Genomic DNA, 72,089 nt, shown 5'->3' on the forward strand with positions numbered 1-72,089 from the left:
AGGGTCTGGCCGGCTTACCTTGAAACCCTCTGAGGACTTCACAAAACATGCCTGGTAACTGTTTGTGTCCTTTTGCCCCAAAAACCACCCACCAGGATTTGAAAGTGAGGATTTAAAGGTACCATTCTGAACCCAAGCCGTTGATCTTCAGTGACATTTAAAAGCATTTGCCAATTGTGAAATTTAGCTGGTGTGGAAATGCTGGGCGCGTTCATTTCTTTTATTTTTGCTAACCCTAAGCATTATGTTTTTTGGACTGTTTCATACAACAATATCATATGCAAGGGAATAAGGCATGCTCTTAATAAAGCTTCTCTACCCTGTTTCTGTCAGTCTTTTGTTCCCCACTTCAACCATCTTCTTCCAGTACTCGTAGCCCTCAACAGCAAGTCGGGAAACAAAGGAGTCTGAGTAAATCAGTTTTGTGTCGGTTAGCAATATTTTCTTAATTCCGGAAGGTGGTAATTTAAAATATGATGACTCATCATTTCCAGTATCATGCCCAGTAAACTATGCAAACTTTTCTACATATATTTTGGAACTCCCAAAAGGTGGAGTTGGAGAATTTTCCCATTGTGTGCAATTGAAAACTGATCTGGGTTTACTAGCTCGGTGCAGAAAATAATGTCCCCAGTAGTTGTAAGAGAACATTTCCCCATCATCTGTTGTGTTCATATACACATCTTCACTTTCAAATACAGTATAGAAATCTAGCTCAGCAAGCACAGAATTAACTGTTTTAATGTCCCAGTCTTAAGAAACAACGTTAGGTGTAATAATATCAATCACTTATACTTTAAACACGTATTGAATCTGAATGACCTCAGTAAGGACGTATATGTCAAAGGGCACTTTATCCCAAACAATTCCATCAGGAATCGGAACTGCTGAAATGTTCACAAGTCTCTTTGAACCTTATGAGAAGATGAGTAAGGTGTTAAAATCTCATCCACCTGCTCAACAGCAGAGTGTTCAGGAAGGTAATGGCCATTTATCAATAAAACAATCCATAGCAGAAAGGCAAGCATACCATGTATATACGAAACAGGTATTTTTAACCCATTTGTACAGCTTATATGTCCTTGATACAGTTTTTGTTGTAGAATCAGAAGAATCAGAAGAAAAGTCATCAATATCAACAAAGTAACCAGAAGCTGTCCATGCAAGCACAGGAGCCGGTGCAGAGCTGGTGAATGGATCCACTTGTTGTGGACGTTCATAGTAAACAATGTCATCTGTCTGTGTAGTATGGTTCCACATCTTGGACTTGTCTTGTCAATGAAGTAGTGACTGGAATCAGCAGAAGCTCATTCTCCACCCTCTCCAAGCTTGAGGAGGCAATAGTCTCATGTTGTACAAATTGGTACCTGCAAAAAATGTTGTTTACTGCTTATAGAGTTATGTCCTTGTGGGAAGTGAGAGGGGTTCTGGTACTACTCAAGGTACCTCTTCGTCTACTGTGCAGGATCAGCCACATGGTGTATTTTGACATTGTCAATAGAGATGAATCTGTTTCCTTTGGAACCAGGCACAGTGGTAAAATGGCAGTTCGGGTACCATGTATTCACAGGACTGGAACTGCAGCATGGGCTGAACGTCTTCTTCACAGCGAACCTTCCACAAACCAGATCCCCAATTTTAGGAATCCAGCCGGTAGATGTCATCCGCAAATCTCTCATTCCCAAATTGGCGATACAGGCAGATAAATTGTCATTACGGAATTGCTGTAGTTCTGTAAAACAGCAACATGTTCATTCATGTCAAGCCGTGTGACTGCCGCCATCACTCCAGGTCCATCAAGATCTGAGGCATAAATAGGTATCCCTCACAACACCTCATAAGGGGTGCTACCTTTGAAGGAACATGTGGGCAGATTATTTAATGCTCTTTGGACCCATATAGGGGATTCTTAGGACTCGCACTCACACACGCACGCTTCTTGCTGCATCCTCACAAAATAAATCAGCATGTATGAAGAACAATGAAACATGTCATGAATGTGTTTACAGCACAGCACTTCCCCGTAACTTGTGAGGAACACTACATTGCATGTTTGTTTATATTGATAAAAGCAAGAGTTGTTCCATTTGTGAACTGTGTGCCAAGTGGTTAATGGAGACATCAAATTCCTTCATATGAATCATCAGAAGTGTTTGATAACTCATCACCAGCATGTGTCTGATGACTCATCACCAGGATTCCTTCAGATGAATCATCAGAAGTGATTGGTGACTCATCACCAGCATGTGTCTGATGACTCATCACCAGTCTATAAATAGCACTGCCATGGTGTTTCCTGTGCTTTGCTTCGAGTCTTCTTTCGCTCGCAGTTGTTCCTGGTTCAGCTGGAGTTCCATGATTCTTTCAGGAGTCGTCTTTTCAGTGCAAGGCGGTTCATGAGTAATTCCCGTCTCGTCTCCCTGTTTTCAGCCTTCTTGAGGTTAGTGACCTTTTGGTGCATTATGAAAGAGATTCGTTGATGCTGAGAAATCCATGATAGAAGACTGTTTTCCAAAGACAACTTGAGAAGAATTTTTAAAAGCAGCATTGAAGTTAAGTGTTGTGAACTCCTGAAAGCATTGCTCGATATCTATGCAAACGTAAACGTTTATTCTGGTTGTTTTGGAGCAAGTCTATTGTGTGAAAACGAATAGCAAAAGACAAATTCAAAGTTTGATTCTATAACAATTTTGTTGTGAGTTACAAAAGTGTGCTTAATAATTGAGCAATCGATTAATAATAATTATTATGACTTTGCTGAAAGACTAGGTGATTGCCCAATCGAATGATAATAATTATTGTTATTTTTCTGAAAGACTCTGATATTTGTAGGTCTTTTGTTTTTGATTTGTTGTTGGTCTTACAATTCCTGCACCAAGCCGTGAGCCAACTTTCTTAGAACAACAGTGACGTTCCTTCGTGAACCAGTGTTTTGTTTATCTTCCCTTCCCAAATACCTGTTCCCTATCCCTTTCCCGCGGAGGCTATTCACTCGTTCCCTGTTCATTTCAGATACAAGAGAACAATGTTTAGGGGTGAGGGTTTTATTCTCTTCGCTCTTGCAATTAATATTGTTAATTAGTGCTGGGCTGTATGCGTTTTGTAATACATATGTGTATGTGTGTAACTGTTTAAGTATCTGAAATCTAAGACTATTCTATATGAATGGCCTGGTTTTGCAATGGAGAATAGCAGGTTATTCATTGCAGAGACACAGGGTTCAATTACTCCCTGGTACTCAAGTTGTCCGAGAATTTCTCTCACTAGAGCTTTAGTCTCATGTTTAAGGGGAAACTGTGGTTGAGGCTGGGGTGTGGATCTAAAAGGTATTACATGGTTGGGAGATTCCTTGTCCCATCCCAGGTGGTTGCAGTCCAGTGCGAGAGCCTGCACTAATGCCCAGTCAGCTGCAAAGGTTCCTTTATCATGTCTAGAACTAGGACTGAGAACGAAGGCAAAATGACATCTTCCCCATGTGGCACTTGCGGACAAATTCAGGTTGCCAGACTTTTTCTTCCAATACACTATCACAATTAAGTGCTTCCCAGAAGATAAATTCAATAGTGTGCTCTATGTTCCCCTCAATCTGGAAGTTAATTCAATAACCCTGTCGGGTGGGGACACCCGCCTGTCCACCATCTCTATGATGAGAAAGTCATTAGTTGCTGTCACATACAGATGATCTCTAAGACTCTGGTGGCAAATTGTGACTTCTGCTGCGCTGTCCAGCAGAGTCGCTGCCCAGGTCCTGTTCTTCAACAATGTTCTCAATATTGCTGGCATGTTTAATGGGAATTGCTGCCACCTTTTTCTTTTCAAATTGGGGCTTTTGTTGGGAAGATTTATCCTCCTTTTTAGTGTAAGTTTCTGAGGAACGCTGTGAGTCCTTCAGCTTCGTGTAGTCAGTGTGATGTTCAGACTGGCCCAGTCTTTCACCCATGTCATGAAAGGAACGAGAGAGGCGTGTATCAGTATATTGATATCTATCAGGTGTTTTTAAAGTTTCTCTAATTTGGCAGATTATCTCTTCAGTCAGAGGTCTCTGGATGCAGAGAATCTGCTCTCTGACTTCTTTTGTCTTTGTTTTGTTTTTGTTTATCCCAGCATTTTTTTGCACCCTCTGGCACTTGTTTAGTACCTTCCTTAGGGACGGTACTCTGAATTTCTGGTTTAGTTGGTCTGGTCCCCAGACTATCCCAACCTATACTGGTATAAGTTTTGGAGACAATCTTTGGCAGCTCGTGCTCCTGGTTCTGTTGAGGAATCTCCTGGAGGCATTGGCGAAAAGCCAGTGCTGCTGCTTCCCATTTAATATTGCTTAACATTATTGAGGATACTGAGTCAAAATTACGTATCATTTTCATCCCAAGTCCCAGAACCAGGGCTGCCCCTGTTCATTTTGAATTTGTTTTAACACTTCCAGCAAATTGGCAAGTGCCAGAGTACCATGTGTGGTTGTGTAAAGTGCGGCAAAGACTGTACCCCAAGTGGTGCAGTCCTCTACTGAGGGAATGATTCCGAATGGCAAGCACACAGTGAGAATTCTATGTTTGTCTTGGGATCCTGCATGGGGAAACACTGCTTCCAGCTGATTTGTTTTTTGTGCTATCCAGAACAGAATCTTTTCCTGTTCTGTCCATACTTTTCCCACTATTAAGTGCATTGTCTGAGTAGTAAATCCTTTGACTGCCAATTAATGGATAGCTAGAGCAGCTCTCACTGGGGCAGTGTTCAAAGTCCGCATTACAAACTGCATTAGTCATCTATATATTGCTAAAAGCTCATTTTAAAGTGTGCGTACGTTGGCTACCTGCATAGCCTGCACTCCAGGATGTGGTGTGTACATGGTAAATGTGGGCCACATTGGTCCGTCATTAATTAAAGGACCTAATCTCATGGGTTGTATTACATGTGGAAGGGCTCTATTGAACCAGTTTTGGTGTTCTTGACAAGAAAGTGGTATTTCTAAGTATTGATGAGCTCGGTACGGCTGTACTGCGTTCGCTATTCTGTAAGTGTGAAATGTATGGGAATTGTCATTCAGTTTAGCAAAGGTGACCCAAGAGTAAAATGTTTCTCTCTGGTATGCTTAATGAGCTTCCACCACAAATGTGACTTCCCTGCCCTCATCTGTTAAGCCATTAGCTAGAATAAACTAAGTGCTTGTCTGCAGTTCTCCAGAATGTGTATGGCGTTGGCTATGTTGAGGAGAGAGTTGGGAATACCAGCGGGGGATTAATCCTTTTTAAGGTTCAGGCTTGAACAACCTACAGTCTAGATGAGTACTCCCTATTCAGCTGCGGAGTATTGTCCCTAAGAGAAGGGACATCTCTGTGTAATGGTACTTAGGGTACCTTAGTGTGTGTGAGACAGAGATACTCACGAGACTTGTAAATTAGTGCTTATACCATCGTTTGTGGCGCCATGTCCTAAAGTCCCTTGTATCTCTCTGAGACTGCTGGATTAGGGGCGGCAGCACCCAGTGATGGCTACCACTAAACAGGGCGGCGGGGCGGACGGGGGGGGGGGTAAAATAAAATTATAAAAAATAAAAACCGAATTACCTTCTTGGGGACACACGTTTGTTTCCCCTCTGTCCTCTTCCCAGCAGCACACAGGCTCACAGCCAATCACAACACTGCTGTCACCAGCATGACAGCAGCGTTGTGATTGGTCTGAGCGGTCTGCTTCAGTGCTCAAATTGGGAGTGGGAACCTGTGCATGTTCTCCACTCAGCTGTGCAATATAGCATGTAAAGGGTGCATGTCTGTTTGGCCGACCCAACACAGTCGGCCAAACTGACATGCGCACTTTATAGTACACATACCCCTCCTCCAGCCCTCCTCTGGCCCCTTCAGCCCATCCCCACCCTCCCCCCTTACCTCCAGGAAAAATAAAATGATAATAAGATAGCATTATTATCATTTTATTTTTCCTGCTCCTTCGCCTTAGCGGAGGATCCGTCCCTGGCAACACCTCTGACTGTAGGCAACTGAGTGACTCCCACAACAGCTGGCAGCTATCAGCCCAACCCTTCTGGCTTTCTAGCAGCACCTAATCAAAACACACACAGTAAAAGTGATTTCTGGCAGGTTACGGCATGGACTCTGGAATCGTCTCAGGGAATCGCGGCTAACAAGTCTAACCATTTTCTCTCGTTAGTAATGAGTCGCTCATCCACACGCAGGCAAGAAAGAAGATGCAGGACAGTTTTGAATATATGTATTGAAAATACTGTTATTTATGGTAAAATACAGGAGCTGCAATGATTGGGGTAATGACAAGGGACAAAATCAGGATTGTGAAAATAAGCAATGTGAATATGAACAATACCAACATTTCGCGAAAAACATGAATACACAAATTCTTTCTTAAAGCAAGTTGTCTGCCCTAAAGAGAGCAACGTATGATAAACCTAATCTGTCGAAGTCATGTCCATGGGAAGAGTCCCAACCCTGTGACCTTAGAACAAGTTTGGCCTCCAGTCCCCAAATCAGGTGGTGTAGAGACTCAAAGGTTGAGGTCCGCTGCAAAATGATGTGCAGTATGGATGGAATATCCTGGGTGGAATCTCTCTAATGACCTTGGTCTCACAGAGTGTTTACATGTTATTGTTTGTGCAGGTATTTTGACGTGGGTATGCATCTAAGTGTTAGATTGTGTGCACAAACTTGGATCATCAATACTATAACAAAATGCCTGCCATTTTCATATTCTGTGAAGCAAAGGGACATGATGACAATCCAATACGTACATTACTGATAATGACACTTTCATGGAATGGCAACTGATTATAACATAAAAACATTTCTTATAAAATGCAAGAACTGCAAGTACTGCTAAAATGATAAAAAAATGAATAATAAAACAGCATGGATACATATAGGTAAAAGAGCACAGGCCTGCAAACAGAGGCTAAGATAAACTCCTGTACCCAAGCAAACTGAAAATGGATCTGCGACAGAGGACGCTTCTTCTCCTACCTTGCAGCGAAATCCTGGAATGTCTTCCCCGTTCACCTGCGGACTTCATCCTCTTTTCTGGAATTCAGGAAAGTACTCAAGACCTGGCTGTTCAACTGAACCCCTTAACAGCTATGTTCTCAGCACCTGGATAACCTCTCGGGTGACTAGCCATGCTTTCTAAAACCTGTGTGATTGATTGATTGAGAGCAAAGCTCCTTTCCCTGTCCAAACAAATTCCTGAATTATCAGACATCAGGACAACTGACCTCAAATCGGTGGGATTTTTGACAAATGATGGAAGAGAATTAATCAAAGTTGATTATATATCTCTTTTGACAACTACTACAGTTTGCAAGGCAGAAGGGAGTTTGAACTCTTTGGAGTTATCTGTGACACTAGGGAGCATATCTACACAGAAGTGGTGCAGCACAGCACTGTGCCAAAATTGGCAGTGCCACGTCAATTCAAAACGCATGGATGCACCGTATTTACAAAAATACGGCACACCCCTGTGTTTCCCGTAAAGCTGGTGCTAAATTTAGCTGCTAGCACCAACACAGGCATTCTTGCACCTCAGTGCAAGGCTGTCTGCATTAAAGGGGATGATTGTTTATGTGCAGGAAGCTGTTGTTTCCTGCATATAAACAATGTACAATAGTGATGTGTTCCTTGCAGCACACATAGAAGTAGCAAATTGTCATTAATGAATGATTGCACACAAACAATCTTTCATGGCATTTTGCTCTTTCTATGTGTGCTGCAAAAGCAAAAACGAGGAGAAATAAAACTATGGCCCTCATTACAACCCTGGCGGTAAATCCCGCTTTCCGCAGTGCAGAAGACCGCCAACATACCGTTGCGAACGCGGAATTTCGCTACAGGTATTACGACCCACATCTCGTAATCTGCCACAATACAGACACCCACACAAGTCTGCCACACCAAAGGTCAGTGACAATCTGGCGATACCAAAACCTACACCGTCACGCCAACAAGAATATGCCCACACTATCACGACCCATGAATCAACGCAGCGGTCATTCAACCGTGGTAAACCATTGGTGGTACACACTGCCGCGCTCAAAATACACACACATTTACAAAACACAACCACATTGGACAATCCAAAATACACACACCTGATACACATACAAACACCACACCCACACACCCAATCCAATATAAAGCACACACCCACAAACCCTTACAACCAAAAATTTGAAAGAAGGCCAGAGAGAGAGACTACCTAAAACAATACCAGCATCCACAGACACACAACACCATCACTTACACAACATCCAAGCACCTCAACCAACACACACCAACACATCCCCTCACACATCACAATGGACACCACCTCACACATCACCCACAACACATCATGGCACCTCAAAGACACCCCAGGTTCTCTGAGGAGGAGCTCAGGGTCATGGTGGAGGAAATCGTCCGGGTAGAGCCACAGCTATTCGGATCACAGGTGCAGCAGACATCCATTGCAAGGAAGATGGAGCTATGGCAGAGAATCGTCAACAGGGTTAACCTAGTGGGACAGTTTCCAAGAAGGATGACATCAGGAAGAGGTGGAACGATCTATGGGGGAAGGCACGTTCCGTGGTATCCAGACACCAGATTGCTGTACAGAGGACTCTAGTAAGTCAAATCTTTACTACTTTATCCCCCCCACCCCACCTGCATGCCATCACATACCGCCACCCTTACCCTCACACCCATCACCCCAACAACTCACAGATACCCCACTAACACAAACCAAACCAAGTCCTGCATGTAACACCAATGCATGGACACCCATCACCAAAGCATGTCCAAGAGAGAGACTCACTCATGCCCCAAAACCACCAATCACACACGGGCCACAGCAATAATGCAAGCACAAGAGTAGAGGGTCACTCACCCATTGCACAAGATGGCACACACAGATACAATAACTATGCATTTACACCCCAACAGGACCCCTACCCAACATCACTGGACAGGAGGTGCCAGTCATTTCCAGCCTGTCAACATCAAGACAGTGTGCGCTCTACGGGCGACATAAATGCAAAAACCCAGTCTTTATGCAAGAGCATAATTCATGCATTGTGTTTATATGCAGTATGTTAACCATTTGTATTGGAGATTTTAACCTTGAAAAACACTATTAATGATGTTTGCAATAACTGTTCATTTGCAAGGTATTGCTGCAGGTTTACTGAGTGTATTAGGGTGTGGTCCCTTTCTAGGACCTTCTAGAAGCTTTCCCTGCAGCATGACTGTGTGTGGTTTGTGGGCTGGGCCAGACTCTATATAAGGGAGCCAGTCCAGCTCCACGTGCTCACTATTCAGAGGTCACGGTGCAGAGCAGCAGCAACTTCCTGAGTTCCTGTTCCAGAGGCCTACCTTGATGTTCCAGGCCTGCCCTCATAATATTGGTGACCCTTGAGCAGGGCGGTAAGGTGGAGGTTGGGCTGGGCCTCTGACCCCGTTCTCAAAGACTTTCGAGTTTTGGGCCTAGTTGTGAAACTTCCAGTGTGCGCGATCGTTTCATGACATTGGCACATTCTTGTTCGAATCAGCAGTGTGCGTGATTTATTCCTGGCATGTAAACCATGACATTCAGATCGGCAACAGTGTGCGTAATCATTTCACGGCATTTGCATATTCTTGCTCGAATCAGCAGTGTGCGCGATTCATTCCTAGCATGTAAACCTTGGCATTCAGATCGGCAACAGTGTGCGCGATCATTTCACGGCATTTGCATATTCTTGTTTGAATCGGCAGAGTGCGCGATTCATTCCTATCATGTAACCCTTGGCTTTCAGATCGGCAACAGTGTGCGCGATCATTTCATGGCATTTGCATATTCTTGTCGAATCGGCAGTGTGCGCGATTCATTCCTAGCATGTAAACTTTGACATTCAGATCGGCAACAGTGTGCGCGATCATTTCATGGCATTTGCATATTCTTGTTCGAATCAGCAGTGTGCGCGAATTATTCCCAGCATGTAAACCTTGAAGTTCAGATCTGCAAGAGGGTGCAAGATCATTTAATGGCATTTGCATGTTCTTGTTCGAATCTGCAGAGTGAACGATTCATTTCTCTCATGTAAACCTTGGCATTCAGATCGGCAACAGTGTGTGCAATCATTTCATGGCATTTACATATTCTTGTTTGAATGGGCAACAGTGTGTGCGATTCAACACTGGCATAAAGCGCTTGGCTCTTAGTTCAACAGTGTGCGCGATCATTTCATGGCATTGAAAACTTTGGTGTGTTGTGTTTGTTAAGGTGCACACATTTATCCCGAGCCTTTGGATTTTCTGTGAAGATGTTTAATTCAAAGTGCGACATTATTTGTGCATATTAAGTCCCTAGAACAGTTCCTGTTGTTTTCAGGGAATGTTCAGATAGCCTTTGTCCTCATGTAAAAATGCAATGTTTATTCTGAAACATTATTCAAGAAGGTTCTTGTTTTCTAGACAGTATGTGGTATTTCATGAAAAGCTCATATGAAACATTGTATCAACCCATTCTTGATTTTTCCAGGAACCTAGATTTTTTTAGGTCTAGTTATAGTAATTTCTTAGGTTATTCATGATTACAGTTATAAGAAGTCTTAGAACCATAGTCTATTGAAAGTCACTGTGATTATATCTTGATATTGTGTTGTTTAACCTCTTGATTCCTACAGGTCTCCTTCCCAGCTGTTCCCTACCTAATCCCTTTTTCCCCCACTTGGACTCTCTCAGGGTCTGTGGTATTTCTATCGGAGCTTTGGAGCTGTCTAGTGGTAGACATGTTGGGAACGTGCGCAGACCCCGAAGATCTGGTCTCCCTGACACAGCCCCCCCCCACAGAAGAGGCCCACAGTGACAACAGCAGCTCTGCACTCCTGGATCAAGATGACCAGCCCGGCCCATCAGGGACCTCGTGCAGTCGGTTCCCCTGCCACAGTCACAAACCACCACTGAACCTCCCCCCTAAGGAAAAACCACCACAGCACCCACCCAGCGGGCCCATCCCTCTGTCCCCAGGACACGTCAATCAGCAGTGTGTCCACCACTACAGGGAACCCAGGCAACCCCACTAACACAGTACAATCAGGGACCTGGGGGCAGTGGCAGTGGGCACACAGTTCAGGGGACAGAGGCACAGGATAACAGGGAAGCTGGGAGGACTGCTATGCGACAGGGGGAGGACAGGCCCAGGGAACCGACACTCCATGAGGCACTCTCCAACATCATGGGAGCTTACCACCATTCCCAGGAGACCATGAGCACGGTACTGGCCAAGTTTCAGGAGACCTAGCGGCTGCAGGAGGAACACTACCTGGGGATCAGGGATCATCAACACCACCCTGGTCACCATTGCAGGGGTGCTGGCAGACCTTGTCAACACCATGAGGGACAAAGTGGCACACCAACGGGCCCCTGACACTAGCCTGGACGATGAACAGCCCTCCACCTCCAACGGCGCTAGTGGACAGGAGGCACCGCCACAGGAACAACAGGCCACCAGCACCCCACCCCCTGCAGATGGAGAACCACCCGCAAACGGTCCCTGAGATCCAGGAACAAGACAGAGAACATTGCCAAGACCCCCACCAGGAAATAAGACCCCCCTGAATGTCACCCTTCTGTCCCACTTTGTCACCCTTTCCACTTTTGACTGCCATTGCTCCACTTCCTATGCCCCTTTGGACAATGCATCTGTGAAACAAATAGACTGGACTCTGCCATTGACATTCCTCCACCATCACCCCAGCCCATTTTACAATCCCCTCCACTTATTTGCACAGAAATAAACACACTTCAATCACAAAACAATCTGGAGTCGGGGCGGAGCTAGCCAGCCAGCAAGATGGCTGGCACTTTGTGAGGCTCTGCTTCAGCTGGGGCCCGCTACGCACATTTCTCCAGTCAGGACGGAGCTGGCTGGGTAGCGAGGCAGCGGGGGGGTGCCTAGAGTCGGCGTCGTTCCCTCGCTGCAGCAGAGGTGGCTGATTTGCAGCAACATCTAGGCTAAAGGCAGCGGGCCGGCTGCCTCGTGGCGCGGTGCGCTCCTGGCCGCCGCGCTTGCTGCAGTGCTGTCTAGCGCCGACCCGGAGGAGATTTTGAGACTCCCGGGGTCGCGCTTACCGGAGTGCACCAGGGGGCCCGATCGGCGGTGGATTCGGACCGCTACCCCTCCTGCGCTTAGTTGTTGCTTCCCGCCACGCCTGGGGATCACGTATGCACTTTGAGAGCCTGTACCCGCGTGGCCTGGATACTGGGCGGCCGCGCGGACGGTTTCGGGCGTTGCCGGCCTGAGGGCCCCTTCTTCTGGGGTAGTGGCCGGAAATGTTAGTGGCCGCTTTCGCGGAGGATACTTCTTGGTGCCTAGGAGTGCTGGGGGACCGTTCAGCGGTCGGGTCGGGTCGGACCGCGCCCCCCGGCTGGAGCCACTTGGCTTGGCGGCTGGCTGCTGGTGACTTACCTGGACTGGCCTGAATTGGTGTGGTGCGGTACGTGGAGCGGCAGATTGGCGGGATTTGGCCTTTGGAGCCCTGGGCCTGGCCACTGGAGGACATTGGGGCTGCTGTGTCTCCTCGCTGCAACTACTGTGGGGCTGCTGGTGATATGGCGCCAGCTGTGCGGCCTGGACGACGCGGTTAATGACTGGTGAGCAAAGGAGAGGACGGGATTGTGGCGGGGGCCTGGGAGCACGGTGGTGGTAGAGGAGAGGACCTGATCGGAAGATGGCGCAGTAGTGCTCTGACCATTTACCTTTGGTGCGGTGGCCTGCCTGGTGTTGGACATTTTGGAGGTTGACAGAGCCGATGGTGCCGGATAGAGCTGATAAGCGGAGAGTTTGGTGAAATCTGTGACAGTGGACGGAATAGTTGGTTCCCTTTCTTGGATACTTACGGAGATTGGTTGTGTGTGTCCGGCGACGGCCTGCTGACTGAGTGATGGGGAAGGAGAAGCAGAGTCAAGCGAAGCTCTCGTTCGAGGGGGGCCGGCGGAAAGGGGGAGCACCTACTGCTCAGTCTGAGGAGCTACCGATGGGCGAGGGGCCTTCGGATGGGTCGTTCAAGGCTATGTTTCTGCACTTGAAGACCAGTCTGGCTGGCATAGATGGGAAGCTGGATAATGTGACGGAGCAGCTTGATCGAATTAAGACTCGGGTGGACGAGCACGACTCTCGCCTTGATCAGTTGGAGGCGCATACCTCCGGGCTGGAGGACACGCAGCGAGGTGAGCGTGAACAGTTGCTGCGCATGGAGAGGGTGCTGCAGGTCATCCGGGCTAAAAATTAAGATTTGGAAGCCCGGTCGCGCCGGGAAAATCTTAAGCTGATCGGGCTTCCCGAGTCCACGGATATGGGCAGAATGGAGGATTTTGTGGAGGGAATGTTATTTGATCTCTTCACCTGCCAGTTGTCCCGTCTGCTGGTGGTGGAGAGAGCGCATAGATCACTGTGACCGCGGCACCCCACCCCCGGGACTCCCCCGCGCCCCGTCATCATTCGACTCTTGAATTATCGGGATTGAGATACGATTCTGCGACTGGCCAGGGAGCGCCGCCCAGTGATCTATAAAAATACTGAACTGAGTTTTTTTCCGGACTACATCCCCGGCGTGCAGGCTGCGCGCAGGCCATTTTTGCCGGTGAAGCACTCTCTGGCCCAAACGGCTGCTAGGTTTTCTCTCATATACCCGGTGAAGCTAAAGGTGCAACATGGCAGGTCTCTTCAATTTTTTACGGATCTGAAGCTGGCAGCGAGATATGCCAAGTCTCTTCCTCGGAAGTCTGAGGCGGCGCCTGCGGATGATCGTGCTGCAGAGTGGGAGTCACTGAGTGATAATGACTTACTGGCATAGACATCATCTTGCAGAGGATGAGCTGCTGCATTTGGCTGTGGGCCCTTTTTGTGCCTCTCGTCCTGAAGACACTCCTTTTTGCTGGGCCCCTTGCCTCCCCTTCCCTGTCCTGTCACTGGACGGGTTGGGTGGTTAGCTATCCGCCCTCTGGATGAGTCCCTTCTCTTTGCATATTTGGGTAACTGTGGTTTTTGGTGGGAGGGCTTTGGATTTGACCCGATTGGGGGTCTGTGTGGGTGGGGGCTGGGGGGATTTTGGAGTTGTTGTATTATGTTCCTTTATGTTTTTTTCTTTGTGTTCTGTGGTTGCGAGGGATTGGCCGGGATGGAGGAGTGACAGTACTGTGCAGTAGGTCTGCTGGGGGGCGGGGATGACACCGGTGGGAGCGTCTCTGATTTGCTGCTTAACATGGAATGTTCGAGGCTTGAATGACAGACGGAAAGTGCGTCTTATGTCGGCGTATGTCAAGAGGCAGAATATAGATATATGCATGTTACAGGAGACACATCTAGTGGAGAATACTCTGCACTACTTAAAGGCGGGATGGATTGGGGAATGTCATGGCTCTGTATATTTGCGCTATGCTAGAGGCGTAGCGATTTTGATACGCAAGGGATTACAGTGGCAGGGTAATTGTTTACTCTTTGGGGCGGTATGTTCTGCTTAGGGGAGTATTGATGGACAGGCCGTGTCGCCTCGTGTCGATGTACGGACCTAATTCGGATGATCCTGAGTTTTTTAGTGAGGTCTGGCGATTGACTGAGTCTCTGGGGGGGGGGAACTGTGCTTTGGGGAGGGGACTTCAATGTGACTCTTGACCCTGGATAGAGAAAGTGAGGCCCGGGTGCAGCGTTCTGCTGCCGCTCGCGTTCTGTCTGCGATTATGGAGGATGCATCACTGGTGGACTTGTGGCGGATGAGGCACCCTGCGGTTCGGGAGGGTACCTGTGTTAATAATGTGCATAATAGTTGGTCTCACCTTGACCGCTGGATAGGCTTGCGCGATGTGGCTTTATGGACCCGATCGGCTGATCATTTGGCTCGCACGCTGTCCGATCACTCCCCGGTGCGAGTAGAGCTAGAGGTACCTGGTGGGCCTGCTCAGACTTATATGTGGAGGCTGCCGCTCGGGGCACTCAAGAGATGAGCTGTTCCGTGAGGAGTTGCGCCGCGATATTGGTCTTTATTTTGAACAGAATGCGGGCATGGTGGAGTCTGCTGGAACGCTGTGGGAGACCTTTAAGGTGGTTGTACGAGGGATATGTATTTCAAAGCAACACGGGGTGTTGCGTGCGCTGCGCCGTGAGTTGGCTGAGCTGGAGGCTCGGATAGCAGACCTGGAGTCTCGGCTAGTGCTGGACTGGTCCGGTGATACATTGGCGGCCTTGAGGGCTGCAGTCTCCGCGTATGAAGAGGCGTCTCTGAGAGAATTACATTTTTTAGGGAAATTTGCACGGGCCAGGCGTTACGGAGATGGTGACAGAGCTGGACGCACTTTAGCGAATTTACTCCGCAGGCCGTGGGCTAGTAGTTACGTGACTGAAATGGACGATCCGAGTGGGGAGCGAGTAACGGGTACGACTGAGGTTTTGAGGGTCTTCACTACATTTTTTCAGGATCTTTACTCTGCTCCTTCTGCGGTGCCTGTGGAGGTGATTCAGGGATATTTCTCTGAAATTAGTCTCCTCTGGTTTGACAGAGCGCATAGGGAATATTTTGATGCTCCTTTTACCGAAGAAGAGGTGAAAGCTGCGATTCGAAGCCTTCCGGGAGATAAGCCCCCTGGTTTGGATGGGCTGACCCCGTCGTTTTATAAAGAATATGCCGACATTTTGGCGCCCTATTTACTAGAGGTGTATGATGAGGCTCTACAGAAAGGAGTCCTTCTGGCTTCTCTGCGTGAGGCGCTCATTGTTACGGTCCTTAAGCCTGGAAAGGCTGCAGTTAGCTGCGATTCGTACCGGCCTCTCTCGATGATTAACATTGACAACAAGATATTGGCTAAAATGATTGCGGCACGGCTGCAGCCGCTCATGACGAATTTGGTGCTGCCGGATCAGTCGGGGTTTATTCCAGGATGGTCTACAGCACATAATTTGCGCACGTTTTTTGCCGTTGCTGGCTCAGTCTCTGTCGACGATGTGGCTGTGGCAGTGTTCCTAGATGCTACTAAGGCGTTCGATTCATTGCTGTGGCAATATCTGTTTGCGCTTCTTGAGAGAGTGGGATTGAGCAGGCGCTTTGTGAACTGGATACGTTTGTTATATTCGCAGCCAGTGGCTCGCTTACGCGTGAACGGGTGTGTGTCGGAGCCCTTTGCGGTGGCGCGCGGAACTAGGCTGGGATGTCCACTGTCGCCGTTGCTTTTTGCGATTGCGACGGAGCCGCTGGCAGCCTACTTGCCACAGCACCATGGTGTGCGGGGGTTCCCGTTTTGTCAGAGATCGATTCTGATATCCATGTATGCTGATGACGTTGCGCTGTATGTATGTGATCCTGGACGTGTTATTGGATGAGATCGTCAGGTTTGGGGGTATCTCTGGAGTGGCGATAAATTGGGCTAAGTCTGTTGTGTTGCCTCTGTTGTCTGGAACAGCAGTATGCCGGTCCCGTTATCCTATTATATGGGCGGATGGGCCTGTTAAATATTTAGGACTTTGGCTGAGCTGCGATGTTGAGACACTCTGGCTTGCCAATTATGGTAAAGCCATGACTTGGTTAGAGGATAGAATTGCAGCATGGCGTTCTTTGCCCTTTTCTCTGACATGGCGGATTGCGGTGGCTAAGATGCTTGTATTGCCTAAATTTCTGTACTTGTTCATTAATCTCCCACTGGTGCTTACGGCTGTTTTTTTGCAGCGTCTCTGTTCCTCACTGATTCGACTGGTATGGGCGGGGGGGGTCAGCCTCGCATAGCTTGGAGAACACTAGTGTTACCATTTGAGTTAGGAGGACTTGCGGCCCCTGATTTGGAGCTTTATTATCACTGTGCGCAGGCCTTGTTTGTGTACTATTGGATCCGACCGATTCGTTATGTGCCACATCTGGTGATGCGGTGTGGCCAGACGGCCTTAAGCGAGTGTTGGGCAATCTGGCCAGGGCTCGGCCTCGTGGTATAGATACGGTGGCTTCTAAGGTCCGGGCCTGGTCGATCTTGCTGAAGCGCTCTGGGACGAATGTGCCATTTGCGCCATCTATGCATGTGGCGGCTGCTGGAGATGAGGCGATGTTTCAGGACTTGCAGCTGCGGAATTTCCTACGGGCCTTCGATTTGATATCCCTCGATGATTGGTTTGTCGATGGTAGATTGATGTCCCCGGGGGAGCTCCTGGGGGATAGACCTGCCACTGCACTTCACTGTTTTTATGTGTTACAGATATGTGCTATGCTGCGTGCTCATTACCCCAGCTTGCCTGCGACTCCGAGGCTTGCCGCGCACTGGAGGTGCTGTGGAGTGCGCAGTTGCCGAGGAGGCTTATCACAAAGCTGTATGGTTGTGTGCAGGAGCAGGGGGGGGGGACAGGGCTGCCTGTAAGGATGAAGTGGGCGGAAGATGTGGGGAAGACATTGCATACGATGTTTGGAGGGCGTGCGGTGCGCATATGAAGGAGTTGTCACCCAACTACAGGTTGCGCCTTGTACACTTTAAGTTTCTGCACCGTTTATATTATAGTCCTCAAAGTTTGTGCGTTATGTGGCTGCGAGCGGATGATACCTGTGCAAGATGCCGGGCCCCTGCTGCTGACTTTTTACACTTGGCATGGAATTGTCTAGAAGTGTATGCCTTTTGGAGGAAGGTTTTCTGTGTGCTTTCTGAGATGATTGGGCTGGAGATTTCTCCGTCTCCCTTGTTGGCGCTGCTGGGTGGGGTGAGCGGAGTACAGACTACAGTGCGACGCTTGGTTGGCATGATGTTGTTGTTGGCTAAGCGCAGGGTGGCAATTTGTTGGGGCCGGGCCCGGTCTCCTCAAGTCTCAGATTGGCTGCGGGATGCCGCGTTCTGCCAGGAGCAATTAACAAACTACTGGGAGCTGACACCGGTTGGCTCCAGGCCACGTGATATCTGGGCGCCCCATTTCGATCCTATCTTGAATCTGCGTCTGTCTGAAGAGTCTGTTCTGTGGGTGTGTATCCTGACATATTGAGTGCTGTCCCCGCTTCTATAGACTGCAGTGGCATGGGATGACTGCTGAGAGTGTTGATTGCTCCTCCTGGCCTTTTCTTTCCTTCTTCTTTTGGGTTTTCTGTTTCTTCCTCTCTGCCACATGTGTTTAGAGGCCTGCCCTTGGACTAGAAGGCCTGCTGAGACTGCTCGGTGGTGGGCTGCCTGTACATGGACATTTGGTATTGTTATCGGACTCCCTCTGTTAGAAGCTTGAGAACCTTTAGAGACATGGGATATGGCTAGTGCTCTGGCGATCCAATGATCCAATGTAGCAGTAACTGCCTTGATATACTGTTGTGAGGGCAGAAGAGGTGCTTTCGTATGTATGTTGTATGTTGTTCATATAAATTCATAAATAAATAAATAAATAAAAAAAATTAAAAAAACAATCTGGAGTCAGTCTATGCTTTCACAAATGTGTAATTGCAATATCTATGGAATATAGCAATGTCAATGTACTTCACATACCAATGTAACACAGCTGTAGGCCAGCAGTAAGCATAGCAGAGGGCACAAAGTGGGACCCAGATCTGTGAAATGGAAAATCAAAGTGACAAGTCAGTGTCCATACACTGAGTGACAATGACAGACTTATGCTAGCTCCATCAATAGTATGAGATGTGGAAAGTAGTTACATCTTCTTACCTGTGTCTCACTGGAAATATTGCATGATGATGTTGTTTCGGTTGTCAACATCCTCTTCTTCTGCCTCCTCTTCTTCACTGTCCACAGGCTACACAGATGCCACAAGACCACAATCTGGCCCATCCTCCTTCAGAAAAGGCACCTGCCATCGCAAAGCCAGTTTGTGCAGCATACAGCAGGCCACGATTATCTGGCACACCTTCTTCGGTGAGTAGTATAGGGATCCACCTGTCAGATGGAGACACCGGAATCAGGCCTTCAGGAGGCCGAAGGTGCGTTCTATAATCCTCCTAGTTCGCCCATGTGCCTCATTGTACCGTTCCTCTGCCCTTGTCCTGGGATTCCTCACTGGGGTCAGTAGCCATGACAGGTTGGGGTAACCAGAGTCACCTGCAAATGTCGAGGGACAACTGTTAGACACACACTAATCCTTAGGGACAACCCCATAACCAGACACCTATGTCAACTGTATTGGGACCTTGGCTTCACCTATTAGCTACACACGGTGCCTCTGGAGGTGCCCCATCACATCAGGGATGCTGCTATTCCTCAAAATTTAAGCGTCATGCACAGAACCAGGATACTTGGCATTGACATGGGAGATGTACTGGTCTTCCAAACACACCATCTGAACATTCATCGAATGGTAGCTTTTGCGGTTTCTGTACACCTGTTCATTTATGCGGGGGGGTACAAATGCCACATGTGTACCATCAATGGCACCAATGATGTTGGGGATCTGTCCCAGGGCATAGAAGTCACCTTTCACTGTGGGCAAATCCTCCACCTGAGAGAAAACGATGTAGCTGTGCATGTGTTTCCACAGGGCAGATAACACTCTGGGCAACACGTTAGAGAACATTAGCTGAGACATCCCTGATGCCATGGCCACTGTTGTTTCAAAAGACCCACTGGCCAGGAAATGGAGTACAGACAGGACCTGCACTAGAGGGGAGATTCCTGTGGGATGGCAGATAGCTGAAATCAGGTCTGGCTCCAACTGGGCACACAGTTCCTGGATTGTTGCACGATCAAGTCTATATGTGATTATGATGTGTCTCTCCCATTGTCGACAGGTCCACCAGAGGTCTGTACACAGGAAGATGCCGCCATCTCATCACCTGCCCCAGTAGATGTGCCCTCTGGAGGAGAACAGCGAGCAGAGAGTCATCCAACACTGAGGTATCACAATGTGTTATTTGCAGAAACGTTTGTAATTCACAATGTGCCGGTATCTGTCTGTATTCCCGGCCTAGATAGGTGTGACGCAGTTTTTATCCATCCCATGTGGCCCCCTGAAAAGGCTGCTGCCTGACCTGTAGGGTGGGACAAGGGGAAATGAGGTAACTGCGCTGGCGTTGTACACCGTCACGGTGGGCGGTCAAAGACTGCGCCGCAATTCTGCATTGGTTTACATTGGGCCTTATGGGTCCCAGGAGCCAATAACGATGTACGCCGGTGGTGACGGTACGCACCGCCACGGACGTGACCGCCATTTTCTGTTCACTCACTTGATACCTGACCTTTAACAGGAGAGGACCTACACTGCAAATGCTGCTGTAGCCTGTGTCTGGAAGCGACGATGGCTACAGTGTCTGGGGAAAGGGCCCCTGCCTTCACTTCGGAGGAGTTGGAGAAACTAGTAGATGGGGTCCTCCCCCAGTACACGCAACTGTACGGTCCTCCAGACAAACAGGTGAGTACACTGTGAGCATGCTGCGTGGGCAATGCCTGTTTTGAGGGGTGTGGATGGAAGATACATGGGGTGGCTGAGACCTGCATGTGCGGATGGTGAGTGTATGTGCGTCATGGCATGGGTGGGAACTGGTGGGCAATGAGTATGACGGTCTGGATGGGTGAGTAATTTCCTTTCCCCTTGTACCATTCCTCTAGGTCAGCGCCCACTAGAAGAAGGGTATTTGGCGTGCCATCGCCAAGGACGTCCGGACCCTGGGGGTCTACCACAGACGGAGCACCCAATGCCATAAAATATGGGGGGACCTGTGCCGCTGGAGCAAGAAGACAGCGGAGGCCCAGCTGGGGATGGCCTCCCAAAGTGGAAGGGGTGTCCGTCGCACCATGACCCCCCTGATGTATTGGATCCTGGCAGTGGCCTATCCGGAGTTGGATGGGCGCTTCAGGACATCACAGCAGCCACAAGGGTCTGAGTACACTCTCATTCAGCTGACTCTGTGCGCAGTATGAGGTGTCTGAGTGGGGGAGGTGGGCAGTGGGTTCCCCTAGGCCAGGCCAAACTTGGTAAGCAAGGTCCCTTGTGAGGCAGGCTCTGTGGCACCCCAACCCCACTATTGGTAAGTGCCATCTACACCTAGTCCGGCTTTTGTGACTTCCAGGTGTGCAGCAATTGGGCTTAGGCCTCATACCCCGTGGGCATGTGAATTTGCTAGGAACTGTTAGTGCATGGCATAGTGCTGAGGGCTGCTCCCTGCGTGTTGTGTCCGCCAACGGTAGTGGTGTTGCATGCACTGAACATGTTTTTCTTCTGTCTTCCCCCCTCTTTCTGTTGTCTCCCTTTTCTTGTGTGCAATAGCATCATCAGGTGGAGTAGCAGTGGCACCGGAGCAGGAGGGAATTGCAACCCACTTGGCCCTGGAGGGTGAAGCAATGGAGTCTGAAGCCACCAGTGGGGCGGAGGGCAAGGGGAGCTCCACAACGGGGACAGGAGCATACACTAGTGACAGCTACTCCTCCTCTGATGGGAGCTCGCTTGCGGTGGCGGGCACCTCTGTTCCCACCGCATCAACAGGTACAGCCGCCACCCTCCCTACCAGCACTGCCCTCCCAGCAGCCCCTCAGCGTGTGTCCCGTGCCCGCTCACCCAGGAGGGTGGACATCTCCTTCGCCCCAGGCACCTCAGGCCCTGCCCCAGTCAGCACTCTGCCCTCAGTGAGGAGGCTATTGACCTCCTGAGATCCCTCACTGTTGGGCAATCTACCATTTTGAATGCCATCCAGGGTGTTGAGAGGCATTTGCAACAAACAAATGCATACCTGGAGGGCATTCATTCTGGGCAGGCGGCCCACAGAGAGCATTTCAGGCTCTGGCCTCAGCACTGATGGCAACCATTGTCCCTGTGTCGAGCCTACCCCCTCCAACTTCCACTACCCAGACCGAATCCCCTGTACCTCAGCCTATCCCAAGCACACCATCAGACCAGCATGTACACTCATCAACACACAAGAGTGGACATGGCAAACATAAGCACCACACTACCCACAAGCACTCACACAAGCACCATACCCATGCAGACACATCAACATCCACTGCCTCCACTGTGTCCCCCTCCTCCAAGTCCTCCTCCTCCCTCCCTGTCTCGTCTCCACTCACACCTGCATGCACTACATCTTCATCCACTGCCTCCATCACCAGCACACCCATCACCACACACCACTCACGTGCAATTACCACCCCCACTACCATGCACACATCCCCTGTGTCCTCTCCCAGTGTGTCTGTGAGCCATCCTCCCAAAGTACACAAACGTAGGCACACACCCACCCAACAGCCATCCACCTCACACCAGCCTCCGGCCCATGCACCTTCACCCAAATTCAGCAAACAAACACCTCCTACCTCCTCCTACCTCTTCCTCCACTCCCAAACCCACTCCATCTTCCCATCCCAGTGTGTCTAAAAAACTTTTCCTGGCAAACCTTCACCTCTTCCCTTCACCTTCCCCCCATCCTTCCCGTAGGGCCAGCTTTCCAGGTCCCAGCCCAGCACCTCAGCCACCAAATCCCCAGGAACAGTGGTGCCAGCAACTGCGGGGTCATCGAGTGCGCCACCCATCAGGGCTGCCAGTGTGCCACATAGCGAGGGCAAGGACATTCCGCCACCTGCCAAGGTGAAGAAGGTGCCCACATCCCGGAGGGAGAAGCCGCACCTACCAGCCACCAAGGGCTCCGCAAAAACAAAAGGGGATAGTGGCAAGACACCTGCGGCACCACCAAAGGTGGGGAAGGGACAAAAGCAGAAGAGCAGTTCATGACAGGGCACTGTGGCACCGACTGAGGGACCAGTGTCACCCCTTCTGTCCACGACAACACCAACCTGTATGGCGGCGAACACCACAAGCTGCCCCACCACCAGCACCGCCACCTGCACCGCCACCTGCTCCGCCACCAGCATCGCCACCTGCACCGCCACCTGCACCGCCACCTGCTCCACCACTTGCACAGCCACCGGCACGTGTGCAGCCTCAGCGACAGTCCCCAGCATCTTCCCCTGTGGGCAGCCGTCCGAGGCTGCAGGAGGTATCCTGCTGTGTCCTTCGCAGGTGCTGACCCATGCACCACCGCCAGCACCGCCAACCACAGACACCGCCGCAATCACCGCCACCAGCCCTGCGACGTGCTCGGACAGTGGCACCACCGCTGACATGGCTACCATCCCCAGTTGTCTGTCCTCCGAGGCTGGAGGAGACTTCCTGGACCCTGACCAGCTTCCATGAGGCATGACTTCCATCACTGTTTGCACCTGCAGGTGGAAGGCGAAGCTGCAGCAGTGTGGGGTATGTTTCTGCCTCCATGGTGTATCATGCTACCTGTTCCTCTGCAATCTTGTGGCACACACACCCAGGTGAGGAAATGGTAGTGGCCACACTGCATGTGGAGCACTCTGGGCACCAGGCCCCCTCCAGAACCAGTGGAGAATGACATCCACTTGAGAGACTGTGGCTTTGCACTCCCCAGGATAAAGCAGTGGGCAAACCACCCACTGGAGAGACTTGAGATACTGTGGCTTTGCACTCCCCAGGATAAAGCAGTGGGCAAACCACCCACTGGAGAGACTTGAGAGACTTTGGCTTTGCACTCCCCAGGATAAAGCAGTGGGCAAACCACCCACTCGAGAGACTAGAGAGACTGTGGCTTTGCACTCCCCAGGATAAAGCAGTGGGCAAACCACCCACTGGAGAGACTTGAGAGACTGTGGCTTTGCACTCCCCAGGATTCATCAATGGGCATGGAGCCCCCTCATGCAGCAGTGGCATCATGCTTTCATCTGGCTGAGGTGCCCCCCTCCCCCTGAGGTGCCTGTTTATTTTCGATCTGATGCCCCAGCAGTGTTCTCTCCGTTTCCAGTCAGATATCTTGTGCGGGCTTCGTCCATGCATTTTGGGACCAGTGGTCCACGGACAATGATTGGTACACTATCCAGACTTGTGGAGTTGGTGTACATATTTGCATATACTGAATTTTGACTATCAGATTTTTCATGATTACAATCATTACAATCATTTAATTTTGTCCTTGCGTCCTTCTGGGGAGTGGGGGGGTGTATATGTAATGTTGCTGCATGTATTCGTGTGTATGTTGTTGTGGGTGAGGGTGGGGTGGGGGTATTGCGTGTTGCGTGTGTGTGTCACTCTCTTTTCCCTCCCCCTCCCCTGTGTTGTGGGTGCAGTACTCACCGTGGTCATCGATGGTGTCTGTTCTGCTCCTGATAGAGCAGGAGGAAGAGCAGCATAGGCAGGACGTGTAGTTCGGGATTCATGGCGTCCTGGTTCCTCGTTGGGTGTCGAGATGTGAGTGGTTTCCCTTCTGTGTACTGTTTCCGTTGTGCTTTTGATAGCGTTGGTTCCGCCCCAGAAAAGGTGGCGGATAGGCCTGTTGTGATAGGGTGGGTGGCACTTTGTCCTCCGTCTGTCTGTTGGCGGTTACCGCCGCGGTGTTTGTTTCTACCGCCGTGGCGGTCGGATTGTTAAAGTGGCTGTCTATGTTGGCGGTTTCCGCCATGGTCATGATTCCATTTTTTTACCGCCGGCCTGTTGGCGGTATTACTGCCCCTTTAACACCGACCACCAGGGTTGCAATGAGGGCCTATGTCTCCTCGTTGCATCTGGGGTAGCATTAGTTTTTGGCACTGCCACAGATTTCCAAATTCTTGAAAATCTGAGGCAGCGTCAAAAACAATGGGTGTTGCTGTGGAACATCCACAATGGAGGGACCCATATTTACAAGGAAGCATTAAGCCATAAAAGGTGGCTTTGCTCTGCCTTGTAAATATGACACAGTAAACATCGTTATGGGAGCTTCACAAAAACTAGCACTAGCATGTAAATATGCCCCATGATTCTGTAACAAAATCCTAAAGCGGTCAGATATAAGGGGGTTAAGGTGTCATTGAGGGTTGGAGCTATGGTAGGTAGTCAAGTTTCTTTTACCCAAAAGTGGAACCCTTCTTACAGTCATCTTAGGAATGTGAATCTTTGCATGTCAAGTCATAGTAATACAATTGGAGAGAATCTGAGGATTGTGGTTATCAATGAGCAACATAAAAATGAGAGAGTTGGTCTGGGCCTCTAAACGTGAGCAATCGGTTCTCCCATCTTAGCAAATGTGTTGGAACGGTTCCCTGCATAAGTCAGGGCTTTTATGCATAGGATATTGTATTCAATGGAAGCATAAAATTCTGCAGATGGAATATCCATTGAACCTCTTTTAGAAGATTTCCACATCATCCTTCTGCAGAAGATTTGGCTCAGAGAAAAACTGAATGCAAATGATTTTGTGTCAATAGGCATATCAGTTCATGCAAGGGGTGACGGCAGATTGTGCGGAGGCCTTTTAAGATTGGTCTCCACTTGTGGAACCACGTTTCAGTGGAATTCAAATGGAAGAAAAGCAATGGGATATTCTAAGCTTCAAAGCAAAGTTGTTACTGATCACTATAGCATTCAGTGAGGGTGTTGTAATTATAGGACGTGGCTTGAATACTAAAATAGATCACTTTAGGATAGATTAATTATTGTCTGATATATTGGAGATGTACAATATTCCTGAAGCAAATTTTCCAACCTGGACCACAGGAAGTAATTTGAATGCTATTTGTGACCTGTTGAGTAGGAGTGCCTCATACGTTTGAATATTGCTTAAACCTTGACAACCCAGCATGTGCCACTTTTATGTTCTGCTTTCAGTCCCACTCACTTCACTTCAATTATGTTTTTGCCTCCTGTGATACATTTAAGATGTTTAAGGATTTTAAGATATTGTACCATGAAGGGAGTGACCATTGTGTTTTACAGGGGGTTTTAATGTTAAAGGAAATAGTATTACTTCTTGTTATGGACTTGCCTCATAGATTGAGCCCCTGCTGGGCCCAAAGAAGTTGCAAGAGCTTAGTGAGTTTCAAATAATATTTTCACCTGGTGCTAATTGTAATGCTTTCCCTAACAAACTAGGTTGGCTTGTTTCCTTAATGGACCGTGGCCCATATTTATACTTTTTTAGCGCTGCATTTGCGCCGCTTTTTGACGCAAAAACGCTGCAAACTTGCAAAATACAACTGTATTTTGCAAGTTTGCACCGTTTCTGCGTCAAAAAATGACGCAAATGCGGCACTAAAAAAGTATAAATATGGGCCCATGTGTTTAGATGCCTTTGTACCTTTTTAATGCTAGAGGGTAATGCAGGGAATAATTCAGTAACCAAACATATTGGAGGATGGTTTGATGAAGACTGTAAAATGTGCCATAAAGAGTTAAGAAAATTACTGTCTCTTCATAGGAAATGTCAATTGGAAGGGTCTGACATTAAAGTAAAATGGTTGCAAAGACCCAGATTAAAATTATGACAAGAAATGGACCAAACTGCTGGTGATTATACAAGCTGGGAATCAGAAAAGAATTTGGAGGCTGGTGAATAATATAGCTGATACTGATGCTGTGTCCCCCACTTACATGACAACTGAATAAGATTGAGTGTCACATAAAGTTAACATCCCTCCTTCTGTAAATGGTCAGAGATATGCCTATATTGCTAATCCAGATACTCCTGAGTTATTGTCTAAAGAACAACACAATAGCTGTTTTAGGTCCAGTAGGGTCACCAGACCGGAGAACATCCCAGCAATTGTATTAAAAACTAACACTGATTGATGTGGAGAAAACCTGAAGTATCTGTGTCAATGGATTCCTGAAACAAGAATTATCCTCGAGGGGATCCGTGATAAAACTATTATTTAAGAAAGGAGACAGTAGAATCACAGAAAGGTATAGGCTAATCAGTCTTCTGGATGTGTCAGCAGCAATATAATTTAAAATATTGCTCAAAAGACTTGATAATTTGGTCTTAGAAAACAAATTCCTACCTACAGAACAAGGTGGCTTTCAGGCAGGATACCCCCATAACAGATCAATGTTTTCCCTGTTGGGCTTTAATTATGAAATAAATCAAAGATTGTGCGGTTGTATTGTGGGCTACACATAGCCTTTGGGACAGTGGATAGGGGGAGACACTGGGATGAATTGCACCTTTGGAATTCCCTGAGGGGCCTGCTGACGTTGATTCAGGCGCTACATACCTCAAATTAGACTCAGGTGGAGACTGATCAGTCATGTAGACTAACTAAAAGAATAAAAATTATTAATGACCTTGCTCATGGCTGTGTGTTAGCCTCAATACTTTTTAGTCTTGATGTAGCTGGTCTCTTCACATGTCTGAATGAAACAATTTCTTTTTCTACAAAAATTGAACAATTCATATTCCCAGTCTGATGTATGCTGACAACCTTGTATATGTTGATTACACTTTGAGAGGCCTCCAGAAGAAAGGATGCACTATCCACATATTGTACTTTAAAATCATCAGAGAATTATTTTAAATAAGACAGAGGTCCCAATTTCAATTGGTATATTATTCATATGAAAACAGAAGAAGTCACGTCCTATAAGTATCTAGGGGCTGCACTTCAATGCCAAGTTGAAATTAAATGAACATCTGCAGTACATAAGATCTAGGACCTTGTTACAGGTCAGCTCCATAGTAAAGTTTAACAGTAGTTATGGGGTTTTATCACTTACACCACTTTTAAAGTCCTTTTTGCACAAACTCCCTCCTCTAGCACTTTAGTCTGAAATATTATGTATAGATAAAGCGGATATTTTAGACCTGTTGAAAAATATTTACATAAAAAGAGTTTTAAAGCTCCCCAAAGGGACTATGATACTGAGTATTAGTTGTGAAGTGAAGATGATCTCTTGTGCATCTATGACAAAAATATGTTTTTTCAAATTTTTAAACAATCTTATTCGGGTGGATAGCCTGAAAGGATAGCACAGCTTTGTTGGATTGAAGCACAACAGAGTGAGCTAAAATGGGCTAGGGCTCTCAAGAGACATGCACAAAAACTCAAAGATTACATTTTATCCACAGACAGTTTTGTTATAGGGAGCCCTTCCCATATAGGAAGTCTCTTCAGGAAGCTGCCTGGATTTTGAGCTATCATAAAGATAAAGAATACCTATCCCAGAAACCGTCAATCCAAATGATAGTGTCTTCATTGGGTAGTTCAAAAATTTACCCATACCCTTATTGTCTACTGGATCCTTTGCTTCATTTAGAAATTTTGAAAATTAAAACAGATTTCAGTCATTTTAAGGCTATCCCAACTTTGTCTGAAAGAATTAGGGAAAACAAAGGATACTGCATATGCACTTTAAAAAAATGCACTATTACTCATGTACTAATTGATTGCCCTCTTCTTTTAATTAGGGGTCAGAACTTTTTGAGACCATTATTTTTAAAATTTAGTGCATTGTCTTGGCTTCTTTCAATTGATGTTTTCGGGAGTATTCACTTTTTAGACATAATTGTGGATGTTGCCTTTTTTATGATCATTGAGAAAAATGGATTGTCATGAATTAATATTTTGAATGGATTTAATGTATTATTTTTTTTATTGATGTTTTAAATAGTGTTAGGGGTTTTCAAAGAAATCGTGGATTTAGGATACTTTCTATGATTTATGACGAATATGTACAGCCATGAATTATTCCCACCAGGTGTTAAATGGATATTTTAATGTATGCAATTCAAGAATGTGGTGTTGATTTGTTTTGGTTTTAAGGACTAAAGTCCAAATGAACATATATTTTAATCCTACTCCAAGTGCACTTTTAGCAAGTATGGAAGGCTGCTTGCACTCACTACTCATGTTCTGCTGCATTTGGTGCTATTTCTGGGTAGCATGCATCCTAGCATTCACTGAAGATGCAATGAAGCCTGTTTTCAACAAGAAAATAACACTAAATGCAGAATTACTCTTCTTGCAAAATTCTGTTTAATCTTGCTGAATGTTGGGTAATTCCACATGATTACAGTACATGAAATTGCGCAAATTATGCCCGCCCCTAGTTATGGGTTATGGGACAGGGTATGGCCAATGTTGATGACCAGGGCCCACATAGTAAGAACGGACACAATAGACCCTTTTAGGAAAATTGACTGTCAAGAAAAAGCTTTTTAGAAAGGCAGGCAACCTTGTGAATGACAGACTGGGGTGGCTCTTATCTATGCACTGGGAGTTGGATGGCATTCAGATATGACAATGGTGTACTAGTGGACACAGCATTTCACAATTATCAGTAGCAGCTCAATTATCAAGACAATAAGCCCAATATCTCTTTAAAAATGAAAACATAAGTGTTGGCATAATGCAATATATACATACAAGAAGTGCCATGCATATAATATTATGCCATTTATTATGCCCAATTATTTTGCAGTTTAAAAATGTCAAACTTAGCCAAAGGGCAGTCCACCGTGTTAAATGAGTATAAGATTACACAAGGTCAGATTTGATTAGACACTGAGCCACATTTACAAACAGTTCATGCAGTGCAGCACAGCAAACAAATTGCTGTGCTGCGTTACCTGTATGATAGAGTACAGAACTTCTCCATATCTATTAAGAAACGACCCAATTCTGGTCTCTCCCTACACTATCAAAACTTTGGCTGCTATGTGCCAACACAAGTACCCTTGCGCAATAGTGCAAGGGTGTCTACATTGTAGTTAGCATCGTTTTTGTGCAGAAAGGATTTATTTTCTGTTCAAAAACTGTTTTATGACATTTTCATCCCTGTATGTGTGCTATAGAATGCAGCAAGCTTGCAAAGCGGAAAAGCAATGAGAGATGATAACATTTATCCTCGTAATGCCTGCCTTGGGGAGGTACAGTATTTTGGTGCATATTCCTGTTTACAATTCCTTGTAGATAAGTATTTGCACAACAACCCATGGGTGGTTTTTCTGCTTTCCTTCTTATCTCGTATCAGAGCTTACAGAACAAATCAAGAATGCACTTCTGAGTTCAAAGAAGACCTTTATTGTTGTTAATTCTTCCCCACCCACAAGTTCTTGAGGGATGAATTAATAGATTTCAAGCACACGTCGCAGCAATGAAAACAAAATATATCACAGTACTTCTCAGTTGCAATGTACACAGCAGGTTATATATATAATGCAAAGCAAAACAAATACTTCACCGTGTGAGAAACTATTTACAGCTTCATCTTTCTGGGGTCTGCAAGTTGATGACTCCGGTCAACTGCGAGAAAGAGATAATCTACCCACACGGGAGACTGGCAACTGGCACCAAGTTCCAGCCCGAAGTCAGGCAGATTCGAATCTAATTCTCTGCAACTCGAGTCATCCTTACCAAAGCGTGCCCCCTCCTCTCAGACCTGGGAAAACTACGCAAGCCTTTGGAGACTGGCCAGATCTCCTCGACTTCTCCTCTTCCCAAGCCTGAGCAGAAAGGAAAACACCAAATGTACTCTCTCTTATCATGTCTAGTCTGCTGTGCGAAAAAAACAGCTTGGTTCATCTTGTGGAAAAACACAGCTTGGAAAAATACAGCTTGGATTCTCAACTGCAATGTCTAACTCCACGTTAAAGGCAATAGGCAGCTAACCTAAATATCAAATATAATGTCTAATGTCATGTCAAAGCCAATAGGCAGCTGAACTGAATACAAAATGCAATGTCTAATATCATGTCAAAGCCAATAGGCAGCTGAGCTGAATACAAAATGTAATGTCTAATATCATGTCAAAGCCAATAGGCAGCTAAACTGAATACAGCATGTCAAAGCCAATAGGCAGAATACAGAATGTAATGGCTAATGCAATGTCAAAGCCAATAGGCGGCTAGGCTGAACAAAACATATAATTAATATCATCACAGTGGTTGCATGGCAATGCTCATGCACCGACTAATCTAATGCAATGTAATGTAAGGCTGCCCATTCCACTGCATTACATTGGGTCACAATCTAGTGCAAATCACGATTTGCATTGGATTATGAATCTCACCACCACACTTTGCATCGGGTCTGCATTAAAAAAGTAATACAAACCTGACGCAAAGTCTTTGTAAATCTAGGTCTACATGATTTACCCACATCCACAGGATGATGAGCCTAACGCACGACTCGAAACTCATTCCTCAGTTTCAAAATTGGCAGCTTTGGCTGTTAGGGCATATCTTCTGACGACTCAGGTGGTGGTCCTTTGGCTTACTTTTGTGAAGCAATGTACTAGCCATGGCATTGCATACCAAAAATTCAATCTCATAAATATAAGGCTAATATGTGAAATACAATCTCATGACTTTTATTGATCAGTCAGTTTAACAAACCTGGGTGATAATATTTCTGTACGTTTAGCTCTGGTTGTCATCTCACATGGATTAACTTTAATTTTAGCATTTTTATGGCGGGCTCTACACTGCAGAGAATGGGATGGGAATACCCAGGGAACTTTGTAAGTTTTGGCAAAGTGGAAGCTGATGAAGAAGTTCTAAACTCAGAGTAATGCAGAATTGTATGTTACCCTATCCCCTGCCCTTGTAATTGTAATGTCCTTTCTCTTCAATGCTTTTCTGGTTACCTGGTATGGGCTACATGTTATGTTCCCTTTCTGCATTGCATTTCATATTACCTGTGCAGGTGGCTAGGTTCCCCCTATAAAAGCATTACAAAAATAATAATTAAATAAGGATAAGGTACATCATTTTCAAGATTCATGGACTTGCAGCAAAAGTCAACTCAACGGATTATTCTTTGTGAGCTTTATTTATTTAATTGAATTATAATAGTGTATAGAAGCCTCATATGACAGAAGTATGCACTGCAATCATCAACCAGCAACAATAGCAAGTTCATCAGCTTTCCTTTGTGAAGGTCTTTGCCAGATGTTCTGAACTTTTGCTTTCTGTGGCTGTACCTTAAAAAACTATGCCGTCAATGCCTATGGGATGGTAAAGGACTCAAGTCCTCTTTGGTGACTTGATAACAAAACAACGCTCTTGATAGGTGACTGGGTGAGATCTACTGTGCCTCCTGCTGCAGCTCCTTGTGCTCCTTCGGATGCTTCTTCTTCTTCTTCTTATCCATCTCCATCTCCTCAGCTATTTCTTTATCAACGTCTTTTAGAAAATTGATGATGGGTTTGGCCATGTCATTCAGCTCAGCTCTGGAAAAGAGGCAGCAGTTAAATTTGGCATGAAGATAGATTCATATGTGCAGATTTACATTTTCAAGCCACACAGGCACAAAAAGTGCTGTGCTGTGTGAAAGGGTGAGAGCAGAACAGTGGCAAATCTAATAAGGTATGATGCTATTTCTCTTGTTCCCCGCACTGTCCCACTTTAGGCTACCTTGCTCCAATGCACACACTTGCACCCTTGCACGATAATGCCATTCCAAGATGCCGGCCTGGCATCTTATTTATGGAATGGCGGAATCTGGCGCAAAGGGTGGGCTACCGTCATGGAGAATGACATTAGCCGGGTGGGAGTGGTGGTATGGGAGTAGTAGCTTTAGTATTAAAAAATGACGGTAGGCTGGTTAGAGTAAAAAAAGAATACCGTAATCAGCCTAGCGTCATTTATAGATGCTAAACCTACCATACCACATGGCTCCTGTCTTATAAAAAACAGAAGTCATGCCCACCACCCCAATGGCCAGCACAGGGGACAAGGGTCCCCTGGGCATGGCCATTGCACCCAGTGCCATGTATCGGAGCCCATTCCAGGGCCCCCAATGGCACTTTTAAGAAAATACAGAAACACTTACCTCCCCATCCTCCGCTGTCCCTCTGGTGTGGGTGGGGGTGTCCCTGGGGCCTAGGGAAGGCACCTGTGGGCTTATTCCATGGTGTTCCACCATGGAAATAGGCTCACAGGTCCCCTGAAGCCTGCCCTGACCCAGGCGGTAAATAATGGCGCTAATCAAGCTTAGCGCCATTATTTAGGCCCGCCTACCTCCTGTGCACCATTTTTGCACAGGAGGATAAATAAGGCGCTAGGGCCTTAGAGTCATTTTTTGCCCAGGAACGTCTACCTTGCATCTCATTGATGCAAGGTAGTTTTCCACAGGCAAAAAATGACTTTAACTCCAATGCTTTGGCTCTATACATGTCTAGTGCCAAAATATAAATATGGAGTCAAGTTTCCGCTGAATTAGCGCCAAAAGAATTGACGCTAATTTAGGGCAAACAGAGTATAAATATGCCCCATACTGTACTGAGTGAAACCAGAAATCCAGCACAGCCTTCCCCAATCTCATGAGCTTATTGTGCATCTGCACACAGGCTGTGCGCCCCTGTTTTGGAAAAGACACATGTTCAGCACTTGCACCTACTGGAGTTGTTGGAAGTTACAAAGCATTTGACTTTTAAATGATTTTGTTTTTAAACTTTGAAGAGTGCAAAACTGAGGAAGCTAAAACAAATGCACAAAGTAGTCAAAAGGGACCTGAGCAACAGAGTAAGCTTTCCAGCTGTCACTAAGGGCTGTAAGCGCCTTGCTACAGCTCATAGGTCACTTGCCACTTTCAATCCAGTACCTGGTTCCCAGGGTTAGACCGGCCAATAGCGCAATCAGGTAGTGCCCATTGGGCTGGTCTGACAGATCAGTGTGTGGGCTGGTTTTTGTCTATTTCTGTGTCTATTTTATGGTCTGTGGGTCCAGTTTTTACTGTAAATTCCCCTGATAATAAAGCAAATATTGCCGGCATTGAGCTCAAATCCATGAACTTTTCCATGACTTGTAAAGCACGTTTTTACAAGTTTTTTTAGCTTTCTAATTCATTAGCGGGGTCCACTTTTATTTTAGTTCCCGGGTCAGTTTTGTTCCCCAGTCTGAGCCTGTGCAGAAGGCTGAGTGGAGCTTTTGAGATTGGGGGCCTCATTTACAAGTGGCTTGCGCAACTGGTGCATCCGTTTTTTGATGCACCAGTGGTGCAGGCTGCAGGCCAATATCTCCAAGGCCACTTTTCTTGGCTTTTCATGGCCTTGTAGATATGAAATACTTTGCACAAACGAGGCGTTCAATAGGTGAATTTAGCAACACGCATGAATTTTGACGCATTACCAGATTTACAAGGTCGTTTGTCTATGTGTACTATGGAAAACCCCACCCCGCCACCAGCCATTTACCTGGGGCTTGATGTACACTCACACATTTCCAGGCCATCCTGCTGTAGGGAGTAGGGAATGGATGAAGTTAACTTTGAGAAAAGGTGGAAAAACTTTGCAAAGGGAGAAGTCTAAAAATTTTCATTTGAAGTTTATATTTAGTGAGCGCTATAACTCATTTGGTAATTCCACATACCTACCGCTCCATGCTTCTGTGCTGTGCTATCTGCATTCTTTGAGCTAACCTGTGGAGTTACTGGGGAAGTGGATTTGTTGCAAAAAAATGGGTGCAAAGATCCATTATGTGCCTATGAATGAGCCCAGCACATCATTATGAGACGGCCACAGGTGCAATTATCAATGCAAATGGCAACGCATTCAATGTAACCTCATGGGAGTTGCAAGGAGTAGTGGGAGGCAGTAAGGGGGCTTTTCCCATTCCTCAGAATTCATCTTTGAATAAAGTAATGGTTTATGACTGCAACTCTGGTAGCAGAACATTGAATGATTTCCAACTGCCAAGGAAAAGAGGTAATTGTTCTCAAAGTTCTTGGTGGACAGCTTCTACTATTAGAGTCACATCCATGATTATCTTCCAGAGCTTTTCAGCAATGCACCAGTATTTGTAGCACTTCGGCACCCTTCCATTTAAGCCATACGGTCTGCCGTCTTGGCACACTTCTAACAGATAACAAGGACAGAATTCTGATGTCTCTTAATTGTGTTCAGCTGTGACTTCACAACAAATTGCTTATTCCAAGGGAACCACAGCAGAGAATAGCTGTTGCAGAGAAAAATCTTTATCAATCAAGCTTTGGCAAAGCTAATAAGGACTGCCCATAGCTGAAAATAATGTGAAAAAAGCACTATGACGTGGCTGTTGCATCAATTCGTAGCTGCACGCCATAACATATGCACCTGGCTACAAAATGAGACGCACAAAAGTAAACAAAAAACTGATGGTTGGAATGCTTTATTAATCTCAGTCACTGGTTATTACTCGGGCCTTATCCCATATATTGTTTTTTTGCACACCATACCACCTTAGTAAGGACCCAGCCATGTGCAAATCAGTCTTGACCTTGCTCCAACAGGAACAGTCCAGTACAAACTGCCAGACCCATTAGATCCATTGATTTTGGCAATTACATTTTAGCCATGCTTCAGATTTACATATCTGAGATGGATTAGTACAGAAAAAGTTGCCTGATATGTGCTTTTTAGATATAGTGCTAATGCATTTAAAATAAACAAACAAACAGGGGAGTGTGTTGAGAGTGGGAAGCAGGCGGGGAGCAAGGCAACACAGAGGGCAAGAAGGATTGGGGTGAAGACAGAACAGACAAGTGAGAAGCTTTGACATTGAGGGGTGGGGAATGGGAAGCACACAGACAATGGAGGCTAGGTTTGGGGGGGTTGGGGAAGTACGTGAACAATGGAGGGTGGGGAAGCACACAGACAATGGAGGGCTGGGATAGGGAAGCACACGGACAACAGAGGGCCAGGGGAGAGAAGGAAGCACACAAACAATGGAGGGTGGGAAGTGATGGTGTTGAAAACAGAGGGTGGGTGGTTGCATATGGGGAAGCACACATACAATAGAGGGTGAGAGGAGAAGCAGAAATGGCTATGGAAGGTGGATAGGCTGAGAGGAAGCAACAAGGGCAACTGAGGAAACAGAAGCGGAGAGGCACAAGTCTGAAATAGAGGAACATGAAGTGCACCAGGGAGATAGCTGGAAAACACATACACTCTTGAAGAATGCCCAACCAACATGCTTAACCAAAAAGTAAAAAGTAGTGCTTGAAAAGGGAGCAGAGGAAGGACACAAGTAATGGGTCCATGTTCCAGGGGAAAGCCCATAGAAGCTGAAGTATGCAATGAGATTGATAATAAAGCCGACCAGTGGTAAGCAATGGGCGGGCTCTAAGCTCACTGCAAGCTAACAATATGTCTTGCAACAGATAATGCATGTGGTGTCTTAGGCAAGACCAAAAAATGCTACACAGAAAGGTTGTTCTGAACAAAATGCATTTCAGTTGCAAAACTTTAAAGGGGTTAAGAATGATAGAATGAAAGGGAAAGGTTATGATTTATAGTACAGGTCAAGCATTGGGATAAAATGTAAGGTTGGTGATTGCACTCGGTATGTTAGGGTTCAGAGTTGAGGATAGAGTCTGGTTTAATGTTAAGAGAGGTTAAGAAGGGTGGATAAAACACATTGTCCATGTAAAGCAATTCACTGCAGCAGTTTTGTTGTAGGTATCCACCTTAGATGGATAGAGGCACGTAGGTGCTCCCGGTTAAGGTGTTCTTTGTAATGGGTGTGTCATAGCATCTGAGCACAGTGTGACTAAGCACAGTGAAACAGGTATCTTATAGCTTGAGAAAGTACACCACATGGCACACATTTTAATGTGTTCAGTCACAATGAAGTCTGAAGGTTGCAGGTTTTCCGTACTTTACCTTAATTTCACCATGTAATGTGAACGACCGATCTCCTCAATCATTTTTCCCATTGTTGGAGCAAAGCTTCTAAAATAGTTATGAATACAGGTTGCTATGGTGTCTGGGAAGTGAGGCTCTTTACTTTGGTCAGAAAGGGCCCTCGCATCCACTTCTGCAAAAAGGGAATACAAGTAAGGTGAGAATTGATGGAGGAACTTAGAGACAGAAAAAAGAGAAAGCAGGAGCAAAGAAGTGAACAGGAAGAGTGATAAAGGAGAAGAAAAGATAGGTCAGGAAGGGCAGACATGCGATCGAGAGTGAGAGATCACGAGGAAAGAAAGAGACAAAGAATTTCAGAAACAAAGAGACAGAGAAGGAGAAAGAGAGGGAACACACCAGAAGGATATAGTGAGAAGAAGAAAGAGATGTAGAGAGAAGAATGTAAAACAGAAAGTAAAGGGAAGAGAAGAAAGAGAGTGGGGAGAATCACTTGTGTGATAAAAAAGAATGTGAGAGTGATTCCGGGGGCTGCATATGAAAATTTAGAGAATGTGGCTAGAATACTCAAGTACGTAGCACTGTAGTTGGTGCTTTTGCTCTCTGTCCTTCCTTCCAGCAACTGTAATGCACCTTTGCTTTATACTACTTGTAACACTGGTGTGATGCTAGTTTTCCTGGTTTGTTTATGGCTACCAAATAAAAACACTAAAGTGTGAGAGAGATAAAGGGAAAGAAAAAGCAAGTGTGACAAAGGGAGAGTGAGAGACAAAGAGAAGAAGAGAAAAGATGGCTTGTGACAGAGTGACAGTGCAAGAAAGAGAATTAGAGAGATGAGAGAATATCTAAGAGGGAGATAGAGAGATAGAGAGTTGAGAAGGAAGAAAAAGTTTAGAACAAGTAGGATGGGATAGACAGAAAGAGAGAGAAAGTGAGAAAGTGAGAAAGAGAGAAAATGAGGTATGGACAATAAGCAAATTAAAGAGTGAGAGGTGACGAGAGAGACAGATACGAAGAAGGAATTTTGAAGAATGAGAGACAAAGTGTTGACATTGTCAGTATAATTTCTTTCATTGATCTAAAAATGATCACGCGTGTTACAAATTAAAATCCTTTTTATTACAAATAAACATGTAATTTCACAATGTGTAGAAATATTGCAGTAAAATATAACTCACTTCATTTCTTCTATACACACTCCCACACATGTGCTGTGTGTGAGAAAAGCAAAACATTTGCGCACATTTATGAACGCTTTGTGCCCAGTGCTGTCAGGAACAGTAATGCAAAGGAGAGCAAAGCCTTGATAAATTATTCACTTTCTAGCGCAAAACTGTTTTTGTGCCTGAAATTTGCTACAACCCACTGTTTTTGACGCAAGGCCCTGCCTACAAACAGTTGTAGACGGTGATGTGTTGTATTCATGTACTCAGTAAGATAGATCATTCTTTTCCACTTTATGCCCCCTTCTTCCTCCTCTTCAGCTCCTATCATTGGGATCAAGGAAATGATCACCCCACCTAATTTTTCTCTCATGACCATAGACATTACAGCGATTATGCAAGGCAAGTGGGAAGAGAACATGGCTGAAAGAACACAATTTCTCTTTTCAAAAAATGTATTCCTAATGGGTGCCCCAGCAGAATGACTGAATTTGTTCGTAATGGGTGGCCCAAGAGAATGGATGAATAACCTGAAGTTATTAAACCATTCTGGGAAGTCAGAAATGAGCTTTCTTTACAAGAGGAGGGCAAGCCAACCATATCCACAGAGGGAATGAGAGAAAATGTAATCAACTTGGCACATGGAGGCCATCTGGGGAGAAGTCTCACTAAGTTTTGAGTGAGAGCTGATTATTGGTTCTAACATGAATGTAATGATAGAGCATAAAGTAGGAGACTGGTATGCTTTTGTGTTGAGTGGTAATTCCAAATCCACTTAAAAACCTTCTTCAGCTCCAGTGGCAGTTCCATTCAAACCATGGGCAAATTAAACTTGTACAGAATTGGACCAATAAACAGGCACAATGTTGTAAAAAATTTCATGTTTGTCTTAGTGGATCATCACTCACATTCGTTCATGTACAAAAGGGTAAACAATATTATTACCAAGGATTTGTTGGGATTTTTGTCTGAGTTTTTTTTTATTGAAGACATTGCTGGCACATTGATAATGGTGTACAATTTATCTCTGATTCCACAAAAGATTTTCTGGAAAGACCAGAGAACAGCATTGTGTGCCCTAGGGCTAACGGGTTGGTGGAAAGGGTCAATAAGATGTATCCAACTAGCTAATGGGTCTGACAATTCTGTTGAAAAATCTTTATGTGACATCTTATGGTCATATCACACCACACACAATTCTGTTACTGACATTTCTCCAGGTAGTAAATTGTCTCGAAGCTGGCTGAATTGTGGTGATCCAGATTGGGTGCAACATAACATACTTAATGAAAGAATTAAGTAACATCAACACAAATACAAGTACAGATATGATATTGAACATAGTGTAAAAGAGCAAATGTGACAGGTGGGAAATGTGGTAATCAAGAAACCTTCAGTCCTTAAGGTGAAAAAGGTATGTGTTTTCCAGACCACTAACAATAAAAGAGGATGGTCATATTTAGAGAGTGGAGAGATTGGTAAAATGTCCTGCGATACCTAGTCTGGACAATGGGATATCAATGGACAGTCTGAACACTATGAATGGAACAAACAGAACTATTGAAAACTCTTGCACCAGAATGAAGCCAAGTTGGTCCTCAGGCTGTGATGCATATTTAACACTGATTAGTTTGTCTTTAAGTTTTATCTGTATACTTCAATAAGATGTCTGATTCATTTTTCTATTTCTATTAACAAGCTATTTTGGTTCTTATGCCTCTTTGTTTTTATTACTGAGACTTCATCCTTTCTTCTTATTGAATAACTGTCTTATATTGCTTGTCCCTGTATATTCGGTGTTCACCCTTGTAATTCTTCTTCTCCCATTTATTGCAGGGAGATGTGTTATATACTCATGTACTCAGTAAGATAAATAATGTTCTTCCCCTTTGTGCCCCCCTGCCTATTCCTCTTCAATTGTTTGCTCATTTGGGAGTTCATTCCGAATGTTGGTGACAGGATTATTGCCGTCACTGCAGCTGGCGAATGTTAATAAACTGAGTTATCTCTTCTATTGTGACTTTGAACTTAAGTATATCATGATGAATATTTGCATTTGTGGTGCTAGGCAACCTAAAGGAGGGGGGCAGTGCTTGGGAAGAGTGAAATGACACCATATCCTACTCTCTCCTTCTTTGGCAATGCAGTTTTGTAACTCTGGTTGCTGAGGTGCATTGAGCGGCATATTAGTAAACCTGCACCCCTCGCCTTTGTAGTTTTTTTAAATCTGAAGAAGCTCATATAGCTTTACCGGTGTAAAAAGGGAGCTTAGGGCCTTACCGCACTGGTGTCACTACACCTGCTGCAGTGTTTCTAGCTATGCCCCCCTTGTTTTCCTCTCCTCAGTTTCACCCTCCCATTTCCTTTCACCCCTTTCCTCTCATTAATTTCTAGCTTATCTTCTAATCACCCCCCACTCACTCTTCTCAAGAAAACCCACAAAACCAAGCCCCAGGCAGACTATGTGTTTCGAAAATTCAGAAAGTGAAGGCTCTAAACTAACTGCAAATAGTGCAGGGCAGACTGGGCTCTTTCCCGTCTCTGGTGCCCGGTGCCACTGCACTGGCTGCACTACTGGTAGTTGCACCCCTGGCTCCTGTATAGCTTCATGTTCCCCATTCAGTTCCTTTATTGTCTAAAAACACTATCTTTCTCGGGTCCTTGATTGGAATGAGTTTCTCCTTGGTGGTCCATCCACAGGGTGTCCATTATTTCTCTTTCTTGATTTCCCAGTGCATACTGCAGTGAATGATCTTGTGTGCACCGGTGTGTATGGATGTGTATGTGTGTTTGTGTGTGTGTGCCTGTGTGTCTGCTTGCATATGTGCGAGACTGTGGTTTGTGGTCACAGTGCTCCACTACTAGTTGGTTCTATATTTTGCCAGGATGTATATCTAGAGGTGCTGCATACCATCATGTCAGGTTCATGTGCGAGAAAGCAGTACTGTAAAACCATCTTGTTAGGAATAAAAAAGTTTTTAATATTTTAATGTCTTTATATTCGTTACAAACGCTCAAAGTGTATATATTGTAGTTTAATGTATTTAAAATATGTTGTTTTATGTATTAAAATGTAGACACGTTTATATTTTATTTTATTATTTAACCTAAATAATGTATTAAATTAAATACATTATGAATTGCTAACTTTTTTTAACTTATGTGTATTTTTATGATTTTCTTAAAAGTAGCTATATACATGTTGATATGTTGCATTTATTTGAAATATATTACATTCTTCTGAAAAAATAATGTAATTTTTATTTTAAACTACACATTAATGCATATACTTGCTCATATAATGTTAATATCTTGGACCATACTACATTGGTAATCAATGTGTTGGCACTTAATTTTATATGTAAAGCCAATATTTTTCTTTTCAATATTTTTACAAAGACATAGGGCCTCAGTATGAGTTTGACAGATGGGAAAGCCTGCCTGCCAAACTCCAGACCTTCGTGGCAACCACCCTGCTGGACCTATTAGGAGTTTCCCGCTAGGTCGGTGGGAAACAGCATACAGCATTGTCTCCACCTCATAATTGACCCAGCGGCAATGCTGTAGCCAGCAGGGTGCAAGTGGGTGGTTGGCAGGGGGACCCCTGCACTGCCCATGCCAAGTGCATGGGCAGTGCACAGGCCACCCTGTGTCTCCCTCCACCGGTTCTATGCCAGCCTTTTCATGCGGTGAAAAGGATGGTGGAGAACGAGGTCGTAATCCACTACCCTGGCGGATTACGATCACCACCGCCACACCGTCTGTATCCTTGATCCTGGCGGTGCTGGCAGAACCCTGGCGGTCTGACCACCAGGGTCTTTATATGGCGGTCAGTGTGATGTCTGACCGCCAGCGTCGTAATGAGCCCTTAGTTGTACCACAATATATTTGTGGTCGATAGCATGTCATACAGTCATTCAGGGTTAATGTACCAAAACTTCTTTCTATATTAGGACAATCTTTAAACCATCTTCTGCCTCAAATTTTCAGTCTTAAGAATGTCTTAGATCAGAAGAAGAAGTCTTAATGCCACTTTAAGGCAGGACAAACTCTCCACAACTCAGGCCTGCCTTTCCTGACATCAGAGAGTCTTAACATTAATAGCTGAAGTTTTTCCCTAGTTTGGCACATTATGCCAGAGAAACCCTTAGCAAACCAGGACTTCTGCATACTTATTTATTGTGTTGTCTTCAAGTTGGTAGTGTTTGGCCACTTTCATGCATCAGCTTTCAGCAGATCAGTCATTTAGAGGATGTTTTCGGAACTGACCTGAGAGAGTTGTCCCAAGAATCAGAACCAGAGCCACAGCCAAAGCCCTGGAATACATGGTTCAGTCACCGGCCGGTAGAAGGCGAACACGACTATACTGTAATTAAACTGAAATATAAAACAAAAAGAGATTCCAAGTTAGGGGCGCTCGTGTCTGTGACTTCAGCAATTATGACGGTAAACTAAAACAAAGAACAAGTCGGCAATATACAGCAAAGAGAGGGAGAGATTTAAGTCGGGCCACCATACGTTTCAGATGGACGATGTTATGAGGGAGAACTACCTGTTTTTGATAGTAAAATGTCAGCAAAACAACTCTTAAGGGACATTTAGATGAAAACACATTTAAGTCATCCGTTTCATACCCATTGGGTGCAGAGTAAGCAGAGAAATAGAAATATTCTAGTGTCAATTTATTAGACCTGTTGCATATGATTCCTACCAGACTCAGTTGGTGAAATATGGGATTTTAACCACGATTTTATCTGCTGCCGAGAGCTATTTACAAGAAAGCTTTGTGTAATGGGCCCATAAAGCCCAGTGTCTTAAAACTACAATCCCTTCAGTCTAAGAGGAGTTTACTTTTCTAAACTTTACTCTGGAAAAGGTCCCGTGCCATTGCCAGATGGCACCTTTAAATTTCTCTACACCTTGCAGAAACCCTTGTTTTTTTATTGCCCATTATTGTCTTTTATCTTTCGTTTCAAGGTCACAAGATAAAAGCCGAAGCCGATAAATTTTAAAGGAAAGAAGATAGTAGCAGGGCTTTAGGGTCGAGCAAAGTGGTACCAAAGGTGGCAAAGATATGCCAGAAATGACAGGTGGCAATGACTGAAAATACATGAGATGCTGATGGAGTGAGGTAAAAGAAAGAGAAATGAAAATAAGACAGCAAAGAAGGAAAAATGGTCACAAAGGAAAGAAGCACAGCTGAAAAAAGCAGAAAAGAAGAAGGAAAGGAAGGCGAAAAGGAAGAAATCAAAACGAAAAACGTATAACTATAAAGGGAAATAAAGAAAAACGAAGAAAGGTGGCTGGAAGGAAAGGAAATAAAGAAATGATAAAAGAAAATTAGAAGGAGAGAAAGAAACAGGAAAACAGGAAAACTAAATGAAATATTAAAAGGAAAAATGGAAACGAGTGATGAGAGATGGAGGTAAATGGAAGAGCAATGAAAGGAAGGAAAGAAGACGAGAAAAATAGAAACATGGAAGGAAAGACTAAAAAAAGAACGAAAGACAGGAAGGTGAGTAAAGAATAAAAAGGATGACCAAGGGAAGAGATGAAGGAAGATCAAAGATGGCGAGAAGAAAAGAAAATGAAATAAAGAAACCCAGAAATGTAGTAAGACAGTGAGAAAGGTGGAAAGGATAATAGAAGGAAAGCAAGAAATAAAGATGGGATTAAAAGAGGGCGAAAGAAGGAAAAGGGAATACTATGAAGTAGAAAAATAATGATAGGAAGGAAAGAAAAGTAGAAAGATAAAAGGTATGAATACATGACAAAGAGAAATAAATAAGTAAATGTGGGCAAACTGGGCTGATTGCAGAAGCCCCCTAGCTTTTTGCCCCCATTTTCTACTTATACTGGTGTTTTTCTGACTCTGATGGTGCCATGGGCGCTCTTAAAAGTCCCAGGGCCTGTGCTCTGATTAAAATGGATATGCAAATTAGGATAATTATAATTGGCTGGACCATCCTACCTATAAGTCCCTAGTATATGGTAGGGCATGCAGGTTTAGGGACCCCAGCATAGGTAGTACACCCATAGGTGCACTGCTGTGGTGCCCAGTATCATTCTAAAGGCAGCCCTGCCTTGCTGGCTGCTTTTAAGTTAAAGTTAACCCCAAATTCGACTTTGGAATTAAATTTACTTCCAATGTCCTAAGTTACCTTATTTTTACATATAAGTCACTCCTAAGGTATGGCCTAAGGGCCCCCACGGTGTGTGCAGTGTAACTACAAGCAGGGACTTTATAAAAGATGTTTTATAAGCCCTGGTGGGGGAAAATAGCTAAATTGTTTGTCCCCATTGCAGTGAATGGACTCCATAGGCTAACATGGAGAGACTTTATTTTAAAATAATAAAGTCTTATTCTCCATAGGAAGGAATTATTGTGGCATGTTTAGTATCAAATTACAAGTTATAATAATCCAACAACTTGCCACGTTGAATTTAATATAACTTGTACCTAGAAAGAGTTTTAGAACTCTTACTAAACAATATCAACTTCAGCCCTGTAGTGCCCTTCTCTGATTAGTCAGCCTCTGGCATCCTGAGCCAGGCTGCATTGATGAGGTATGAAGTGGCCTGGGTTGAAACAAAGGAGGCATGTGGTGGGAGGAGATCTGCCTCAGCAGATGGTAGAGCAGGTTGGGGGGGGAGCAGCCAAACTGGTCTTCAAAGGAGGGAAGGGCATTTGGCACAGCAACTGTACCTCCTCCATATCCTTCAAAACCAGACAGCCAGGTGTCCCCTGATTAGATTAAAGATGGGTGGGTGGGCTCAGCCAGATCTAAACTCTAGGATCTAATTTTTGCCATCTTGGATTTTGGAGGAATGTCGCTCCCTGGGATTGATTTTGCCACACTTCCCAGGAAGTGGTCACTCAAGAGGGTGGTGGCCTGCATGTGATTGGACAGAGCCCCCCCCGCTTTGTACCCCAGGAGGAAGGATAAAATTGGCAGAGCTGCACCCCACCTCAGATCTCTACAGGAACAAGACACAAAGAAGAAGGGCTTCCCTGCTGGACTCCTGACCTGCACCTGGACACTGCACTCAGAAGGACTGCACCAGCTGCACACTTGGGCTTCACCAACAAAAGGACTTTGCCTGGCTTCTACTACTTCAAAGAGGGACTCCCTGTAAGTTATGGGTAGAAAAGAGCTGTCCAGAGCTCCTGTATCAAGCCCTGAAGAAATTGACCAGCTGACATGTGACCAGTGGTCATTTATGGATTTGAACCAGGTGCATTCCGGGAGTTGGAGTCCTAACCCCCAAGGAGCTACTCAGAGCCTGTGGAACCTTGGCGCGGTCGGACTCAACTTTTGACTTTGTGCCAGTTAAGTGGGACTAGATGTCCAGATTGGTGATTATGTTTTCTATGCACCTATGTGGAGGTCCGACCCCCACATAACAACCCTAGCGGTCCAACCGCTAGGGAACCGCCAGCTATGCCAGGATCATGGATCCCGGCGGTCTGGTGCTGGCGGAGATCTTAATCCACCAGGACAGAGCTACATGCAGCGCTGCCCTGCGGATTACGACCTCGTTCTCCGCCACCCTTTTCATGGTGGTAACACTGCCATGAAAAGGCTGTCAGAGAAATGGTGCAGGGGCTGCCTGTACTGCCCATGCACTTGGAATGGGCAGTGCAGGGGCAACCCCTGCCCAGCAAAGCAGACAGTGAACATTGCGAGGGTGCTGGTGCACCCTGCTGGCTACAGCATTGCCATCTGCTTTGCAGACAGTGAACATTAGGAGGGTGCTGGTGCACCCTGCTGACTACAGCATGGCCGCCAGCTCGATTACGATCGATTACGATCCAGAGACAATGTTGTAGCCTTTTTCCCACTAGGCTGGCAGGCAGAAACCGAGGTTTCTGCCCACCAGCCGAGTGGGAAATTCTTAATGGGTCTGGGGGAGGAGATAGCCAGTGTGGGGGCAACCTCCCCATCAGTCATTCGGCAGACGGTGCAAACCGTCTGCCAAACTCCTAATCAGGCCCATAATCTTAAAAAATTAAAAATTTCTATCTCTGGTTCCCTTTATTGGATTTTTGTTGTTTTAGTGTCATTTTAAAGACAAAAATATAATTTATTTTAATAAATTGGTGTTGGATTTTTATTGTGTTTTACCTATTTACTGTTGTGTGATTTTTAAATGCTGTACAAACCTGTCTCCTAGGTTAAGCCTAGCTGCTCGTTGCCAAGCTACCAAGGGTTGAGCTGGGATTAGTTTATTGCAACCCTTATTGGACTTAGTCGGGGTTTGTGGCCGATTGCTAAGGTAGGTGCTTACCTACCTTACCAAAAAATCACTTTCCAACTGGAAAAATTAATGGAAAAAAAGGAAAGAAAGTCCATAGAAGAAAGGATAGTTTAAATGTCAGGTGGCAGGGAGGGAAGAAATGCATCATTTTGCAATACTTTTTCCAAAGAGGAAGGGGAAACAATTCACACAGGCCTGCATCGAAATGGTCAGGACCTCCCACGCAGCTCTTATGTTTACTGCCATGTGGTTGAAAATGGGGGCATTTTATTCTGTCTACTCTCTTACCCACTGCGCAATGAACTGGACTGGATATGTGTCGCTTCTTCTGTAGAACTTTAACCTGGGGGATGTGGTAGGCGAGGTATACTGTAAAACATGTTTGGACATCTGCTTCAGTGTCAGATGTGGTGTATCTCTTATGATTTGTTCTGTTTCAAACAATTGTGTGCCAAGCTTTTTTGATGTATGGATGTATGCCATACCTAGTTTTTAATTTTATTATTTGTTGTTAAACCCATAAAAATGTTTGTGGAAAAAAAAATTGCTATGATATGGAGGAATAATAAATACATGCCTACACCAATAAATATACATCCGCAGAAAAAAAACTTGAACAAGCTATGATTAAGGGGAAAAAAACAAAAATGAAAAATAGTTCAAGTATGGTTCAATATGCAAACCATAACTTTCCACCAGATGGAGTGCTCATCCTCTCACCCATGGCAATGGCAGATGATTTAAAAATTCGCATCACGCGATCACTGGTGGCAGTCGATGACACCTTATAATTGATAATATTGATCGCTCTTGGTGGACCTGCCATCCTTAGGGTGGTCTTCCCCAAAACATTTAGGGGATCATTACAGCATTGGTGGTATAAGGCGCTTACCGCCGTGCAGAAGACCGCCAACACACCGCCGCGACCGCGGTAGACCGCCACAGCTATTATGACACACATCATGGAATCCGCCGAAATTCAGACACCCACACAACACCGCCACACCAAAGGTCAGCGATAAAATGGCGGTAACAAATCCTCCACCTCCACGCCAACAGAAACGCCCATGCTATTACGACCCAGGAATCCACGTGGCAGTCTTTCAACCGCGGTATTCCATTGGCGGTACACACCGCCGCGCTCAAAATACACACACATCTCCAAAACACAGCCACATTGGACAATTCAAAATACACACACCTGATACACATACACACACCACTCCCACACACCCAACACAATATAAAACACACACCCACATCACACACAAACCCCTACAACCAGAAATTCCAAGGGAAGGCCAGAGAGACAGCACAGCTATTGACAACCCCATCACACAGAGGCACACAACACCATCACCCACACAACATCCACGCACAAAACACCACATACCACTACACACACTACACTCATCAACACATACACCACCCCACACATCACACAGAACATCCCATGTCACGCCAAAGACACCCCCGCTTCTCCGAGGAGGAGCTCAGGGTCATGGTGGAGGAAATCCTACGGGTAGAGCCACAGCTATTTGGCTCACAGGAAGATGGAGCTATGGCGCAGAATCGTGGACAGGGTCAACGCCGTGGGACAGCACCCTAGAAATAGGGAGGACAACAGGAAGAGGTGGAACGAACTACGGGGGAAGGTGCGTTCAACGGTCTCCAGGCACAACATCACAGTGCAGCGGACTGGCGGTGGACCCCCACCTCCTCCCCCACAACTAACAACATGGGAGGAGCAAGTCCTGACCATCTTGCATCCTGAGGGCCTCGGAGGAGTCGGTGGAGGATGGGACACTGGTAAGTCAAATCTCAACTATCACATCCCCCAGCCTACCTGCATGCTATCACACCCCCCCACCCTCACACCCTCCCCTATCACCCCAAATCCTCACCAATCTACACATGACACCAGGCACCCATCCCAACACCAAGCCCTGCATGACATGACTAAGCATGGGCACCCCTCACCAAAGCATGCCCACTGCACATACCCAGAACACCCCCCCAACCATCATCACACAAGCCCCTACACAGGAATGCCTGCACTGGGGATCACACACACCCCACCATTGCACACCATTACACACACACACATGCAATAATCATGTGCTTATACCCCTGCAGGAACCCGAAGGAACGTCACCACACCAGAGGGTCCAGACAACACCACTCCACCCCCAGAAGAGGCCCACAGTGACGACAGCAGCTCTGCCCCACTGGATCCGGATGACCAGCCCGGACCATCGTGGGCCTCAGGACAGTCCGTTCCCCTTGCCCAGCCACAGCCCAACAGCGAGCTGCCACCCTCTGGTAACCCCAGCACAGCACCCACCCAGAGGGCCCAAACCTCCCTACCCAGGACAGGTCAATCAGCGGTGTGTCCACCACTACAGGGCACCCAGGATAACCCACCACCCCAACAACAACAGGGACCTGGGGCAGTGGTAGTGGGCAAACGGTCCAGGGGACGGAGGCACAGGAACACCGGGGAACTGGGAGGGCTGCTGTGCGACAGAGGGAGGACAGGCCATGGGAACCAACACTCCACGAGGCCCTATCCTCCATCATGGGAGCATACCACCACTCCCAGGAGACGATGGCCACGGTCCTGGACAAGTTGCAGGAGACCCTGCGTCTGCAGGACGAACTGTATTTGGGGTTCAGGGAGAAGCTCAGGACCATCAGCTCCGCCATGGGCACCATCGTAGGGGTTCTGACGGACATTCAAAAGACCTTGAGGGACACCGTGGCACTCCAAGGGGCCACTGACACTAGCCAGGACGACGAACTGCCCACCACCTCCGCTGGCGCTAGTGGACAGGACGCCCCGCCACAGGACCAACACACCAGCACCCCATCCCCTGCAGACGGACAGCCACCACGCAAGCGGTCCCTGAGATCCAGGAACAGGACAGAGCAAGATGGCAAGACCCCCGCCAGGAAATAAGACCACCCTGATTGTCCCCCCACTGTCCCACTTTGTCACCCTGTCCAGATTGGAACTGCCCCAGCTCCACTTCCAATGCCCAGATGGGCAGTGCACCTGTGAGACGAATAGACTGGACTCTGCCATGGACATTCCTCCACCATCACCCATCACCATTTTACAACCTTCCTTGTTTTGTTTAGCACTTAAATAAACACCCTTGAAAGCCAAAAATATCTTGAGTCAGTCTATGATTTGGAACTTTGTATTATCAATTACAGTGTCATTATGGGTTACCCATTGTAAGGCTAACATACCAATGTCACACATCACAAGCCCTTGAAGGATGCAAGCAGTTGACACGTAGGTTACCACACTTGTGAAACTGAAATGAAAGGGTACAACTCAATTAACAAATAGTGAGTGAAATGTAGGTACAGGATAGAGGTAGACGCGTGAAAGTTAATGTAATTTTAAACCAGAAAATGTTCTCACCTGTGTGTCACTGGAAATATTGCTGTATGACTGACTCCCTGTTGTCGTTTTCTTCTTCTTCAGCTTCATCCTCATCACTGTCCACTGGCTCCACAGGTTCCACAGCTGCCACAACACCGTCATCTGGATCATCCTCCTGCAGAAAAGGCACCTGGCGTCGCAATGCCAAATTATGAAGCATGGAGCAGGCGATGATGATGTCGCACACCTTCTTCGGTGAGTAGAATAGGGATCCACCTGTCATATGGAGGCACCTGAACCTGGCCTTAAGAAAGCCGAAGGTGCGTTCGATTACCCTCCTAGTCCGCCTATGGGCCTCATTGTACCGTTCCTCTGCCCTGGTCCTGGGATTCCTCACTGGGGTCAATAGCCACGAAAGGTTGGGGTAACCAGAGTCCCCCAATAGCCATACACGGTGCCTCTGGAGTTGGCCCATCATATCAGGGATGCTGCTATTCCACAGGATGTATGTGTCATGCACAGAGCCAGGGAACATAGCATTTACCTGCGAGATGTACTGGTCTGCCAAACAGACCGTCTGGACATTCATGGAATGATAACTCTTCCGGTTTCTGTACACCTGTTCACTCCTGCGGGGGGACCAGAGCTACATGGGTCCCATCAATGGCACCTATGACGTTGGGGATATGTACAAGGGCATAGAAGTCACCTTTCACTGTAGCCAAATCCTCCACCTCAGGGAAAATGATGTATCTCCTTACGTGTTTCAGCAGGGCAGACAACACTCTGGACAGCACGTTGGAAAACATAGGCTGGGACATCCCTGATGCCATGGACACTGTTGTCTGAAATGACCCACTTGCAAGGAAATGGAGCACTGACAGCACCTGCACGTCAGGGGGAATTCCAGTCGGATGGCTCCAACTGGGTACATAGTTCCTGGATTGTGGCCCGGTCAAACCGGTAGGTGACGATGATGTGTCTTTCTTCCATTGTCAACAGGTCCACCAGCGGTCGGTACACCGGAGGATTCCGCCAGCTTCTCATATGTCCCAGCTGACGGTGCCTAAGAAGGACAACAGCGAAGAACGAGTCACTATTCCTCCAGGTATGTACCCACAGTTACACACAAGACTACACCAGACAAAAAACCCTTCCTGTATGTGTGTTGAGCATAGGCCTAGCTATGTGTGACGCAGTATTAAATGAAGCCAGGTGGGCCCCTGAAATGGCGGCTGCCTGACCTCTAAACTGGGACAATGGGACTGTGGGGTAACTGCGCTGGCGTTGTGCACGGTCGCGGTAGGCGGTCGTAGACCGCGGCGCAATGCTGCATTGGTTAATATTGGACCCTATGGGTTCCAGGAGCCAATGAGCAGGTGCGCCGGCGGTGATGATGCGCACCGCCGCGGACGTCACCGCCATTTTCTATCTGTGCAATCACTAGATACCTGACCTTCGACAGGAGAGGACCTACACTGCTAGTGCTGCTGTGACCTCGGTCTGGAAGCATCGATGGCTGCTGCGTCTGGGGAAAGGGCCCCTGCCTTCACTGCACAGGAGTTGGAGAAACTTGTGGATGGGGTCCTCCCCCACTACACGCTACTCTACGGTCCTCCAGACCAACAGGTTAGTACCAAGGGAGCACGTTGTATGGGCTAGGCCTGGGTGGAGAGGGCTGTGTGGAAGAGGGAAGGGGGCAGAGTACATAGAACAGTCATGCATGGGAATTAATGAGCCACATGGCCAGAGTAGGGAGGGGGCCACTCACATTGACGGTGCAGTTGGTAATGACTCTTCCTCATTCCTTGTGCATGTCATGTAGGTCAGCACCCACCAGAAGAGGGACATTGGGCGTGCCATCGCCAAGGAGGTCCGGACCCTGGGGGCCCACCAGAGACGGGGCACCCACTGCCGTAAGAGATGGGAGGACATCCGCCGCTGCAGCAAGAAGACGGCAGAGGCTCAGCTGGGGATGGCCTCCCAACGTGGGAGGGGTGCCCGTCGCACCATGACTCCCCTGATGTTCCGGATCCTGGCGGTGGCCTACCCGGAGTTGGATGGGCGCTTGAGGACATCTCAGCAGACACAAGGGGTGAGTACAACCTCATTCAGCGGAGTTTGCGTGCAGTATAGGTGTCTGGGTGGGGGAGGTGGGCTGTGGGTGTCCCTAGGTCAGGGCGAGTTAGGTAGGCAAGGCCCCTCCGTTATGTAGGCCATGTGGCACTCAACCCCACCTCAGCAGAGTGCCAAGTTGAGGTATAGTTGCCCCTGTGGCATCAATGTGCGCAGATTCCCACCATTGCCATGTAGGCCATGTCCCAGAAATTGCATGTGCAGAGGGCAGGAGAACGGCGTAATGCAGGGGGCTGCTGCGTCTGTCTTGTCCGCCAACGGTAGCAGTATGCCATGCACTAAAAGTCTTGTTGTTCTGTCTCCCCCCCTTTTCCTGCTCTCCCTGTCCTTTTGTACATCAGCATCATCAGGCGGAGGTACAGTGGCACCGGAGCACGAGGGAGCTGCATCCCACATGGCCATGGAGGGCCACACCACAGACTCTGAATGCACCAGTGGGACGGAGGGTGAGGGAAGCTTCACGTCGGCCACCGGATCACAAACCAGCGACACGGACTCGTCCGCCTATGGGAGCTCCCCTGTGGTGGCGGCACGACCTGTGCGCCCCACTTCTACAGGTACAGCCGCCACCCCCCCTACCAGCACCGCCCTCCCAGCAGCCCCTCAGCTTTCGCCCATGCCCGCTCACCCAGGAGGGTGGGCATCACCTTCGACCCAGGCACCTCAGGCCCTGCCCCAGTCACCCCTGCTGCCCTCAGTGAGGAGGCCATTGACCTCCTCAGGTCACTCACTGTTGGGCAGTCTACCATTGTGAATGCCATCCAGGGTGTAGAAAGGGAGTTGCAACACGGTAATGCATTCCTGGAGGGCATTCATTCTGGTTTGGCTGTCCTTCAGCAAACCCTGCAATCTCTGGCCTCAGCACTGATGGCAGCCATTGTCCCTGTGTCCAGCCTCCCCCCTCCAACTTCCTCCACCCAGACCCAATCTCCTGTACCCCAGCCCATCCCAAGCACACCTACAGACCAGCATGCAGACAAGTCAACACACACAAGTAGCTCAAGCAAACATAGGCACCACACACACCACAGGCACTCACGCAAGCCTCACCCACATACAGACACATCAACATCCACTGTCTCCACTGTGTCCCCCTCCTCCTCTTCTCACTCCTCCCTCCCAGTCTCGTCTACACACACACCTGCATGCACCACATCTACAGGCACTAGGACTTTCACCAGGACACCCAGCACCACAAGCCGCTCACCTGCACTCTCCACCTCCACTTCCATTTACACGTCCCCCGTGTCCTCTCCCAATGTGTCTGTGACGCCCCCTCCCAAAGTACCCAAACGCCGGCAGTCACTCACCCAACATCCATCCACCTCACAAAGGCCTCCAGTACCTGCACCCAAAACACCTAAAGTGACACCTCCTACAACCACCTCCTCTTCCTCCACTCCCAGACCCCCTCCAGCTACCCATCCCAGTGTTCGTCAGAAACTGTCCCTCTGTCAAATAGACCTTTTCCCCCCCCCCCTCCAATTCATCAGTCCCGTCGTAGCGCCTCAGCCAAAAAGCCTCCAGTACCAGTGGTGCGTGTTCCAGGTTTTTGGAGTGCACCGTCCACCAGGGCAGGCAGTAGGACCCGGAGCCAAGGCAGTGGCAGCCCACCCCCTGTAAAGGCCCAGAAAATGGAGAGTGGACGACGGGACCGTCTTAAGACTCCTGGTGGGACAACAAGTGACATGGGGTCGGAGGCGATTGGTGAGTCAGCTGTAACTCCAACAAAGGTGTGGAAGGTCCAGAGGAAGTCTGCCCAGCCTGTTGTGAGTGTCACGGCGGAGAAGTGCGCCATCATATCCGGCGGTCCAGACACAACCGCCAGCACCGTCATCACTGGTCCAGAGACCACCGCCAGTGTCACAGCCCAGGAGGGCCCAAGTATTGTCAGTGGTCCAGAGACCACCGCCAGAGTCACAGCCCAGGAGGGCACAAGTATCGTCACTGGTCCAGAGACCACCGCCAGAGTCACAGCCCAGGAGGGCACAAGTATCGTCACTGGTCCAGAGACCACCGCCAGTGTCACAGCCCAGGAGGGCCCAAGTTTCGTCAGTGGTCCAGAGACCACCGCCAGAGTCACGGCCCAGGAAGGCCCAAGTATCGTCACTGGTCCAGAGACCACCGCCAGTGTCACAGCCCAGGAGGGGCCAGGATGCCACAGCCCCCCTGGGCAATGATGGAACGTCATGCCACACACCAATGCCCATTGTAGAGATCGTCATGCCACACACCAATGTCCGTATCTGAACCGCCATGGCAAAGCACCGCTGAACAGGGCAAAGACCGCCATGGCAAAGCACCGCTGAACAGTCCTGAAACGCCATGGCAAAGCACTGCTGAACACGGCAAAGACCGCCATGGCAAAGCACCGCTGAACAGGGCAAAGACCGCCATGGCAAAGCACTGCTGAACAGGGCAAAGACCGCCATGGCAAAGCACCGCTGAACAGGGCATGCACCGTCTAGGAATGAATGGACCGCCACATCAGGCATCCTTATCCCATGTGCAGCTGGGACAGTAACAGGACAGGTACTTTCACGTGGAGACTCATCCAGTCTGGGCACCAGTCCCCCTCCAGAACCAGTGGAGACCTGCATCTACTTGAGAGACTGTTGCTTTGCACTCCCCAGGATGGCACAGTGGGAAAACCACCCACTGTAGTGACTTGAGAGACTGTGGTTTTGCACTCCCCAGGATGGCACAGTGGGAAAACCACCCACTGTAGTGACTTGAGAGACTGTGGCTTTGCACTCCCCAGGATGGCACAGTGGGCAAACCACCCACTGTAGTGACTTGAGAGACTGTGGCTTTGCACTCCCCTGGATGGCACAGTGGGGAAACCACCCACTGTAGTGACATGAGAGACTGTGGCTTTGCACTCCCCAGGATGGCACAGTGGGCAAACCACCCACTGTAGTGACTTGAGAGACTGTGGCTTTGCACTCCCCAAGATACATCAATGGGCATGGAGCCCGTCGTGGATCTGGCTTCGCATTCATGTGGCTGAGGTGCCCCCCCTTCCCTTCCCCCTGAGGTGCCTGTAGTGTTTCTATCTGATGCCCCGGCAGTGTTCTCTCCGATTTTGGTCAGGTATCTATTGTGGGCCTCGCCCATGCTTTTTTGGACTGTTGGCGCACGGACATTGTTGTGTACATATCTGCACTACTTCTCGGATTGTATGTGTAAATAAGAGTGATTTTGAGATATGTATATCTGTATATTTTTGTATGACATGTATATTGGAACATTACAATGTTTGCCCGATTTTCGCATTGTCTTTGCATTCTTCCGGGCCGGATTGTGGGTTGTTACTGTGATTTTTGTGACTGCATTGGTGTGTATGTTGTGATATGCGAGGGTGGGGGTGTTTGGTGGGTGTCCCCCTAACTTTTGCCTCCCCCCACCCCCGTGTCGTAGGTGCAGTACTCACTGGTATCTTTTACGCCTACGTAGCTGTTGGTCGTAAAGGAGCAGGAAAACAAGGGTAGATAGGATTTGTAATTCGGGCTCCATGGTGTCCTCCTTCCTCGTGGGATGTGTTGAGGTGGGCGTTTTCCCATTGCAAAAGCTGTTTCCGCCGCGTTTTTATCCGCGGTGTGTCCGCCCCGGAAAAGGTGGCGGATTGGCGGGTTGTAATAGTGTGGGCGGTACATTGTCTTCCGCCTGTCTGTTGGCGGTAACGCCGCGCTGCTTGTATGTACAGCCGTGGCAGTCTATGTGTTAAAGTGTTAAAGTGGCTGTCTTTGTTGGCGGTTTCCGCCAGGGTCATGATTCCCTTTTTTTTCCCGCTGGCCTGTTGGCGGTTTTACCGCCGCTTTAACACCGACCGCTAGGGTTGTAATGAGGGCCTTAGCCTCTTCTCTGCCATTTTGCTGAACTTATTTTTTATTGGCTTTAGACTCTGTGAGCTTTACCAATGCTAACCAGTGCTAAAGTGCATGTGCTCACACCCCTAAAACATGGTTAAATTGGCTTATGCCCAATTGGCATATTTAATTTACTTGTAAGTTTCTTGTAGAGTGGTATAACATATACTCAGTGCCTGTATATTAAATGCTACTAGTGGATCTGCAGCACTTAGTTTACCACCCACTAAAGTAGCCCTTTAAAACATGTTCCATGAATGGAGTGTTAAACTGCCATTTTAACTTGGCATTTAAATCTCCCTTGCCATGCCTTAAACTTTGCTTTTATTACATATACCACCCCCTAAGGTAGGCCCTAGGTAGTCGTTAGGACAGGGTGTTGTGTAATTAAAAGGTTGGACATGTACTTTTAAGATTTACATGCGCTGGTCATGAAAAACTCCTAAATGTGTTTTTCGCTCCTGTGGGGACTACCCCTCCCACAGGATAACATTGGGGATTCCTTATTACATTAAATAAGCTGTAAGTTCCACTTGGAGCAGGTAGCTATCCCATGTTTGGTGCCTATGAAAATGTAATGATAAACACTATTTAATGGTAAAGTCAGATTATTCTTTACAATTTTGAAAACGCGACTTTTAGAAAGTTGGCATTTTCCTGCCATTGGCTCTTTTGGGTCTGCAACCTGTCCTAGGTCAAATGACTGGGTGTAACTGACTTATTGATTCCTTCCAGACATTCACACCATGGCAGGATTAGGTGTGCCTAAATGGGTCATCTGCTGGCAGGATGGGGGTAGAGCTGATCCCAGCCCCAGTTGCAACTGCATAGGCTGTGATCTGCCTTAACACAAATGGCCTAATGACCCCACACTGTCACTGCAGCCGGCTTGAAGGAAGGGCAGGGGAGTCAGGAAATTCCATGTACTTCAAAGCCACTGTCTAGAAGCTTCTCCCACCTTCCAGAACTAGGGCACCAGTGTATAAAAGTAAGACCTTAGACACCAACTCTTCAGTATACTTCTGGACGACCTGTGGATACTCTACCTGGAAAAATAAACTGCTGTCTTGCTGGGAGGGCTGCCACTCTGCTAGATTGCTGCTCTGACGGACTGCAACCCTGCTGGATTTCTGCCCTGCTGCCCTGCTGTTCTGCTGCCTTCCACCTGGGTTCAAGGACTGGATCTCTATCAGTCCCAAGACATCCAGAGTGACTCACAGGGGCAAGTTTGTTGGCATCCTGTTAAGAGCCACAGGAAAACAAAGGGCTTCCTCCTGAGTGAGTTCTGATCATCCAAGTGGTCTCCCTCCAGTCATGGACCCTTGGAAGTGGTACTAAAGATGCCCAGATGGCCAAATCCAAAACTGAGGACATAGACAAATTATGGACTAAAACTGCTCTGAGAACCATCAGGAAACCAGGACCAATCTACTCGCCTATCAGCCCAAGGTGCATCACTGGTTGGATTGACTTTGTGTCTTCTCCCACTACGTTTTTCTCCACAGCAGCAAATCCTTTTCAGCTGTCCCTTGCCAAAGGGGCATCTGGCTTCAAGGAACTGTCTTCGGCTACAGCTTTCTGCCTCATCCCGTTGGAGATGTTTTACTTCTATTTAAGAGAGTAAGTCATAATGGAGCTTCAACCCAAAGCTATTCAATGGCAATGCTCTCTCATCAGACACCTCCTGCAGCCTTGCCCTGCTTAACGTTACCTTCTAAGGGACTTTTTCTCAGAATTTCTTCTAAGACCGAGGGTGAGCCCTGACCGGACCCAGTCATCTTTGTGTATCCAAACCGTGTTACATTGGCCATAGTTTTGAACTTTGGCCTGGTTTCAAGCAATAAAATGTCTGTAGGTGACGTTTTGATCTTTTCGGCACTAGTTTCACTAAAAACTTTAAAAATGCATAACTCCAATTCTACTGGATTTTTGTCATTTTGGTATCAAATCATTTATTAAAATTTACTTTATTTTTTCGAATTGGGTTGGGATTGTTCTTGGTGTGTTTTCACTTTATTAATGTTTGTGTGATGTATAAATACATTACACATTGCCGCTTAGTTAAGCCTGACAGCTTTTTGTACCAAACTGCCCAGACTTAAGCATAGGTTAATTTAGTGATGTTTTGTGGGTCACCCTGCAAGAGATTTGTGGCTGTTGCTTGACTAGGGCTAACACCCCAGTCAATCAATAAACCATGTTCTCACAACTATGGATACAGTGTCACTTTTTTCTTTGAATATGCACTAGTAGTTAACAATGTAGCACTGGCAAGCCCTCTTATTTATTGATATACATTATGTACAGTCAATTGGATTAACACTGCAGTGGCTTTGTCAACAGGCACCCGTAGTGCTTGAAAAATCCAGACCTTCAATGACCCACCTTAATGATACATTGATTGGTTGCCCTTGCCACTGCTACTTCCATTGCTCCACATTGGAAGGAATGAGTCCCATAGGGCCTTTGATCCAGTCCACATACTTTGAGGCCATTTATCAGGGAACTGTACTGATAACCTGTCATTAGAACCCTATCATTATCTAGAAACAGTGTGGATTATCCTACCAGCTTTAGCCTCAGAGGACCCAAGAGTCCTTTCCTGAGTGATCTCTCGTGGGCATTAACTATCTATTCACCAAAGAATGCACATTCTTATTTTGTACTGTCATTCACCTAGTCTAATAGGCAAAACCATAACCAAATCTTTAAGTACCAGTAATGCACTGCCGTCCATCTAGCTGGAATAGACTTACTGCTTCATCGAGCCATCATTTTTTTCCTGAAGTCTATAAAGCAGCCCCCTTTAGCTCAGACTTTTGCTTGAATGATGCTAGCCTCACAACCAACAGGGCCTGCTTTTACCCTTCATTCATGCCCAATGAATGATTTTGGCAATAGCCTATTCTGTCAGACATTTTTCATAGGTCTTTCTAATTCCCCTTTACCATTCCCTATAGTCTGCCTTATCTACCTCATGCTTGTTCAATGTCTGCTTAGTAAGCAAGTTGAGGGTCAAATGGTTTAATTCATATGCCCACTAGTCCAAGCCTGGTGTGAAAACTGTACTTTCCTCTGCATCTGACGTCATTCTCCTGAACCTGAACTTGTATCAAGACAAAGCAGCCCCAGTTGCATTCATTCAGCCTTCTACAGAGCTTGCAGTAAAAGCAAAGGACAGCTTCAAATATTGCAGTCAGAGCATTGAGCTATCTCAATACATAGGGCAGTTAATGACCTGCACCAGTAATCAACTGTAAGACAAACCAGTCCCAAAACTAGTACCTCCTGCTGCATCTATGTACAAGTGTGCTTATTGCAACTGTCACCTATTTAAGGTGAAACTGCATAAAAATATACCAATATATCTTCCAATACTCTCAAATCATTTTTCACTTCTTTGGACAACCTGGTAAAATGTGACCTCCTCTTTTACCCTAGTGTGGCTCTTACCAGTCCCTTCTGTCCTAAAAACCTTAGCAACACCCTGGCTGACTCAGGATCTGGTGCAAAGCAGCTAACGGCAGGGCCCCCCAAAAAATCTTGCAAAAATCATTTTCTCAAAAACAATGCTACCTCCTTTGTAGCAACCCATGCTTTAACTCCAAAATAATGACAGAGACTTCTAAACAATTTGCAAAACACAGACACTCCAGGAATGCTTAGTGCTCTTTGTAAGTTCACGCTAAATAAAACAAACACGTTTCGGTTTACGCCTTTCTCGCTGTTTGTCCAAATTTAGTTCCTTCATCTATTTCTACGCATAGAATGTTGACAACAGAGATAAAGTACAGATTAAACAAGAGAATACATGTCTTCTATAAACTTAGCAGCCATGTTATACTAGTCAAAACTTAAAGAAATTCATTTCTTATTCTGTGTGCTATCTAATACAAATCATATTACTTCTCAGTGTCAAAACTTTCTTTTTTTTTGGAAGATCATATAATTATTTAAACATGATCATACTAAAAATATATAATCAATCTCATCCCCAATCAATATTTCTCAATACATGTTAAATGGCATTTCAAAATAACATAAGTGCAACTAATGATACCATCAATCACACCACATCGGGCAAATTCATAATATGTGTACTAAACAATCTGAATAGCTATCTCTTACACATATGCTCACGGTAATGTTATGTTTCTTACAAATGTGCTTGTTAACTATACAGTCTGCTTCTTTTCATGTTCAAACTGTTTTAATTGAAGTGTGTCACTAACTTTTCATCTGTATTTAATCCTTTCAGTGTCTTAGTGTCTAATCCTAAAATGCATAGGGACTCTAGCCTCCTTAAGAACATGACCTGATCTCCACTTCTGGAGTTTGGTCAAACTTTATCAACGCAGAAGAAGCTAAGAAAAGTTACAGTTGTGTGTAGTTTGAAAATGACACACAACCAGATAGGTGGGTCCCCTCTGGTTATACCTTACATATATTACAGTAGTCTACATTTAGCTAAATGGACTGTGCTACATACATAATATTTTCCACATTCACTTAAGGCAATAGACCATGTATTCAGAATTACAGTTAAGTAGCTTATCTAATTTGTGGGGTTTCTTGCATTTGGAGTCCTAAATTCTGTCCTTTTCTTACTGATTTTACAAGCCTTGTAACTCATGCACAGAAAGAATTATGGGCCTGATTCTAACTTTGGAGGACGGTGTTAAACCGTCCCAAAAGTGGCGGATATACCACCTACCGTATTACGAGTTCCATAGGATATAATGGACTCGTAATACGGTAGGTGGTATATCCGCCACTTTTGGGACGGTTTAACACCGTCCTCCAAAGTTAGAATCAGGCCCTATGTCACTAACTTTAATTTTCTAACATGTTCCTTGTTGTCTAGTGGCTCCTTACCAAGTAATCATTTAGAGATTTTGCTCTTTTAGAAGTAATAAGAGGGAAAGGATTCAGTGTTGACCTATAACCTTATCCGCAATAAGATGTCCCAATTTTTTCTCAATATTCTATTAACTAATAGGCTGTCAGATGAATAGGTGATGATGAAACTAGCCTCACTGCCCTTCTTTTCAATGTATTAGTCTGCAATATATCCCTACATATATAACCCCCTACTAACCTTAATGCACCATGTAATATTTGTTAAGGATATCCTGTTTGTTTGAATTGTAAAATCATTGCTTTTTCCTTATCTTCGAAGTCTAATTCATTGGTGCAATTAAATTAGATACAGATTAATTTCCCCTAAGGAAAACTCAATATGAGTTATCTTGGATACTCACTCCATGTAAAATGCTATTGACTGCTGTAGGTTCTCTAAAAAGGTTTTTGCATATTTCATTGTTCTGAAACATTAACGTGACTTCTAAGTAATTGACCTGTTTATTACTCATTGTTCCTGTTAGATGCAGATCATTATCATGAAGTCATTACATGTACTCTTTAGCCACTCGATCTATGCTGCTTCAAATAATTAAAAGGTCGTCAATAAATCTGACCCATAATATCAAGCCTTCCAGACAGATCTCATTCTTCTCTGCCCAGACATCCTGCTTCTCCTACCAGGCTACAAAAATCTTTGCATAGCTGGGGGTGAAGCAGGTGCCCATGGCAGTCCCTCTCTTCTCTCTGTACAAATTCTGTCTAACAAGATAAATATTTTCAGTGCGACAGCAAGTTAACAATTTTGAAAACATCTCATTATTTCGATAATATTTCAAAAGTCTCTCTTTTAGAAAAGTTTTATAAGATCTAATACCAGCTTTATGTACGCACTATTTTATATCCAACGTAATCCCAATAAATTCTGGTTCCCACTGAATGTTATTGATTCTCCTCAAGAAGTAATTTGTATCTCTAATATATGAACTTAAGTTTGTCAGAAAACTAATTTCAGAGCACACTATTGCACATCCTGGAAGGTTTTCCGAACTTACAAGAATTGTAGGTAGATTATATAAATTTGGGCTCTTTGGTGGTCACATTTGAGAAACAAATACTTCATAGCAGTCATTGTCTTCTATCTGACATACAGCTTCCTAGCTCTGCATAATTGCAACATTTATATCCTTATCAGAGGGCTTAACAGTGATATCTTATGTTCATTCAACAAATTCAAACCTTTTCATTGACCTTGTGTTATATTCTTCTCCTGTCTTGTTGTTTCGCCTTCTGCTTTAATGTATTGAACGTTTTACTTTCTACTTCATGGAATGTGTCAATATTATTGTGTGATGTTTGAAGGATAAATCTAGATTTTAGTTTCTTCCCACTTTTTCCACTGCTCTGTTCTTTTCCCATTTTTCCAAGGAAAACTCTGCTTCTGTTTAATTCATTGTGTGGTCTGGTAATTCTTCTTGGAGAAGTTCAAGAGTTCTTAAAGCTTCCAAATCATTCACTGTTAATATCTCTATGCCCTTGATTGTTTGACCAATGCCTCATTCCACATGACCATGTACTTCTGAAATATATATTTGTCACAGGTTCCGTTTCCTTGTAAAGTTCTATCCTGCTTTGCACACATTCACTATTTCTTGTGGGTCAAAAAGAAAGCCCCAAGTCCAAACCTTGCTTTCCCTCCTTGTGTGGTGTAAGTTGGCTTAAGTGTATAACAGTTTAATCACAAATCAAGCTTACTGGATGAATGAATTGTTGCCCCCTAATTTGCTGCGTGTTACCCACCTTTGCCATTTGTTTTTGCTGTCTTTGTTGTTTTCTTTTTGTTCATCTAGCTTTCCTCCTGTATTGTTGTTGTCTAGGTCTTTTGAACTTCCTGGCCATTTGTCTATATCTCTCTGTGTATTCCTGAGTAATTGGCATTCCTGAAAAAAGCTGTTCTATTCTCTTGGTCTGATGTTATGGCCTTATTCACACTACTCGCTGCATCTGTATCCATGTCAGAACTTGTTTCTGTCGCCTCCCTACTTTGAGATTGTCTGTGTTACCACGTTTCTCTCCCTAAATATGTTGTGTCTCGGAACTTCAAATCTTTTTGCAAACGTGAGGATTCCTACTGATTCATAGTCTTGTTTGTCTCTTTTAAATTGTCATTGCTTACATACACTAACGTCATCCTCAGATTTTGACAAATGTTCTCACATTTGCTTCTTAAAGTTTCACTTTCCTTTTTATCTAATGGGATTCAATATGTTTCACCAACTCATTGATATCTTTAAGTATTTCTTCTCTATCATTCCACACATTTAACCAATAGTTCAATCATTCCTTTGGTGGATGGGGCTGTGTGGGCTGCCTATTCTTCCAATAAACTTGGGTCAGGATTTGCATTAGGGGGAATAATAAAAATTTTTAAGCCTCGTGGGACCCTTCCAACATCCAAATATTTTTCAAGCGATGGTGCTTCCCATCAGTTTTAGAGATATTTTCACCAATAATCTCCCCAATTTAATATATTCTTGTTTCAATGAGATCTGTCCATTACTTGAGCCTTTTTAGTTCCTGTATTGGTCACACAAGCAAAACTCTTTTCAAACAAAGCTTCCACTGTCACTTTACGTGCACTTTCACTGAACATCCCCATTGATTTAAGGGCCCTGTGTTTAGAAATTCCTTATTTAATTCACCCCCAGCCTTCTGCTCAATTTATTAATCTTGCTGACTTGTTGATAAATTCCCCATTACCACTTTTCACAATTGTGGAGAGCCAGAAATCACTTACCCGCTGGAGTTTACCCACGGGCGTGAGTTCTCTGACTCAGCGTCCTCCCGGTGCTCAACCAATGGGGCAATCCTCTTTTATCACAAAACAGTATATGGGATTGCTCCAAAGTGTCCAGTCCTCCTGTAGTCAATAGGTGGAAACTCCTAAATCCTCTGTTGACATCCTGGAAGTAGGTGGTTGGAACCTCAGGCAGCAATTGTGATACCTTCAACACACTTCCATTTGTTTGTTTTGTGCCCCTGTTGCAGACTGCCGTCACTTCTTATTCACCTGCTGCTTCTCCTCTTGTTGTGACTTTGATTGTCTGCATTATACTTACAATAGTCCATTTTACCTAAAACTACCCTACAATTGGAATCCTCTCCTAGGCATACTTCTGTGACGATACCTACAAGTTGCCCAGTGTAGCATCTGGCCATATCACAGTGTCACATGTTCACTTCCATACCCTCTATTGAATCCAGAAGCCTATACAAGTCATCTTTTATCCAACCTTCACCCTCCTTTCTGCTCCTGTCTCAACCTCTTCCCTCTGCCCACTGGCCTTGTTTCCTACTTAAAGCCCTTGCATTTCTCTCTCTCCCCATTCCTCTACCCGACCATGCTGCTTCCGCCACACTATACACCTCTGACACAGAACTACAATTCCTACTCCTATGTCTCCCCCAGTCCCAGACAACTGTATTCTATTCCCAATTAACAAAAAAGCTCCCAACTCCATTGCGGTGCTTTTATTTTTTTAAATCAAGTAGTTTCACAAATCCACATGGCATCTGCATATGAATAGCCTAATTATCTCTAAATTCTATCCTATTCTTGCTCAAACCTGAAAACTATTTCAACAATATTTTCTCCAAAATTGCTGAAGTGATTACATCAAATTAAGAAAAGACACTTACTTGAGTTCTAGCTACATGTCAAGTGTGGTGTAATTCAATTCAGCTGTTTTTTCTATACAAGGTAGAAAGAGTCTTATGCAAGTTAAAATGACAAATGTCACTTTTTGGACTCCAGACCCTCGTTTGTAGGCCATTCTTGACGATTACTATGAAGAAACCTAATGGATGTTGGAATGTTTCATGCATATTCATCTAACAGTGCCAAAGACAGTAATAAAACCGGGCAGTCATCACTAGGTAGTTATAGTTAGGACCTAGTTTCTATAGAAAACACAAATTAATGGTTTGCTAATAACTTTAGGGCCATTTGATGAATCTTCACAAAAGTTCCAAAAAATACAACACTCGTCTGTCTGGAACGTTTTGGGGTGATCCATCAAGCGGGGCTGAGAAAAGGGGGGGGGTTTCCAAAATTATTTTCCCCAAGCATTTTTCCATAGGGATTTTGAACAGAAATAGCACCTGAACCACTAGATGGAATCACACCAAATTTGGCAGAAAGGTAGCTCTTGGTCCAGAAAGTGTCCTTTTGTTATTTGGTATAACTCTGTTCAGTAGTTTTTGAGTAATTAAAGAAAAAACAAATACACAAAGGCTCTGCAAACCCTCCCGATCTCGTGCTGAGATATGGATAGCTGCCAACACTTCAACAAGGAAGTGTTGACAGCCATGTTGAGACTCAGCTTCAACTGAGTCCCAGAACAAAAGATGACAACAAAGAAAATGGGCCAGGGTAGGGACACCCTGACCCCTTTGCTCTGGTGCTGGGGTCCCAGAGGGCCCCCCTCAGAGTAAAAAAGCACCTAATTTTTTTTTTTAGGGGGGAGACATGGCGGATCTGTGGATCTGTCGATAATTAAAAAACAAAAACAAGGGTGGGCTTTCACGCTTGTTTAAATGTAGCCCCAGGGTGGGCCAGGTCCCAGGGGTATTACATTTTTGAGAGCTGGGAGGCTAGGCAGCCCCTTCAAAACCCCAGGGAATACTAACTTCCCAGGGCTACAAGTAAAGAGTAGGCAGGGGGCTGCTCGGCTCCCCCACAGCCCCAGGGACCTCCTCCTCCCTGGAGCTTCAAGTAAATGTAAAGCAGGAGGACTGCCTTGCCCACCCGCGGCCCTGGGGACCACCACCTCCCTGGGGCTTCAAGTAAATGTAATGTGAGGAGGCCACCTGACCCCCCCATGCATTCCATGGACTACCACCTCACTGAGGCTTCAAGTAAATGTAATGCGGGGGTGCCGCCTGGCTCCTTGGGGCTTAAAGTAAAAAGAATGTGGGGCGGCTGCCAGCCCCCCAGCTCTGGGTACCACCACCTCACTGGGGCCATAATTAAAGAGAATGTGTGGGTCCCCCGCAGCCCCAGGGATCGCCACCTCCCCATGGCTTCAATTAAATGTAATGCGGGGGTGCCCAGCCCCCCACGCAGCCCCAGTAACACCACCTCTCCAGAGCTTAAAGTAAAGAGAATGCAGGGGGTTAACCTAGCCTCCCTGCAGCTCTAGAGACCACCACCTCCCAGGGCTACAAGAAAAGAGAATGCTGGGGGGGTGCCAGGCCCCACCCACAGCCTTGGGGACCGCCACCTCACCGGGACCTCAAGTAAATGTAATGTGGGGGCACCACCTCCCAGGGCTGTAAGTAAAGAGAATGCTGGAGATGTCTGGCCCCACCTGCAGCTCTGGGGACTCCCAAATTCCCAGGCTACAATTAAAGAGAATGTGGGGGGCACCCAGCCCCCCACAACTCCAAGGACCACCACCTCCCTGGGGCTTCAAATAAATGTAATGTGGGGGTCCTCCCAGCCCCCCCTCCACATCCCTGGTGGCAGCCACCTTCCTGGGGCCCAAAGTAAATAATGAAGGGGGTCTGTTGCAGGCCTCCAGCCCCAGGGACCGCCACCTCTATGGGGCTATTTACCTCAAGGAGCCACAGATGGCCCTGTGGACCACCACCCCACAGGGCCAGCTCTTTCTATGTCCGAGGGTGCCCACCCCTGGGACAAAGCTGTTTACTCTGACTTGGTAGGAGCTTTGTCAGCTCCCACCAAGACAGAGCAAACACTTCGCTCAAAATGAGGGAGAGCTGTCAAACACTGCGAGCGGAGGTTCCCTCTGTTTCCCTTCCCACAGAGATGCAGGCAGGGAAACAGAGTAAACTATTGCTCTCACAGAGAGGGAGCTGCACTTTTTAGGGGGGGTCGGTCTCCCCCCCCAAAAACAATAATTAGGAAGGACCCTGGGAATGGGACCCCTGGGTCCAAGATCAGCCTGGGAAGGGGGGGGGGGGGGGTTGCTCACCACCCTCTCCCCACCCCCCCAAAAATGAATTATTTTATTTAGGCTGGAGTCTGGAGGATGGGGTCCATGGGGCCAAGATCGGCCTGGGGAGGGGTGCCGTGTGCCCTTCCCCTCTTCTCCCCACAAAACGTTTTTTAGAAGGCCAGGGCCCAGGGAATGGGGTCCCCAGGCCAACATCAGCCAGGGTGGGGGCCATGCTGACCTGCAGCCAACTTCCACTCCGCATGACGAAAAGGCCATGTGCAGCTTGGGGTTGGGTGGTTAGGGGTGTTGGCCGCAGGGACTGGCCGCAGGCTGTGCGTGGTGCAAGGTTAGGTGGTTATAGAGACTTGGGTGCAGGGCCTGGCCCTAAGGCAACTATAACTCGTGCCCTCGCCATGCACTGCTAATTAACTCACATAATACATCACTCATGACATCTTTGATGACATCATTGATAATGTCAATGTAACATTTGCAGTAAAATTATTTAACTGAAAACTGTGTATAGCGGGGGCATGAGTTATAGTTACTTGAGATAACTGTAACTATAACAGATGAATTTCAGTGGTTTAGTACGTTTAAAATGTGAGCCTAACTATAACGACCCTGTAACCTTTGGTTTTTTAAGTGACTTTCTCTGTTTAAAAAAAATTCTATTTCCTAACTATAACGTCCCTGTAACCTTTGTTTTTTTTCATTGACTATATATATATTTAGATATATGCATATTCTTTATGTATATTCATTACTAGAAGTTCTTTCTGATTGTTGTTGAAAGAGTGAAAAGATGGCGTCTTTCATATCTGAACTGGTATTCTAATCCGAATCTCTGGCACGTAGTCTTAGAAGGAAAGGAACCGGGTGGATTTCCATATTTATTTATACCTAGTGAAATTACCAGGTAAAATGAATTTTCCTTATAGAGAAGTGTTAACCCTCCAAGTGTTTTATCACTCTTTGATATATTTTGGTTTATTTTGTTTTGGAGCTGTTTGAACTATCCAAACTAATGGGAAATGTTTGCAATCTGAACAAGGGATTCAGAGAGCATGGCACTCGTCGAGAGTAACATCTAGTACATCTGTAACTAATGCTAACTGGGCTTCATTTGGCAACATAATGTCAAGCATCCCTCCGACAGTAATTTTCAATTGCAAATAAAATATGTATATATGACCTAATTTCTGCTGGCTTTAGGACTCTGCGCACTTTACCACTGCTAATCAGTGCTAAAGTGATATACTCTCTCCTTAAAACATGGTGATATTGGCTCATACCCAATTGGACTATTTCATTTACTTATAAGTCCCTGGTAGAGTGCACTATATGTGCCCAGGGCCTGTAGATTAAATACTACTAGTGGGCCTGCAGCACTGGTTGTGCCACCCACTTAAGTAGCTCCTTAACCATGTCTCAGGCCTGCCATTGCAAGGCATGTGTGTGCAGTCTCACTGCCAATTCGACTTGGCATTTAAAAGTAATTGCCAAGCCTAAAACTTCCCTTTTTCTATACATAAGACACCCCTAAGGTATGCCTTAGGTAACCCACAGGGCAGGGTGCTGTGTAGGCAAAAGGCAGGACATGTACCTGTGTATTTTACATGTTCTGGTAGTGTAAATCTCCTACATTTGTTTTTACACTGCTGTGAGTCCTGCTCCCTTTATAGGCTAACATTGGGGCTGCCCTCAGACATTGTTTGAGTGGTAGCTGCTGATCTGAAAGGAGTAGGAAGGTCATATTTAGTATGGCCAGAATGGTGATACAAAATCCTACTGACTGGTGAAGTTGAATTTTATATTACTATTTTAGAAATGCTACTTTTAGAAAGTGAGCACTTCTCTAAACTTAAATCCTTCTGTGCCTTCCAATCCACGTCTGGCTAGGTTTAGTTGACCGCTCCCTTGTCCATTCACTCAGACACACCCCAAACACAGAATACTCAACCTCACTTGCATACATCTGCATTTTGAATGGGTCTTCCAGGGCTGGGAGGGTGGAGGGCTTGACACTTACAAGTCAAAGGACAGTAGCCTGCCCTCACACAAGAGACTGCTACAACCCCTACTGGGACCCTGGATGGAACTGAAAGGGGACCTTGTGCACTTCTAAACCTCTCTTTGAAGTCTCCCCCACTTCAAAGGCACATTTGGGTATTTAAGCAGGGTCTCTGACCCTACCAACATAGACACTACTTGGGGTAGACACTCTACCTCACAGACACTTCTGGACAATAAACCTGCTGGTGAACAATCCCTGAACCAGACCTGCCAAGAGGAACTGCCTGGCTGCCCAAAGGACTCACCTGACTGCTTTTTGTCAAGGACTGCTGCCTTGCTGTTGCCCTGCTTCCTTGCTGCTCTCTGGCTGAGGTGAAGAAGTGCTCTCCAAGAGCTTGGATAGAGCTTGCCTCCTGTTCCCTGAAGTCTCAGGACCAAAAAGGCTTCATCTCTTCAAGAAGGGCTCCTTGTGCAGCAAAATTCGACGCACAGCCTGCCAGAAACGATGCTCACAGCCTGCCAGAAATGACGCACAGCTTGCCCCGCGGTGAAAATTTCACTGCACCCCGAACCAGAACGACGCAGCCCGACATCGCAACGAGAAGATCGACGCAGCGCCAGCATAGCGACCGGAACTTCGACGCACGGCCCACTGGATCAACACACAGCCAAACTGGAACAACGCAGCCTGACTTCCAGAGAGGAATCGACGCAGCACCTGCCATGCAGTAGAAAATTCGACACAACGCCCACCGGATTGACGCAGCTCCTGTGACTTCATCCTGCCAGCGCAGGAAATCCATGCACAGTCCTCTGGGGCTTCTGAAAACCCCACAACCCAAAGAGGATCCATGACCGAGCACCGGAAATTGATGCGCAACCATCCCTGGGTGAAAACTAAACAACGCATCGCCGTGTGCGGCAAGAGAAATCGATGAACGCCCCTTTGTTTCCTTGCTTCTCCTCCTCTGCGGTACTTTGCGGAGATTTTTCACGCAAACCAGGTACTTTGTGCTTGAAAGAGACTTTGTTTGCTTTTAAAAAGACTGAAGACACTTTATATCAGTTCTCAGTGATATCTCAACATATACTTATTGCATTTATAATCGTTTTGACCTGCATTTAACCAGATAAATATTATATATTTTTCTAAACACTGTGTGGTGTATTTTTGTGGTGCTATATGGTGTTATTGTATGATTTATTGCACAAATACTTTACACTTTGCCTTCTAAGTTAAACCTGACTGCTCTGTGCCAAGCTACCAGAGAGTGGGCGCAGGGTAATTTGGATTGTGTGTGACTTACCCTGACTAGAGTGAAGGTCCTTGCTTGGGCAGGGAGTAACCTGACTGCCAACCAAAGATCCAATTTCTAACATAGTTCCATTCCGAATCAATGTGCCATGTGCACCTTGGAGAAAGTTTGAGCTTGTAAGAGAAACAGCGAAGAAAATTCAGGAAGGTCATAATGGCACACTGCGTCACACTCCGGTAGCACACTCTGGTGGCGCAGTGTGCCAGCCCATATTTACAAGGTCACACAAAGCCACCTTGCGTGGCTTTCGTGGCCTTGTAAATATGGCCCCCTTTCACACATAACACTGCATGGAAGGAGAGTACCATGGGTGTTCCCACACAACACCCATGGAATCTGACGGAATCTGATGCATTCCCAGATTTACAAGGCTGGAAATGCATCCGATTCCTACACCACCTGAGGGTAGCATTAAAGTGGTGCAAAGGAGTGAAATAACATTATTTCTCCCCATTCTGCAGCTACATAGAAAGAGGAAAACACTGTTAATGATTGTTTATATGCAGGAAGGTGTGCCTTCCTGCACATAAACAATCATCCCTACAGTCTGGTACCCTTGGTGCAAGGGTGCCTGCATTTGTGCTAGGCAGCAGTTTGTGCACCAGTGACGAGTAGTATTTCTGTAAATACGACGCGTCCCTGCACTTTCAAAATGACAGAGCGCAGAGCAGCAAGCTGGCTTGCAGCACCACACTGCATCATTTCCTCATAAATGAGGCCCTCAGCCTTGAGGCAACTACGGCCCCCTTACCTCAAGCCTTTGATAAAGGTACTACAAAGCTAAAAGACCCCATCACAGACGATAGAACAGAAGCACTTGGCACCATATTGAATCCAATATTATAAACAACTCTTCTGGCTCAAAACTATAATGGACCCCATGAGGAGAAACAGAGTAAAACAAAGCATAGATTCACTGGTGACCTTCCAGAGCTAAAGTTGAAGGTCTGCTAAGGAGAAAGAGAGTGGAGAAAACATTCATGGTGGATCTGAAGGTTAAAAAAGAACATGTTATGGCAAGATATAAGCCACAAATCCAACAGCACAAAAATACTATTTTACCAACCTCATAAGCGATGCTCTCAGATTGACTAATGAATCAATGAAGAAATATACCATCTCCAGGCACCTAGATCCCAGTCATGCCCTTCAATAAGCTATGGCAAGGTTTAGTGCAATTTTTTGAGAAGATCCTTAATCTTTGGAACCATGTTACTCTAGAAGGCATTCCAGTTCACCCTGACATGACTTTTACCACAACAAATGAGAGGCTGTCCTTTACCATGAGTCATTCTACAACCATTACAGATATTGAATTAATGGCAATAGTAACCAAAGGTTGCGTCTCTGAATCGCTGAGCAATTCATGCAACACAAGATTCATGGGACCCCTGTGTCTTTACATAGTAGAGAGGCTCATCATGATATTTAATATGTCGTTCACTACGGGGTTTTTTGCACCACTTTGGAAATCAGCAATTGCTTAGCACCTGCGAAAAAATTCTTTCTTAAGACAGACTGATGATTTCTACCTGTTCTTCCTGCTTCGTTGGCAATATACCGGCAAGACTGGACTTTTCGCAATTACATATCATCACCACAAGAAATAAGTTGATGGATGTTTTCCAAACCAGCTTCTGCCCAAGACATTGTAGGGAGTTAGTAGTGGTTTCATCCTCTCAGTGATCGTGAATGACCTGAGCAGTTTGGTTGTGAATGGTGGCATTGGAGCAATGATCCTGTTAGATCTGTCATCCTTCTTTGACACCATTGATCCCACCATCTTCGAGTTCAGATTGCAATATGCCAGCTTTGTAAGGCACTGTGCATATATGGCTAAAATCATTTTAACTGAAAGATGGAAAGGGTAGCTCTGCCACCATACTTAGTAAGATCTAGAAAAGATAAGTATGATGTCCCTCAGGTTTTCATACTATCTCCTTTTGCCATATACTGTGCCAAGGAAGTATTAGCTAAAGTGGTCCACCTGTCAGGGGTCCACTTTCTAATGTATGGTAATGACACACAGTTATATTTCGACTTGTGCATGTTTCATCGTGAACAAGTCACCAACCTTGCAATCCCTGTCAATTTGCCTTCCTTACATTCAATGAAGGACATCAATGAACATCCTCAACAGTAGTCTGTCATAAATGGAACTTCTAGTCATCAAGGGTGAAAGGTCACCTGGGACCCATCCATCTTACCTTCGAGGATGGCCACAGCCACTTCAACCAGGCTCATCCAAAAATATCCAAAATATAGGCATCATATTTGACATCAACCTCTCTCTCGAAACCCAAAAGACCAAAGTCTTAGTTATATGTTTCTGACAAGTAAAAGTGAAAACAGTACTTCCTGTTTTAACAAGCACAATTTCAGGTACATGTAATGTCCTCAGGGAGTCAAGTCTAGAATATGGTAATGCAATTTAAGCAAGCACTCGTCATGCTACTCTGTCGGCTTCAGTTTGTGCAGAATGCAGTTTCTCACCTTTTACCAGGGTTGTTTCGTGGAGATCCAGTTATTCGCTTGATACTATCTCAAAAGTCGATGTTTTTTTCAAGGCAATGGTGCTTTCCCACTGAACCTAAACTGATCTACACTCAGATTTTGGGCTCCCAAGCTGAAATGGCACAAACTATGATGCCTACTATGTACATCCAACTCAATTCTCCTACATATGCCCAAAGCAAAAAACAGGTGGGGGCGCCTGACAGCGCAGCAAATGTCCTTGCTGCGCTGCCCAGTGCCACAGGGAAAGGCAGAAAAACACCACACTTAAAAAATAAGGTCCATTTCTGTTCTTTTCC

The sequence above is a fragment of the Pleurodeles waltl genome, chromosome 8 (assembly GCF_031143425.1).
Source record: "Pleurodeles waltl isolate 20211129_DDA chromosome 8, aPleWal1.hap1.20221129, whole genome shotgun sequence".
Taxonomy (NCBI): domain Eukaryota; kingdom Metazoa; phylum Chordata; class Amphibia; order Caudata; family Salamandridae; genus Pleurodeles; species Pleurodeles waltl.